The 72,089-nt window shown below is 33.9% G+C and overlaps 4 protein-coding genes across 7 annotated transcripts in view; 1 reads left to right on the top strand and 3 right to left on the bottom strand.

Annotated features, from left to right (window-relative positions):
- The window catches only part of LOC108979376 (proteinaceous RNase P 1, chloroplastic/mitochondrial-like), a 6,060-nt gene extending 5,401 nt beyond the window's left edge, over positions 1-659 (bottom strand). For all 3 annotated transcript variants that reach the window (XR_004797793.1, XR_001994190.2, XM_018950050.2), the window contains exons 1-2: positions 544-659; positions 1-441 (exon numbers count right to left, since the gene is read on the bottom strand). The exon at positions 1-441 is cut by the window's left edge and continues 1,250 nt beyond it. Coding sequence is in view for 1 of the 3 variants with exons in the window: in XM_018950050.2 (XP_018805595.1) it covers positions 1-441; positions 544-592 (490 nt within the window). In the remaining 2 variants the exon portion in view is untranslated. The remainder of the gene's footprint in view (positions 442-543) is intronic.
- Positions 660-26,363: 25,704 nt separating this feature from the next.
- LOC108979362 lies at positions 26,364-30,442 on the bottom strand. Its single transcript, XM_035687332.1, has 3 exons — positions 30,164-30,442; positions 29,710-29,828; positions 26,364-26,673 (listed from the first exon to the last, which is right to left on the bottom strand). The coding sequence occupies exons 1-3, from the start codon at positions 30,310-30,312 to the stop codon at positions 26,654-26,656; spliced, it is 288 nt and encodes a 95-aa protein (XP_035543225.1). The 5' UTR covers positions 30,313-30,442; the 3' UTR covers positions 26,364-26,653.
- A 14,134-nt stretch (positions 30,443-44,576) lies between these two features.
- On the top strand, positions 44,577-54,274 carry LOC108986842 (peroxisomal fatty acid beta-oxidation multifunctional protein AIM1). The gene is made up of 18 exons (XM_018959616.2): positions 44,577-44,776; positions 44,875-44,946; positions 45,280-45,342; positions 45,450-45,506; positions 45,753-45,820; positions 45,948-46,029; positions 46,142-46,197; positions 46,806-47,108; positions 47,275-47,361; positions 48,900-49,074; positions 49,249-49,370; positions 49,622-49,785; positions 51,060-51,314; positions 51,666-51,787; positions 51,894-52,015; positions 52,175-52,323; positions 53,274-53,412; positions 53,987-54,274. Exons 1-18 carry the CDS (start codon positions 44,593-44,595, stop codon positions 54,029-54,031), a joined length of 2,265 nt encoding a protein of 754 aa, XP_018815161.1. The 5' UTR covers positions 44,577-44,592; the 3' UTR covers positions 54,032-54,274.
- Positions 54,275-61,024: 6,750 nt separating this feature from the next.
- LOC108986834 (protein tesmin/TSO1-like CXC 5) lies at positions 61,025-68,831 on the bottom strand. Of its 2 annotated transcripts, none has more exons than XM_018959606.2 (8): positions 68,129-68,831; positions 66,943-67,050; positions 65,551-65,728; positions 64,428-64,787; positions 63,082-63,185; positions 62,912-63,006; positions 62,362-62,775; positions 61,025-61,737 (listed from the first exon to the last, which is right to left on the bottom strand). In XM_018959606.2, the coding sequence occupies exons 1-8, from the start codon at positions 68,449-68,451 to the stop codon at positions 61,478-61,480; spliced, it is 1,842 nt and encodes a 613-aa protein (XP_018815151.1). In that variant the 5' UTR covers positions 68,452-68,831; the 3' UTR covers positions 61,025-61,477. The 2 variants fall into 2 exon arrangements, with proteins under 2 accessions (XP_018815151.1, XP_035540258.1); XM_035684365.1 differs by lacking the exon at positions 61,025-61,737 and adding an exon at positions 61,906-62,034.
- Positions 68,832-72,089: the final 3,258 nt, after the last annotated feature.

The raw sequence follows: 72,089 nt of genomic DNA, 5'->3' as shown, positions 1-72,089 counted from the left end.
CCAATGCAATCCTCAAAGAAACTTCTGAAGATTCAGTTTTCCTAGATCCCTTCCCCTCCTTTTCCACCCGATTATCATCACCTTTCTTGGGTTTCTTCTTTGTCTTACCATCAATCACTATACTACCCCCACCCTCTGAAGAATTAAACATTATATTCTCGTCTCTAGACCTCAAAGAAGAACTCCCAGAACCCTTCTTCCTCATTTCTCTAAAACCCAAAGTCTTCCTTGCGTTTTTATCTTTTGTTAATGTCCTTTCTGTCTTCTCCACCGCTGAACCACCGAGGTTCTTCACATTTTTTCTTCCTGTTCTGCCATCTATAGCCCTTGCAGAAGAAAAGCCAGCGCCATCTTCTTTTACAGTTCTTAAATTCACTGTTTTTGTTTGAGGTTGGTCCGTAACAGACACCCTGGTTTCAATGTGATTAACACGTGAACTAACTACAAGAAAGGGGAACGTTGTTTTAGTGTGTTTGGGAGGTGAGTAAGTGGAAAATGCAGAAAAAAAGGAATTCAAAAGACTTGAAGTAGAAGAAGACTTACAGAGAGTGACGGAGATGGGTTGCAGAGTGTTGAAGGCAAAGGACGCCATCTATGGCCGTCGGAAGAACTTGCTCTTATGTTGGTACGGGGCAATATTATATAACGAATCAATGATAAGTTTGACTGCTGTGGATAACACCAAAATATGAATATTTGGTTTGGGGAATTTATGTTCATTCCTATTCTTATAATTTTTATTCGATAGTAAACTATTAAAAGAATTTTATTCATCATCTTTATGCATTATACACTATTTTTTTATTTTTTTTCTCTTATCAAATATATGATATATAGATGATGAATAGAAAAATTTAATTAATTTATGAAGTATAAAATAAAAAATAAAATAAAATAAAAGTGTAATATATAATATGTAAGAGTGACGAATAGTTTAATGAAATTGATAAAATAAATGTCAATCCGGGTGAATTGACCACCTCCACTAATTTTCTTTTAAAAGATAAAAATATATTTTTTGTTGAATTAAAGAGATATGGTAAAAGAATAAAAGGATTGCAATATAAATTTAGCTCTTTAGAAATTCAATATCATTCACTTTTAATTTTTTGTATTGTATAAATGATTCTTAAATTATCTTTTTATAGGCATTAGGGGATAAAGAATATGAAATGATGATACATAAATTTATAATATACATAGATGAGTTTGGAAATTTCAAGAATTGATGCATGAATGGGCTAGAAGCCTACAAGATGGAATCTAAAATGATCATCTACCAAGTTCATGTATGGATTTAAAACAATCCCCCTTAGATGATCATACACGAAGAATGTGTCTCGTTAAAACCTTGTCAAAGAAAACCCAACAGAAAAAGACAAATGGCGAAGAAAAAAAAGTACGGCATTCTTGTGGATCTTGAAATACTTTAAGATTGTCTTATTAAAACCTTGTAAAGAAAATTCAAGGAAAAAAAAAACACCTTAGTGAAGGAAAAAGAGGACAGTACGTATGATCATTTTCTCTCATTCAAAAATATGTAGAACTTCAGTAGTTTATAATAAAAAATTCTTGTATTGAATCATTTCAATATCGTGTATCAATTTCTTAAATATTGCAGTTGGTAAAGCTTTAGTGAATATATCCGTCAAATTATCACTTGATCGGATTTGTTTGACTCACTATCACAACTCTTCTGGAACTCATGTGTACAAAAGAATTTTGACAAAATATGTTTGGTTCTATCACATTTGATATAGCCTTTCTTGATTTTTATGATACAAGCAGCATTAACTTCATATAATGTTTCGAAGCTATCTTTGATTGTGAATAAACCATAGTTTCCTCGAATGTATTGAGTTACCCATCTTAACTAAATGCATTATTGGCTTGCCTCATGAATTGTAATAATTTTCTAAGTGGTTGGAAGAAATAGCTAAGGCTATAAAAAAATTAAAAAAAAAAAAAACCAAGAAATCAGTGAACTGGACCGAACTGGTGGGTTTGGTCCGATACCAGTTCCTATTTAGCAAAACCAGTTGAAAGTCAATCTGGTTCTGATTTTGATTTTTAGAATACCGGTTCGAACCGGTACATATATATTATTTTTAATTTTTTTTATATTATATATAAAGTATTTTTATATTATATATAATTTTTTATATTATATGCTAAATTACTAATTAATATAAAATAAAATTTTATTATTCATGTACTCTATTAATCTTATAAAATAACATTTGGGGTTAATTATACTTTGTCTGCTGAACTTTCACTTAATTTACAATATGCTTCTGAAACTAATAATTGCATCAAAGTGGACCGACTTACTTTCAAAACTTACAAATCCCTCAATCTGTCTACCACTAGAGTCAAATCTAATAAAAAATCACTGCATGTGTTGGTCATGTGCATAATATTCACTGCAAAGATGTAATTTTCATATAATTTATTAACATTTACCATATAAAATATAAAATAATATATGTTATCAATTCATAATAAATCATAAATCATTAATCATATATAAAATGTATGATATTATTAATAATTATGCATACTAAACAGTAAAGTCTAAGTTAATAAATAGTAACTATCAAAACATAAATATAATTATAGTAAAATATTTTTTTAATGAGTTAGTTACATAATCCACTTTAATAATTCACTTAATTTTAATTTAGTAATTTAAATAATTTTTTTATTAATTTATATATGGTTAATGACTATCAAATAATTTCATTGTGTACATAGATTATTCATACTTGCTTGCAACTTAAGTATAAAATAATTTTATATATGGTTAATGATTTATAATTTATTATTAATTGATAGCATATATTACTTTATATTGTATGTGGTCAATAATAATAAATTAGATAAAAATTACATATTTTCAGTGAATTTCCGTTAGATTTGACGCTGCTGGTTGACGGAATGAGGGATCGGTAAGTTTTGAAAGTAAGCGGGTCTACTTTGATGCAATTATTAGTTTCAGATGCACATTATGAATTGAGTAAAAGTTCGCGAGAATAAAATGTAATTAACCCTAACATTTTATATAACATAAAATTAATGTTATGAATCTTAATATAACATTTTATTATGATATAACATAAATTAATCTTATAATTTTTAGTATAATATTTTATTTTATTTTTATAAAACTAGAACATTCATTGATATCAAATAGAATCCTTACAAATAGAAATCTTATCAAGCCAAATAGCTTGACTTACAAAAGAAGGACAATAGTCCCACCACATCACAATATCATCAACTTCCCAAGCATATCGTGCCAACCGATGAGCAGCCACGTTGCCCAACCGATGAACATGAACTACTTTAGCCTCTTGAAAACCTCTCATGAGTCGACGAATATCATGTAGAATAAAATCAAAATTTGTTAGGAACTCATATATACCATTCAAAGCATCCACAAGTATCAAACAATCAGATTCTAGCAACACTTTTGGAACACCCCATTGAGCACAAATTGTAATCTCCTTAACAAAGCAGTTACTTCAATAAATTCTACAGAAGATACACCTCTTTCAGCTTTACTACAAGCCACTACTACATCACCATTATGATCTCTAAGAATTACCCCCACCCTAGCTGAATTTTGATCACTAAAAGTAGCTCCATCAACATTCAACTTCAAAAAACCAAAAGGAGGGGGATGCCAAGTCACAACTTTATTGATTTTCTTATTAGAAACATCAAAAACTTGCAACTATTTATATTCCCGCTGAATACTCAAAGCATTATTCACTACTTCATTGAGCTGCATAGACACCTTCTCATAAAGAAACTTATTTATTCTATACCAAAGCCCCCAAGCAATGACAATAAATCTGGCCAATAACTCATCTGCCCCTCTATCTCGGGCAAGGTTTGCAAAATACCAAAAGAAACATCAGGATCCACAAGACCCAACTGAGAACAAGTATCCAACCATACATTCCTCACATCTGAGCAAAAAAACAAAGCATGAGCAGCATCTTCACTTACTTGATCACAAAACACACACTGGTTAGCCTCTAAGACATGTTTTTTCTTCAAATTCTGGAAGGTTGGTAGCAGCTCTAGACATGCCTTCCATGCAAATATTTTCATCTTTTTCGGTAGCGTCAAACTCCACAAACATTTCCAAAAACCTTGATGACTACTTTCCCTTGAATTCTGACCACCGGATTGTGATTGACTCTACTGTAGCACTCTATAAGCACTCTTTACAAAATATATACCATTCTTTTCGTGAACCCAAAACAAAAAATCATCGGAACTGATGGAAACATTCATCTTCAAAATTTGCTGAACCACATTTGGACTGAATAGAGCTCTTAAAATATGAACCTTCCACCAACCTATATTTACATCAATTAGGGACTGTACTCTTAAATAGCCATCACTCTCAGCTTCACCTTGAGAGATAGCATGCAGATTACAGTCTAGAAGCCATGGATCTTTGAAGACTCTAACAGATTTCCCATTGCCCACACGCCATATACGCCCTTTTGCCAAACATTTGACAGCTTCCTGAATTCCTTTCCACGCATAGGATGCATTAAATCCAACTTTTGCCTCAAATAAACTGGTATTTGGGAAATACCGTGCTTTATAAATTCTGTAGAAAAGAGAGCCCTCATTCCATATCAGTTTCCATCCTTGTTGGGCTAAAAGTGCCAAATTAAATAGCCTCAAATCTTTAAAACCCATTACTTTTCTAAACTTTGAATTACACAGTTTCTCCCAACTAACCCAGTGTATTTTTTGCCCCTGAGACTGATTCCCCCACCAGAATTTAGCCATCATCATCTCTAACTTGTGACACAAGGATTTAGGGAACAAAAAACAACTCATAGCATATGTTGGAATGGACATTGTTACAGCCTTAATAAGAACCTCCCTACCCCTTTGAGATAACAGTTTTTCTTTCCACATTTGTAATCTTTTCCACAACCTCTTTTTAATACCCGCGAAAGCTTGTTTTTTTTATTTCCCAACCATAGGAGGAAGGCCCAAATACTTCTCATACTGTTGAGTATAGCTGTCCCCAAAGTTGCATAATCTCATCTTTCAAAGCCGCATTCACATTTCCACTAAATACCATAGAAGTTTTGTCTTTGTTAATACATTGCCTCGATGCTTTCTCATACTTGTTCAAGAAATAGTGGATCTTTTCATTTGTAGAGACATCAGCTTTACAAAATATGATGCTATCATCCGCAAACAACAAATAATTAACTCTAGAGGGTCCTCTACTAATTCTAACACCTTCAACCACCTCCCTTCCAACATTTTGCTTTAATAGGGAAATAAGACATTCAATACACAATAGAAACAAATAAGGAGATAATAGATCTCCTTGTCTTATCCCTCTACTTGGAATTATATTACCAGTTGGACTCTCATTTACAAGCACGAAAAAATAGATTGTTCTCACACACTTCATCACCATACCGATCAGTCCACTATCAAAATCAAGTGTCTCCATCATTTTTTCCAAAAAGACCCATTTCATCCTATCATATGTCTTACTCATATCAAGTTTAAGGGACATAAAGCTCTTTTTTCCAGTTATATCTCAGAAAATATAACAACTCATAAGCTACTAAAACATTATCAGAGATTTGTGTACCGGGACCAAACACACATTGAGAATCCGAAATCACTTCAGGCAGTACTTTTTTTAGTCTATTTGCAATGACTTTTGATAAAAGCTTATAAAGTACATTACAAAGATTAATAGGTCGAAAATCAACTACTTTAGAGGGAGATGCTTTCTTAGGAATTAAAGTGATGAAAGTGTGATTTAATTTCCTAGAAACTCTCCAGTATTCAAAGCTAAAAGCATAGAGGCAATAACTAATTTACCTATTACAGGCCAAAACTTCTAGAAAAAGAGTGGTGACATCCCATCTGGACCAGGAGCTTTCGAATGATGCATTTGTTTAAGTGCGGCTTCCACTTCCTCAGCCATATAAGGTCTCAATAGATCAACATTCATCGCAGCTGTGACTTTTGCCTCTACACCAGACACAACCTCCCCCAATTCTACCTGCTCAACAGTTGAGAATAAATTGCTAAAATAATTAGTGATTAATCTATCTATCTGATCTCCATTAATCCAATTTCCCGACTCATCTTGCAACTGCACGATACTATGCCTCCGTCGACAACTAGAAGCCTTAGAGTGAAAAAATCTTGAATTACTATCACCCTCTCGAAGCCGCAGCAACCGAGAGCTCTACTTCCACATTAATTCATCTCTCTCAAGCCACTTTTGAACCTCCTCCCTAGTTTCCTTATGCTCATGCGGTAACGACATACTTGGGTCACTTTCTTGCAACAACTTCAATTTCAGCTTTGCATTTAACAATTATTTCTGAACATGTCCAAAAGAACTCTTATTCCACTTCCCCAATTCCACTGCACAGGTTGAAATACCCTCCATAACATGACACAAAGAAGTAGAAGTATCCACGTATTGCCAAGCCTTCTCAATAATCGATGAACACTCTTTTTCCCCCACCCACATGGCTTCAAATCTAAATAATTTTCAACCCTTCCTTCTAACAAAAGCCCTATCTGTATCTAACCACAAAGGGATGTGGTCAGAATAAGCTGCCACTCTGTGCTGAACCTTCATATGCGGATACAACTCACACCGCAAAGAGTTAGCAAGAAATCCATCCAAACGCTCACAAATCAGTCCATTCATTTCCCTCCTATTACTCCAAGTATAACGCGGGCCCACAAAACCCAAATCTTTGAGCTCACAAACAGCTAACACCTCCCTGAATTCCCTCAACTGATTTTCACTCCTCAAATTCCCTCCACACTTCTCCAAGTTCGTAAGAATTTCATTGAAATCCCCACAAACCACCCATGGTAAATTAACACCACGGCTTAAAAGTTTTAACAAACTCCACACTTCAAAACGTAAACTGCAATCGGGATGCCCATACACCCCTGTTAAAAACCATTTCCCACCATCATCATTTGTAACAACATCATGTATATGGTGGTTGGTGAAATTAACAATAGACACATTAATTTCATCATTCCATAGCAAAGCAAGACCACCACTACGCCCCACACTATCAACACCAAAACAGTTACGAAAACCAAACTTAAACTTACAGTAGTCCATTTGCTGAGACTTCAATCTTGTTTCTTGCAAAAAAACAACATCAGGACCTTCCTTCATAATCAGATCACGAAGAGTACGAATACTCTATGAGTTCCCCAGCCCAAGGTGATTCCAACTTAAGAGCTTCATTGGACTCGGTGGGGCTGTTCAACAGCTGCCGTCGATCTCTCCAGAACTAGTTCTGTTGAAACAGAGCCCGCAAGTCGTTTACGCTGAATAGTGTCTTCCTCCAACATTTGTTAAAGTTTTGTTAGGGTGTGATTTGTTTATCCTTAAAACCATAAAAATTGGACCAGACTGGACCGAGACTTGAAAAATCGAAAGTTCCAAATTCGGTGGTGAATCGATTCGGTATCGGTTCTTAAATTTTTAAAACCGATGTATACTGATTAGATTCTAAAAAAAGTCCAAAACCGGATAGAACTGGACTGATTAAACACCTAGAAATAACAACTAATGTTTGCTTGACAGATCTCTATGAAATAAAAGTACATTCACAAGTGAATAGGTATCTTATTTGTAATCTTCCCTTATGTGGATCAGAAAGGTAATCTAAGTCCGTATAACTAATTAATTGAGGATTTGATCCTTTTGGATAAAATAATTTCGTGTCAATTATTACACGAAAATAACATAGAATATGTTTGACCCCATTACAATACCTTCAAGTTGATGTAGAATTGTATTTTGCTAATAAGTTGACCAGAAATGTAATATATGGTCGTGTGCAATTTGCAAGATATATTAATGCACCAATTGCACTTAGATACAGTACTTTATTATTGTGAATTTCTTCATCATTTTTTTTAAAACAGAATAGGTCATTTTGCATATCAAATAACCAAACAACCATTGAATTAAGTACTTAAAGGATGAGATTTATCTACGTAAAAGTGCTTAGGGCTTTTTTTGTATATGTCGACTGATGGATAAGAATTCCATTTAAAAAGTGCTCAATTGATAGACTAAAATAAAATTATATTTTTTCAAGATCTTTCATTTCAAACTCACTTTTTAAATAAGTTGTGGTTTTCATAAGCTCTTCTAGAGTCTTAACAAGATTTAAGTCATTTATATATATCACAACAATAGCAAATCCAGAAATCTAATTTTTTAATAAAAACACATGGGTAAATTGGATTATTTTCAAACATTTCTTTTATTAGATATTCATTGAGACAATTGTACCACATATGTCTAGATTGTTTTAATCCATATAAAGATCTTTGTAGTTTGGTAGAATAAATATTTTAGAATTTTGCATTACATGCATCAGACATTTTATATCCTTTAAGGATTTTCATATATATATATATATATATATATATATATCATTATCCAGTTATCCACATAAATATGTGTAACAACATTAATTTAACCCATATCCAAACTTTCTGTGACTCCCAAGTTAATAAAAAATCTAAATGTAATTATATCCAAAACACATGAATATGTTTCTTCATAATCAATACCAAATTTATGCAAGAAGCTTGTGCAACAAGTTGTTACGTTTAAATGCGAATTTCAACTTATATTCAACATGTATCACACATTTACGTGTTTGGTCTATATGTCTAAATACTTTGTGTTTTTTTATTGACATCAATTTTGCATAAATTGCTTCTTCCCATTTTGGTTAGTTATTTTTACGTCAGTATTCTTCAATGATTTTTTGTTCAATTTCATTATCACTTATGGTGATATCTGGAGTTACATTAAATGAAAATATATTGTCAACAATAATTTTATTTTTATCTAACAATTCTCTCGTACTTACATAATGTCATAATGTATTGAGATTGTGTTATTTTCATATATCTTGTCCTCTTTAAAGGATAACTCTTCAAGAGATTCTATTTCGGGAAATTCTATATGGGAGCATTTTGTATAAAAAGTTTGGATGAATCTATTGTCTTGTTGCCTATTTTGTGGGTATGGCCTTTTTAAGAACACAAATTTCTTTTATTTGTATTTTTCTCATCCAAAGAGTCTTATTTTTTGCATCAATAGATCTTCCATGGTTCAAACGTATCTCAGACTCATTAGTTGCTATATTATTCAATTGTTCTATAGGAACATCAATCTTTGCTGCAATATTAGAAGCTGGAATGTGAAACTTTACTATTTTTTTATTGTTAATAAAGGCATCCGATGATTTATTTACAATAGTTTACAAATAAATGATCAACTAAACTTCTAGTTCATATACGTTTGTATGAGGATTAAAATGAGACAACATCAAAGTGTTTTATGTTATTAGTTTTTATGCTTTTGACAACTTTTCTTCCTAATTATGGGAAGAGTGTTTCATCAAACTGAAAATTTTCAAAACGTGCCTTAAAAATATCTTCAGTTAAAAATTCGAGGTATCTAATGATGGAGGAATAATCAAAATCAACATAAATCTCAAGTCTACATTAAGGACCCATCTTAATGCATTGGGAAAGTACAATTTTTTTTTTGAGTAAACAGGTGTCAACCTTCAATAAGAGAGGACTTACAAAGTTGATTTGAAAAAACAAATCAATTACAATCGTTAATAACTCCCCAGTACACTTTCGTGACTGACATGGTCTAGTCCAGACAGTAAATCTCTAAAGACCTAAATCTTCAGAGAAAATACCTTCTCTGTCCACGACAGAGATTACAAAGCCCCATACCCTGACTAAGCAAGATAGGGTATCCCAAACCCCAACAACTCCGTCAACGCGGAGGGGGGACTAATACTCCATTCGGACCACAGTCCGAAGGTACTAATTTTCTGGATTTTTATTTATCCTAGAGACTACATTACACAAAGAAAACTACAAAGAAAAAACACTGCAACAAAACAGAACACAGGGGGCTGCTGTGGCGCGTGCAGTACACGCGCCACTCTGGAGAGGGAACTGCCAGTCGACCTTGGAGTTCCTGGACTCACAGACTCCAGAAACGCCGCATGTGGTGTTGGCAAAGGGCTCCCGGGTGGTGTGTGGAGGCCACGCGCCGAACGACGCCGAAACTTCGAGCCGCGCGTGCGGGCTACTCACCGCTCCTTTCGGTGCCGTATTCGGTGGTCCTTAAGATCGGCGGCAGGGCATCACCATGGCGGGGCGCGTGCTGGCTTGTGGCGGCGGGAAGACCCAGATCGGCGATTCACACTTATTTCCCCTGAAAAAACACAAAAACACAAAACAAAAACTACGTAGAAGAGAAGGGAAGGAGGAGGAGGAGGAAGAAGGGAGGGGGAGGGAGCCGAAGCTCCCACCCCTCACGCCGGATCTATGACCGAGTTCTTTGTTTCGGCAAAAAGAGAGGGCGCCGAGGGAGAAGAGAAGAGAAAGCTTCCGTCCACCCTTCCCCACGTTCGGGAAAGTACAATTGGAACATACACAACACAATCAAAAGTTAGGACGAAGTCAAGGTTATAAGTTTGGAAGGGTCGATTATTTTTAGACTAGAATGAATTGTATAATTGAAATTTTTCATGAACATCGTCAATGAAAGGAGACAATAAATAAATAAAGTGACTAAAAATATAAGAAAAATAAATAAATGTCGAAATTTCTTTCTACTAATAATTCTGGAAGAGTGATGCTAGGGATACAGAGACTTCTACACATTTTTTCTACGAAACAGTGTAATTTTTTTTCTATTTATTTCAATAATCAACTCCGTAGTACCTGAATTCCTATTACCCTTATGTTGCAATGCACTCATCTCCTACAGCATAATCGTACTATCTCATCTTAATCTATTCACTTAATGCTTCATCGTACAATTGAATTGTGCCCAAGAGATCCTATCTTTTCGAGCACATATTCAATGCAATCCTCAAATAAACTACTGAAGATTCAGTTTTCTTAGATCTCTTCTCTTTATTTTCCTTTCTCACCCAATTATCATCACTTTTCTTGAGTTTCTTCTGTCTTTCCATCAACCACTAAACTATTCCCACCCTATGAAGATTTAAACATTATATTCTCATCTCTAAATCTCAAATAAGAACTCTCAAAACCCTTCTTCTTCATTTCTCTAAAACCTAAAGGTTTCCTTACAACTTTACCTTTCCATAAGTTTCTTTCTCTCTTCTCTAATATTGAGTCATCAAGTTCTTCATATTTTCTCATATTTGAGATTGATTCGTAACAGATACTAGAAATGAGGAAAGTGGATTTATTGTGTTTGAAATGTGAGAAAAGAAACTAAATTCTATAGATTTAGGAGTAGAAGAGTACTTACCTAGAGTAACAGAAAAGAAGTGTATTTGCAGGGTGTTGAAGGCAAAGGAAGCCATTTGTAGCCATTGGAAGAACGTCTTGTAATATTAGTATGCATCACTATTATATAATGATAAGTTGAACCATTGTGGATAATTCTAAAATATAAATTTTTATTCATATTCTTTAGTTTAGGCCATTTTTTTAGCATCCTTATTCTTGAAATTTTTATTTGGTAGCAAAATATTAATTATTTAATAAAATTAACAATAAATTTCTAAAATAAATGGCATCACCACCACTAAATTTTTAAAAAATAAAAATATAGTTCTTGTTGTGAAATTAAAGAGAATTAGCAAGAGAAAAAAAAGATTCATATATAAACTTAGTTTTTCATGAGTTCGATATCACTTCTAATTTCTTTTGTGCATGTAAATGGATCTTTAATGCACCCTTTTGTAAGTATTGGAAGATAAGGAATATGAAAATATGATAAATAAATTAATAAATTATATTGACAAATTAGAAATTTTAAGAGTCGATACATGAATGTGCTAGAATTCTAAGAGGTCAAATCTAAGGCCTCATTTGCGTGTTGATATGAGATGAAAAATATGTGAATAATAGTAAAATTGTTTGAGTCAAGATATTTATTAGGTTTTAGAAAATGAGAGAAAAAAATTGAATAAAATATTATGAAGTTAAAATATTGTTAGAATATAATTTTTTAACATAATATTTTTTTATTTAAAAAAGTTGAATTATTTTTTGTGTTGTGTTTGAAAGTTTGAAAAAGTTGTAATGATTATATTATAATTAGATGAGAAAGTTGAAAATTTAATATTAAAAAGTGTTTGTATTTAAGTATTTGGATGTTAAGATGAGATGAGAAATTTCTCATCTTAACTCAACATCCAAACATTCTCGTCTCATCTCATCTCAACATCTAAACCAACTTCAAAAGCGTATCCATCAAGTTCATGTATGCATTTACAACAGTCCCATTAGGATGACCATACATGAATAATATGCCTCGTTAAAACATTGATAAGAAAGAATCCAACAGAAGAAAAACCAATGGAGAAGGAAAAAATATATAATATTATTGTGTACCTTGGAATATTTTAAGATTGCCTCGTTAAAACCTTGCAAAGGAACATCCAATGGAAAGAAACCTTAGCAAAGGAAAAACAATACAATTCATATGCTTATTTTCTCTCCCTCAAAACTATGTAGAACTTTAATAGTTTATAATGAAATATTCTTGAGCTTACGCATTTGATTATTGTGTACCAACTTCTTAAATATTGCAATTGGTAATACTTTAGTGAATATATCTATCAAATCATCACATGATTATAATTGTTTGACATCAATATCACCACTCTTCTAGGGCTCATGTGTATAAAAAAACCTTGGTAGACTATGCTTGGTTCTTTCCATTAAATGCATATCTAGATTTTTTGTGACTATCAAGTTAATAAAAAATCTGAATGTAATTGCCTCCCTTGATTTGAGTGATACAAGTTGCATTATCTTCATATAATATTTTCGGGCTTTCTTTAATTGTAGATAAATCATGTTTTTCTCGAATGTGTCGAATTAATGATTTTAACCAAATGCTGCATTTCCTACTTGTTCGATAAATTATAATAATCTCTGAGTGGTTGGAAGAAGTAAAAACTAACGTTTGCTTGGCATATTCCCATGAAATAGTAGTATCTCCACAAATGAATAGGTATCTTATTTGTGATTTTTTTATGCGAATTGGAAAGATAACTTGAGTCTGTATAACCAATTAATTCGGAATACAATCATTTTGGATAAAAGTATCACATGTCAACTGCTCCATGAAAGTGCATAGAATATGTTTGACTTCATTCCAATGCCTTCAAGTTGATACAAAACTATATCTTGCTAGTAGGTTGTTTGAAAATGCAATGACTGATTGTGTGCAATTTGTAAGATATATTAATGCACCAATTGCACTTAAATACAATATAGCAGGACGAAAAATTTCTTCACCATCTTCTTGAGAGCAAAATAGATTATTTCTCACATCAAGTGTCTAGACAACCATTAAATACTAAAATGATGCACTTTGTCCAAGTAAAAATGCTTCAAGACTTTTTATGTATATGTTAACTGATGGACCAAAATCATTTTGAAAAATACTTAATTTGTAGACCCAGATAAAAAAAAATTCATATAATTTTCATTTCAAACTCATTTTTTAAATAAGTTGTGGTTTTCATGAGCTTTTGAGTCCTAACAAGAATTGGCAAATTGGATTATTTTCAAATATTTATTTTATTAGATATTCACAAAGATGATTGTACCACATGCATCTAGATTGCTTTAACCCATATAAACATCTTTGTAGGTTGATAAAGTAAATATTTCAAGATTGTGAATTACATACTTCAGACATTTTATATCTTTCAGGGATTTATATATATATATATATATCATTATCCAATTATCCATATAAATAAGTTGTAACAACATTCATTAAATGCATATCCAATTTTTTTGTAACTACCACGTTAAAAAGAAATTGAATGTAATTGCATCCATTATAAGGGAATACATTTTTTCATAATCACTACTAGGTTTTTGCAAAAAACCTTGTGCAACAAGTCATGATTTGTATCTTATAGTTTTATTCTTCTCGTTATATTTATGTATGAATACCTACTTATATCCAACAGGTATCACACTTTTAGGTGTTTGGACAAGTTCAAATACTTTACGCTTTGCTACTCATATCAATTATGCATGAATTGGTTATTTCCATTTTATCCCACCCGATTATCATCACCTTTCTTGAGTTTCTTTTGTGTTTTTTTATCAATCACTGAACTACCCCCACCTTCTGAAGAATTAAACATCTCTAGACCTCAAAAAAGAACTCCTATAACCCTTCTTCCTCATTTCTCTAAAACTTAAAGGTTTCTTTACGACTTTATATTTTGTTAAGTTTCTTTTTGTCTTCTCGGCTACTAAACCACTGAAATTCTTCACATTTTCTCTTATTTGAGGTTGGTCCGTAACAGACACTAGAAATGAGGATCGTCGATTTAGTGCATTTGGGAGGTGAAAAAGGCAATTGAATTCAATAGACTTAGTCTAAGAGTACTTACCTAGAGTAATAGAGAATATGTGCATTTTTTATTCTCACACTTTGGTTTGGAGCAATTCTATTCATTCCTATTCTTGAAGTTTTTATTTGGTCGCAAAATATTAATGGTTAATGAAATTGATGAGAAATTCCTAAAATAAATGGCATTCCGGTTGGATTGACCCTCCCGACTAAATTTTTTAAAAATAAAAATGTAGCTTTTGTTGTGAAATTAAAGAGAAGTAGTAATAAAATGGAAATATTTCAATATAAACTTAACTCTTTAGGAGCTCAATATCATTTATTTCTAATTTTTTTTATTATACAAATGATCCTCAATGCACCATTTTACAAACATTGGAGCATAAGGAATATGAAATGACGATAGTTAAATTAATGAGATATATTGATAAATTTAGGAATTCCAATAGTTGATTCATGAATATGCTAGATTCTAAGAGGTGAAATCTAAACAATTATCCACAAATATCATATATACATTTTTAAATCCTTATGCTATTAGATATTCGTTTAGATGATTATGCCTCATGCTTTTATATTGCTTTAAACTATATAAACATCTTTGTACCTTAATAAAATAAATATTTTGAATTACATGCTTCAGGCATTTTATATTCTTCAAAAATTTTCATATATATATATATATATAATTATCCAGTGATCCATATGAATATATTGCAACAACATCCATTAAACCTCTATCTACATTTTCTGCGACTACTAAACTAATAAAAAATATGAATGTAATTGCATTTATTATAAGGGAATATATTTCTTTATAATAAATACTAGGTTTCTGCGAAAAACCTTATACAACAAGTCGTTACTTTTATATCCAAATATCCAATTATATCCAAATATGCATCACATCTTTAGATATTTGGACTACAAGTCAAAATGTTTCACACTTTGCTAAAGACATCAATCATGCATGAATTTTTTTTTTTCATTTTAGTCAATTATTTCTACGTTGACATTCATTGAAGGTTTTTGGTTAATTTTTGTCATCAGTTATGATGATATCTAGAACTATTTTAAATGAAAATATGTTGTTGAGAACAATTTTATTTATATCGAATAATTCTCCCATATTTATATAATGTATTGATAGGGGTGTAATTGATTCGATTTGGTTTGATTCTGGACATATTTTGAAATCGCATTGGTCTAAATTGGTTTTAAAATTCTAAAAATCGATACAGACTGATTCATCCAAGAAACCGAAACTTTCAATTTTTTCGATTTCGGTCCGGTTTGATTTGGTTTATATGAGTAATTCAAGTTTGGACTTTTTGTTGGGCTAGCTGGTTTTTCTAACTCAAATGAATTTTTTTTTTTATCACAACTATGATAGAGCAAAAAAATGATTTTAAAAAACACCATGCATACAACTAATTAACCAAATAAACAAAATCTAAGAAAAATTACACTAAAATAATTGCAATGCAACCACCAAAATAAAAGGTCCAACTCCAAAGCATATACAAAAAAGAGTTATAGAATAACTAACTACCAATTACTTAGCTTAAGAAATTTACAATTGTATATATATAAAAAAAACATATATACTCTTATACTTATACCCTATTATATATGTATTTAACTTAATATATAAGGATAAATAATAACATCTTAATAACTTAATATTAATATTTATATTTAAAACTAAGTTTATATCCAAGAAGCATAAATAATAAGATTAAAATTTCTTGTTATATTAATTTATAATATGTGTAATATATATAGTATACAGATTAAAAAAATTATAATATATATAGTAAAAAAATTAAATATATATTTTTTATTTGGTTCTATCCAATTCGATTTTCAAATCTTGATAATCGGTACCGAAATAGTTTTAATCAATTTTGGTTTCTAGGAATTGAAATTGATTGAACCAGTAGGTTCAGTGTTGTTCGGTTTGACTGATTTTTTAGTTTTTTCTTACAACTTTATGTATCTAGTTCTCGTTATTTTCATATACATTTTCCTCTTTTGGGAATGACTCTTCTAGAGATTCCACTTCAAGAGATTCTATTATAGGAAAATTTTGTACAAAAATTTGGATAAATCTATTGCTCTTATTGCATGTTTTGTGTTTATAGCCTCTTCATAAGCACCCATTTCATTTATTTGTGTTTTTCTCTTTCAAAGATTATTATCATTTGCACCAATAATTCCACACTTCAGGCATGTTTTAAACTCATTAATTGTTGTATTATTTAATTATCTTACAGGGATATCAATCTTTGCTAGAGTATTAGTAGCAAGAATGTGAGATTTCACTATTTTCTTATTGATAGTAAAATTATCCAATAATTAATTTGCAATAACTTGCAAATGAATAACCTTTTGAAGTTCTAGTTGATATTTATTTGTACTAGAATAAAGATGAAATGGTGCAAAGTGTTCCATATTATTAGTCTTTGTGCTTCTAACAATTTTTTTCTCCTTAATGGTAGGAAGACTATTTTATCAAAATGACAAATTTGCCTTAAAAATATTTTCAATTAAAAGCTTGAGATATCTAATAATGAAGGAAGAAAAAAAACCAACATAAATTTCAATTCTACATTGAGAACCAATCTTAGTGTGTCTGGTAGATATAATCGGAACATGTACAACACAATCAAAATTATGAAAATCAAAAATATTTGGTGGTTGGCAAAATGCAAGTTGCAGTGGAAAATAGTTATTATAGGTAGTTGGTCTTATTTGAGCCAATGATGCAGCATATAAAATTGCATATCTCCAAGCATAGACAAGTAGTTTTTTGTTTTCAAAACTAATGGTCAGGAAATCAATTGCAGACATTTAAATGTATGTATGGGCAACAAGATGTTCAATATTAATTCCAACTAACATCTAATAATCATCAAAATTTTTGGATGTAAAATCTTCTACAATATCCAATCAAATAGATTAAATTGGATAATCAGAAAATTGAGCTCGTAATCTAATAATTTGTACAAAAAATCTAGCAAATACAATATTTTGATTAGAGAGTAGACAAACATGCGACCGTCTAGTTTATACATTTATTAAAATTATAAAATATCTAAATGGCTTACATGATTGATGTATAAGTCCATATATATCTCCATGGACTCTTTGTAGAAATGATAGAAATTTAATAATTACTTCAGAATAGGATTGTCTAATGGATTGTCTAATAATTAACTTTGCTTTTGAACATGTTATACATAGATAATCACTTGATAAAAAAATATTTTGGTTCTTTAAGGGATGTCCATATGAATTTTCAATTATTTGGCACATCATAATTGATCCTCAGATGACCAATATAATCATGCAAAAGTATAAAGATCTTTAGATAAGAAAGTTGACAATTTTTTTTATATGAGCTTATAGTCTAAATTTATTGTTGTAATATAAGGATATTATTCACTGTCTTCATTGGTGGTTTTAACATCATAACCATTACAACAAATATTTTAAATTGAGTAAATCTTTTCTAAAATTTTAAGAATATAAAGCATAGTAAATATAAATTTTTGTTCTTATGGTAACATGATATTGGCTCTTCCAGAGCCTTCAATGAGATTCGATTAACCGAATATTGTATTGATGTTGGCACTACTTCATTAATTTCTTGAAACTGGTCAACTCATCAATAGAACCAAAATATATATAAAAATTAATTAATTCAAAATAAAGTTTAACAAGATGTAATAAAAGATATCAATTCAAGCATAATGTGATTACATAATAAAGAAAAATAATTGTTGTGCGTCACTAATCAAAATATCACGACCTTCGTTAATATCCACAAAGAAATAAAAAGACATTCAGATGGATAAGATCCATTCCATTTGGATTATCAAAATAAGTTAGATGATTTTCTGAGTCATTTTATTCGGCAAAATTTGTTTCTTTTTTTTTCTTCATATAAGTGTTAAATAGGTTTACCAAATATTTTGACGTACAACAGGTATGTTACCAATGCCCTTTAATACAATACATGTGACGTTTATCTCTATATTTCTTTATTAGTTTATTCTGCAAACTTTTATTTTCATATTACTTTATCACAATGTGGTTCCACTTATGGCGGTATGAAGCATTTCCCTTGTTTGAAAAGCATTTCTTTCTACCACAACCACCGTTTCATTTCTTATGATAAAATAAGATTTCATTCGCTTTAGGAAATGGAGTAGAACTGGTTGGATGAGACTAGTGATTTTTCATTAACAGCCCGTTATTTTGTTTAGTCACTAGCAAACAAGATATTAGTTCAAAATACTTAGTGAACTTTCACTTCGATATTGCTTCTACATGAGTACATTTGAGGCATAAAATACAGTATATGTGTTTTTTTTAGCATACCCCCATCACCGACTTTTTCTCCACAGTTTTAATTGTGAACTTATTTTTCTTAAAGTATAGAGTTGTATTAATTAATAATTTTGCAACTTCAAGTGCATCTAATCATAACGAAATTTTTGGAAGATGACGGTCTTCTGGTACTTATATTTCTCCCTGAAACTATTCCATAGAATTAATTGATATTATATTGTGAGGTATTCAATTCTCATTTCTCATATAGATGATGGCGAAGCAAAATTATTGCTTTGGCACAATTTTACATGGATGTTTCATTTTCTATCTTAATAATATTTTCAAGATTCATTATTTCAAGATGAATCTTAGTATCAAGGACCCATGATAAATAATCGTTGGCAGAAACATTGAGGGCAGCAAATTCAAGTTTTGTAAGATTTGACATAATCTATAACAAATATATTAAGTATTAATGAGTAAGAAGTATTTAAAATCAAATTGAAATATAGAAGACAAGAATATTCATCACATTAATATGATAATATTGTACTCTATATAATATCACATAGATCATATCAAAATTTTATAAACTGATTTATATCACAAGAAGTAGATATCAATATTAAATGAATATTGGAAAGGACTATGCAAAACAAAATCTGTTATCTCTTAAGGAGCTTTTTTCATTGTTAAGAATAGGCGGTCCATCAAAGCCTTCATTGATAATTGGATCCCCCACCATCATTCACCTATCCCTAACACCAACCTTGATGAGTCAACTCTAGTTTCCAATTTCATCCAAACCAATCCATGCCTTCTTTTCCAATCATCCCCTGACACCTTGGAACGTACCTTCTTTGAATGCCATTTATCTCGTGTTATTTGGCGCCAATCCCCTTGGCCTCTCAATATTGAAACCTTCTCCACTCAGCCCATCCAAAATTGAATCAACATCATTATCTCCCCCAATCTCACTCTATACATTACGCTTGATTCAATTCATCCATTCTAAATTGCTGCATCATTGATCAAATTTGGATGTTTCGAAACAAAGCCAACTGTGGACAAATCATCCCCTCCTCTGTTGAAATTTCAAAGTTGGTTAATCGTCTTTCCAAAGAACATTCCCTAGTTTGGCAACAAAAACCAAAAATTCCCCATTTAGCAAACTGGACAACCCCTCCCATTGGTTTCCATGAAAATAAATCATGATGCCACTGTGCTCTTTTATTATTTTTCATATATTCCCCATCAGAAGTACGATTTTTAAAAGGGGCAAAGGGGAAGAAGAACACATTTACTCATTAAGCAACGTCGAACACCACATGTATTGTAAATATTCTTACTATATATCTTTATCAATGGATTTTGTACAAAAATACAACAAGGTCACTAATCCTCGTAAATAAATGTTGTCCTCCGTCATAGATTTTGTCATTCTCTGTTACACAACGGCTAGGGACAATGAGGTGAAGAGGAGAAGTGCAGTTGCGAAGGGGTGTACGAAGTGATGAGGAACGTGATGAAGACTTGTGAGAAATTGGGGAAGAATAAAGCCCTAGAATGTTCAAGTGATGTTATGGACTTCATGGGCCAATGGAAAGAAGGGTATCGGGCTTCAAGTTACAAGGGACGTGGCTGGAAGCTTCACAGACTGGGCCTTTGTTATTTGTTTTATTTGATGTCTAATTTAATAGCTACAGCCCATTATGTGTTAAGGGCAGTTTAGTCATTTCCTGCTTTCAGTACTATTTAGGTCTGTCACTATGACAGAGTTAGTTATGCAAAAACAATCCAGAATATTCTTTACTCAGAAATTGGAGGAGCCTCCCTCGAAGCAGGCCTTTTTCATCCCTATCAATATACAAATTCTCATTTTCCAGTATTCATTGTCATTCATCTTCTTATCTCATTGATCCATTACAATTAATTTGTTACAAGTGGTATCCAGAGCCCTCGGTCCTCTTCTTATAATGGCTGAAGGTACTTGTTTCGCACAGCTACAGGAAGGATTTAACTCCTTTAAGAACTCGACTGAAGCCCATATGAAGCAGACCGAATCTTAGTTTAACACGATTGGAGTAGAAATGCAAGCTGTACGTAGGCAAATGGAGGCCATGATGAAGCAGTTTACTGCTATGGCTTCAGACCTGCAAAATGTGAATAACCAAAAATCAACAAACTCAAATCCGGGTGGAGGTTCAAATCAGAATGAACAGATGGTGCTGCATACAGGGGAAGTGTACCCGAGAGCTATAAGATTGGATTTCCCAACCTTCAATGGAGGTGACCCACATGGATGGCTCTACAAGGTGAACCAGTTCTTTTCTTTTCATAATACGTTACCTCAACATCGTTTGAGACTTGCTTCTTTCCATATGGAGGGCAAGGCCCTCGTATGGTTCCAAGATCTTGATGAGTCGGGGGTCTTAACATCTTGGGATGAGTTTGTTAAAGTCCTATTGCTTAGATTTGGGCCAAGTAGCTATGATGATCCCATGGAGCAATTAACTAGGCTCCGACAACTAGGATCTGTTGAGGAATATAAAGCTCAGTTTGAGTCTTTATCAAACAGATTACGAGGGCTCTCAGAACAGTACAAACTAAGCTATTTTTTGAGTGGTCTACGTGATGATATAAGGTTGACAGTCCGCATGTTTAACCCACACAACCTTCTCTCAGCATATGGCCTTGCAAAAATTCAAGGGGAGAAAACTACCTTACACAAGAAATTCATTCACAGAACCAGTAACCATCACCACTTTGAACCAGCCACCTTAAAAATCAATCCCACCCAACCTGACAGCCAGAAACACAATCCAAAAGCTATTGTACCTGTCCACAAGATTAGTCCAGCCCAAATGAGGGAGAGGTGCGAGAAGGGCCTTTGCTATAATTGTGACTCCAAATGGCACCCAGGGCATAGGTGCCAAAGTCCTAAACTCTATCTCATTGAGGAGGTGTTGGAGGATGACACTTTAATAGAAGAACCACCAGACAGTTTGCCCTCACAACCTATTTGTTTAGATCTGCCCAGACCAGAAAAAGAGCCAGAAATCTCACTACATGCCATTATTGACTCTCCTAATCCTAAAACCATGAGGGTTAGAGGGAAAATTGGCAACCAAGGTGTCACTATTCTAATTGATTCAGGAAGTACATATAACTTCCTAGATACTGCCATTATCTCACGTATTCCATTGTCAGTTTTATCTGAGCACAAAGTTAAAGTTAAAGTGGCTAATGGAGATCAGCTTGAGAGTGAAGGAAAGGTGATGGGGGTCAATATCAGCATCCAAGGGGAGGTGTTCTAGGTCAACATGGATTTGCTGGACTTAGCTGGTTGTGACATGGTTTTAGGGGTCCAATGGCTGCAAGCATTGGGATCCATCCTGTGGAACTTCAAGGAATTGACCATGCAATCCAACACAATGACAAGGCTGTAATACTGAAAGGGTTGAATGCTCATCACTTGCTTGAGGAGGGGTCAATGCAGCGAACTAATCATATGGAGACTAAAGGACTTTTATTGCAGTTGATTGAAGAATCCACAACAAATCCACCACATTCTCTACCTGAACCAATTCAGCACCTACTCAACAATTACCAAGACATCTTTTGCACCCCAAAAGGCCTTCCCCCTAGCCGTACACATGACCATTCTATCACACTACAGCCAGGAACAAAACCAATCTCTGTGAGGCCATATCGCTACCCCTATTTTCAGAAGGAAGAAATTGAAAAGATTGTGAAGGAACTCATGGAATCAGGGGTTATACGACCATCTCAAAGCCCTTACTCATCTCCGTGCCTTTTGGTGAGAAAGGCCGATGGGACTTGGCGATTATGTGTGGATTACAGGGCGCTGAACAGTGTCACTATTAAGGATAAATATCCTATTCCGGTGGTAGATGAGCTAATGGATGAACTCCATGGAGCTAAAATTTTTTCTAAGCTTGATTTGAAGTCGGGTTACCATCAAATCAGGGTGCGTCCAGAAGATGTTCCTAAAACTGTTTTTAGGACACATGAAGGTCACTACGAGTTCCTAGTTATGCCTTTTGGCTTAACTAATGCGCCCTCAACATTTCAAAGCTTAATGAACCAGGTTTTTAAGCCCTATCTCCGTCACTTTATTTTGGTATTTTTTGATGATATACTAATCTATAGCAGTGATGTTGAGATGCACTTATCACACTTGAAACTCACTTTTGAATTACTAAGACAACATCACTTATTTGCCAAGTTGAGTAAGTGTTGTTTTGGGCAAGAAGAAATTGCCTATTTGAGCCATCTCATTTCGGGCCAAGGCATTAGAGTTGATCCAGATAAATTGAAAGCCATGAAGAATTGGCCTGTTCCAAGATCTATCAAGGCCTTGAGAGGATTTTTGGGGCTAACGGGTTACTACCGACGATTTGTGAAAGGATATGGGGCAATTGCAGCAAAGCTAACTGAACTGTTACAAAAAGACAGTTTTAAATGGAATGAGACAACCCCCTAACTGCTTTTGAACAACTCAAACAGGCCATGAGTCAACCACCAGTTTTGGCCTTACCTAATTTTCAATTACCTTTTGTAATTGAATGTGATGGCTCCGGGGAAGCTATTGGGGCTGTGCTAATACAAGAGGAAAGACCACTAGCTTTTTTCAGTCAAGCTCTTAAAGGCCGAGCACTAGCTATGTCAACATACGAAAAGGAACTAATGGCACTAGTTTCAGCTGTACAGAAATGGCGACCCTACTTGTTGGGCCACTCTTTCGTAGTGAAAACGGACCACCAAAGTCTGAAATTTTTACTAGATCAGAGAGTGGGCACTCCAATGCAGCAAAAATGGATATTGAAGCTCATGGGGTATATTTTTCGGTGGAATACAAAAAGGGGAGAGAGAATGTGGTAGCGGATGCCTTATCTAGGCAAGAGCTGAAAAATGAAGTGACGGTGGCTCTAATTACACTTCCTAGCTGGGATTGGCTCACTGAAATTAAAAGCCTCTATGATTCCGATGCAGAAGTAACATCATTGTTTCAAAAACACAAAGGAAACAGGTTGCCTCCTCAATATGTGGTCAAAGATGGGGTCTTATTATATAAAAACAGAATCTATATTCCAGCCCACTCAGACCTCATTGACAAAATCCTACACTTGGTGCATAGCAGTCCCATAGGAGGACATTTGGGATTTGATAAGACCCTGCATAGACTCACTAAAGATTTCTTTTGGCCTGGTTTAAAAAGAGATTTAAAATTTTTTCTACGGAGCTGCGACACATGTCAAACAATGAAGCTGGATAACACACTACCTAGTGGACTCTTACAACCTCTTCCAATACCATCCAGCCCTTGGACAGATATCTCCATGGATTTTGTAGAGGGTCTACCCCATTCTCAAGGTTTTAATGCCTTATGGGTAGTGGTGGACAAATTTACAAAGTATGCCCACTTCATACCTATTTCACATCCCTACACAGCTAAAGTGGTGGCTCAACTGTTTGTTAAGCATATCTTTAAGCTACATGGAATGCCCCATTCCATTGTCTCAGATAGAGACCCCACATTCACAAGCAAATTTTGGAAAGAATTGTTCTCATTGCAGGGTGTGCAACTGGCTTTCAGCACTACCTACCATCCTCAAACAGATGGTCAAACAGAGGCAGTGAATAAGTGGGTCAAGAACTACCTAAGGAGCTATGTCAGTAACAATCCTAAGGATTGGTCTAATTGGGTTGCCTTGGCTGAATGGTGTTATAATTCAACCCAACATGCCTCAACCAGAATTACTCCCTTTGAGGCACTTTATGGCTACGTACCACCTAAACTGACTAGTTACCTACCAAACACAGTAAGGATAGCAGAGGTCGAAATTACCTTGCAGCAGAGGGATCAAATTTGGCACCTGTTAAGACAAAATCTTGTTAGGGCTCAGGAAATGATGAAGAAATATACGGATAAACACAAGAAAGAACAACAATACCAAGCAGGGGATTGGGTCTATTTAAGACTACAGCCATATCGTCAGTCTTCAATTCATCACAGACAAAATTTTAAAATGTCCCCTCGTTACTATGGCCCCTTCCAGATCCAAGAAAAAATTGGTGAAGTGGCTTACAAACTCCAGCTACCTAGTACTACACAGATACACAACGTATTTCATGTGTCTCAACTAAAGCCAACCCTAGCTCACAATGTGAACCCACTTCCTACCTTACCACCAGTTAACTCAAAGGGCAATTTGAAGCCAGAACCGGAAGAAATAATTTCAAGGAGGATGAGAAAAGTAAAGAACCTATCTTTAGTCGAAGTGCTAGTTCGTTGGCAAGGGCAGCCCGTAGAGGAAGCTTCTTGGGAACCTTATCGACAGCTCTGTGGGGACTTCCCTCACCTTGTGGGCAAGGTTCTCTAAGGGAGAGGGATTTGTTACACAACGGCTAGGGACAATGAGGTGAAGAGGAGAAGTGCAGTTGCGAAGGGGCGTACGAAGTGATGAGGAACGTGATGAAGACTTGTGAGAAATTGGGGAAGAATAGATCGACCAAACCCTAGAATGTTCAAGTGATGTTATGGACTTCATGGGCCAATGGAAAGAAGGGTATCGGGCTTCAAGTTACAAGGGACGTGGCTGTAAGCTTCACAGACTGAGCCTTTATTATTTGTTTTATTTGATGTCTAATGTAATAGCTACAGCCCATTATGTGTTAAGGGCAATTTAGGCTTTTAGTACTATTTAGGTCTGTCACTATGACAGAGTTAGTTATGCAAAAACAATCCGGAATATTCTCTACTCAGAAATTGGAGGAGCCTCCCTCGAAGCATGCCTTTTTCATCCCTATCAATATACAAATTCTCATTTTCCAGTATTCATTCTCATTCATCTTCTTATCTCATTCATCCACTACAATTAATTTGTTACATTCTCAGATACACCAACTGATGTGTCATTTTACGGGACTTCCATTTAAGTGATTAACATATAAATCCACTTAAAATGTGCCACATCAATTGGTGTTATTGGACAGATGACAAAAATCAAGATGAAAAATAGCATTGCTCATCATCAAAATATTGAAACCAAAAAGCATATCAAATTTCACAACTAGCCAAGACAACATTTAGGCCCCGTTTGGATATAAAAATCATCTCATCTCATCTCATCATTACAACTTTTTCAAATCCATGTATAAAATATAATAAACAATTCAATTTTTTTAAATTTCAAAATAATAATAATATTAAAAAATAATATTCTAACAATATTTTATTCAACCTTCATCTAAAACCATTTCATCTCATCTCACTATCCAAACCACCCTTAAATCCAGACAATAAACTGACGAAAGGATTTAACCATCTTGAACAACAGAGCGACTGTGACTGCCACAAAGAACTACCCTTTCCAAATTCCACCTTATTATGAGAGCCCACCTTTTATTTATTTTTGGCAGGCTTTCTCCAACATATATGACAGTAGTTCTAAACAGGTGGTAGTGTAAGACCAGTTTCTCAAATGGAAATGAATAACCTGAGAAATGCCTGCGCAAATTTGTTAATATAACATGTAAAAGCAGGAGAAAAAGGCTATATAATACTTTGTTGGCATACAGAACAATGCATACTTCATTAAGGTTATCAAAAACTCAACCAAGCACCTGGAAATAAACGTTCCAGAAACTATATCTAAAGAAAAAATTAACTTGAAGGGGAGCAGTCTAAGCATTAACTGACATCCGTTGAAGCTAATGCTATTTATAAATAGCAGAAGAACAGTTTGAGACAGGCCTCTAAAGAAGAACAAAAATGAAATTGCCATCAAATAGAAACCGCTGCCTTGCAAAAAGTTGGTGCTGCAACCGTCATAAAGGCATTGATATCCCTGCAATAGAAAAGTTTGGTAATAATATTAGAGGAAGCATAATGATGTATATATTGTTGCCTCCATACACACTTGTGATCATAACTCACTCATATTGACCAAACATAACTCATGGTTGACTGACACACAATTGGGGTCCATTCTGCTGTAGATTTGTATATTTTTCTGTTTTGGGAACAACTGTGTGCCCTTTCGCAGCTAGCAAAAAAGAGCATAGCAAGCCACTTCAGGTGGGATTTTGGCCCCTCTCCAAAGAATCGAAGAGATTGTTTCCTTTTTAAATCTATCGTCACAGCTTGCAAGAATTGTTGAACTCAAGTATTACTTAAACGCTTTCTGATCACTTAACGTTTGACTAAATAGAGTTACTTAACCAGAATGGTAATCAATTTTTGACCAGTGAACTTCTCATATAGCTTATTTGAAGTTTGTGAAGGCAAAAAATCACTAGACCTAAAGATACCAATGTCATTGATACCAAATGGATTTTAAAGAGCAAAACTGATGAAAACAGTATCGTTCTTAGGAACAAGGTTGGGTAAGCGGCAGAAGGATACACACAGTCGGAAGGTATAGATCTTGATAAAACTTTTGCTCCAGTTACTAGGTTAGAATCAATCAGGATCAAAGAGAGGCTTAAATATCCCTGTGCAACCTCCCGAGCTTCAGCTCACCATTCTGTCTGAACAAATAAACTGTTGGTATCTGCATATCCACAGTCCACCTCCAGTAGACCACTTAGAGCCCGTTTGGATAGTTAGAATATCTCAATATATCTGTGAATAGTAGTGAAATGGTTTGAGTAAAGATATTTTATTGGATTTTGAAAAATGAGAGAGAAAAAGTGGAATAAAAATATTATAAAATTAAAAAATTGTTTGAATATAATTTTTTAAATATAATTTTTGTTTTGAAATTTAAAAAATTAGTATTGTTTTTTGTGTTTTGTTCGGGACTCTAGGAAAGTTGTAATGATTAAATAATGATTTGATGAAAAAGTTGAAAATTTGATTTTTTTTTTTTTTTATAAGTAATAAGAGATTTCATTCCCAAGAATAGGCATAAGCCTAAGTACACAGGACGTATACAAAGGATATACCTACTACTTTATAATACCAAAAGGAAAATCTAAAACAAATTCTGGAAATTATCAACCATTACAAAAGTTTTAGCACACAAACTCAAAGTACTAAAGAAAAAATCCTTAAGGTCTCCTAAAGAACGTTGTTTGTCTTCGAAGCATCTCCATTCCTTTCAAGCCATAGACACCACATGAGACAAGAAGGAATCATCTTCCAAAAACCAACAGCATTCTTGCTACCCTTCACTCCCTTCCACCCTACCAATAAATCCACTACTTCCTTAGGCATTACCTAAAGAAGACCAAACCGATTCAATACCTCATTCCACAAGAACCTGGCCACTTCACAATGAAGAAAGAGATGATTAACATATTCCCCATCCTTCTTGCACATGACACACCAATCAGCAATGCACATGCCTCTCTTTCTAAGATTTACAGTTGTTAACACTTTGCCAGGGATACCACCCAACAGAAAAAAAGCGACCTTGGAAGGAACTTTCACTTTCCATATGTTTTTTCAGGGGAACTCACAGCTCCTGTGACTGGTTAATATGCTGTAAAAAGAGGAAGCCAAGAACTTAGAATTTCCTGCAAGAATCCACAGCATATTGTCCTCCCTACCTAGCATCAACTTGAATGGTAAAGTCTTTCCAGAAAAGCCTTAACATCATCCACTTCACAGTCATTAACATCCCCAAAAGAGTTAACATTCCACTGAATATTATTGTCAATACAAAAGAAAGAATATCCCACAACTGCATTTTGATCCCTTGCAATTCCGAAACGAGGGGGAAAATCCAATTTAAGTCTAGACTCCCCATGCCACAAGTCATGCCAGAAAAGTATCTTCTTCCCATCTCCCACCTTTAATCTAATATGATTAGAAAATTCCCACCATCCTTTCCTAATGAACTTCCACAAACTTCCACCATAAAGCATTTCTTTCTAAGCGGTATCTCCAAAGCCATTTCCCAAGTACTGCTCTATTAAACAATCTCAAGTTGAAAATTTGAAATTGAAAAGTGTTTTGTGATGTTTGGAAAGGAAATATTTGAGAATACTTTAAAACAGTTGTGTTGCCAAATAGACCCTTAATCACCAGTTTACTCAAAGCAAGTTCCAACTAACTTCTCTAAGAAAATGGGGAGCTAATTTCATGGGATTCTATCAGGAAGTAATTTAAATTAAGACTTTAGCTCTTTTTCTTTTTTGCACTGGTTCAGTGCATCCTTTTCTAGACTTCATGTGTACTAGGGTTGTGCCCCTCTGCGATTTTAATAAATATACATTACAGATTTCATAACAAAAGGTTGGTTTATTAAGTCCAGATATTTCGTATTAGTGCACTCATCAAGCATGATTCGAGAGTTCCACAATTCAAAATATTGAATTCTCCAATTAATGGTCTACTTTCTCCACTGAACAAGACCACGACGAAGGTTAATCCTTGGGGATTCTGTTTAGAAGTTTTTCATAGAATTCAATAAAAGCATTTGTGGAAAACTAGAATGGGCATGTACCATATAGGATAATTTGAATAGAAGGGAGGCGTGGCACTTTAACAGCCTGGAATATAAAACGACTCATATCCCCAAGCCTAGATTAATTTTTTTATATAGGTAAATATCCCCAAGCCTAGATAATTGCCACAGGTCTAAGTTGAGTCAAGATGATCAATATCTATCCTACCATATAGAATTGCAGTTCCGAAAGTCTCAATGCAAGTAGGACGAAAGAGAGAAAAACTCATCTGCATTTGGAAATACCATAATGAACTTCTCCTAGTCACACTTACAAGCAGGCGGCGTGCACTAAGCTTCCTGTTCTTATACATTCCAGGTGAATGCATTTTTCAGCAAAGGACTCTAATGCAAATTCTCTCTCTACCACTATTGAAACGTCAAGTTAATGACCAAGCATTAAAAAAAAAAAAAGTGGTACATGTGACATACCTTGAGGAACTAAACTCCAGCTCTTTGACTCAACGGACAAGCTAGATGTAAGTCGAGCTGACGCTATCGCGCTGTGCAATGGCATCATTGTCTCCAGGCTGCTTAACTCCACCGGCAATCTAAGCACAACAAAAATAAATTACCACAAATGCAACAGTTAATCGCTGTTCGGTTACAGGGAAAACTTAGGAAGGCAAAATACTAAGTTGAATCTTCTGCTCTCGTTTTTTTTTTTTTTTTTTTTTCTCTCTTTAAGATTGGAGGGAAAAGAAAAGGAATAAAACACTTTCCTGTTAGACTCAATTTAGGGAAAACTCTTCGTTTATTAGGTCAGTTATATTAGGTCCTCATATAAAGGCGAATCCGAAAATATTCAAAATTTTCACTGCCTTTTCTCGGAACTGAGCATAATGTAAGAAAATGTTACCTAGAGATAAGAGTTAAGGGATCTCACCGAGAAATGCGCCTCGCAGAGACAGAGGTGTGCGATTGAGAGCAGGAATTGAGAGGAGAGAGTTCGGGTGCGAGCGATCTTTTACCGAGCTTGAGAGCGAGGGGCTGTAATCTCGACGACAACCTTGAAATCACCTTAAAGGACGCCATTGTTGGCTTCGTATAGAGCTGCTAGCTATTCCTGGTCTGTGCTGTTGTTTCGAGGTACCGAAAGGTTTTGACCGAGAAAGGGGTTTTTTTGACGCAGGTGGTCGACACCAATGTATAAAACGACGCCACTGGATTCTCTAATTCAAATTCCTAATCATTTTCTTCAAAATAAATAGTTTCAATAAATAGTTTCAATAAATCAATTAATCATTTTAAATTCTGAAAAATTATTGGAAATTCTAACAGATAAAATTTTTTTAATTAAACAAAAAGTTTAGAAAGACGAGAAATGCTATAAAGAAGACTTACATATTATACATGCACCTAATAAATATGTGATTTATCATTTTTGTCATTCAGAGTATAACCGGTCTAGTTCGATCCGATTTTGAATAAAATTTAGGATCGAACCGATATGTACCGGTTTTGTATTTTCAAAAACAGATTACACACTGATTACCCTCTAAACCACTACATCCAGTTTTATTGGTTCGGTCAGATTTTCTAATTTTAATTTAATGAATGCATGAGATTTGTGAGGGAGAGAGAAGCAATGAAAGTAGCTAGCAATCTAAAACTTAGAACAAATATATGTGTGAGAGGGAGATCAATAGTTGAAGACAAATGCATGGAATATGAAACTGCAACAAAATGATACCTAGCTAGAATATTATTACAGATCAAATTTATCACTATATATGAAAGCAGGTGCTCTCGAGAACAGTATTGTTTATGGATGAGAGCCCAATACAATACATGGGAATGTATCCTATCTTAAGAGGTAAAAGGCTGCTCTTTGCTCCACATTTGCATAAACCTTCTGAAAAAATTATATGTTTAGTAAATTTATGAAAAATGATTTAAGAAATGAATAATAATAGTATATTTAAGAAACCCAAAAAATTTAAAAAATTTATAATACAGAAACCTAGAAAAGAATATAATATGTTTAGTAAGTTTATAAAAAAAATAATGATCTTCACTATAGACGTTAGACAAATAAAGAACCTTAAGACGATGACTTAATTGTTTTTGTTTTTAACTTTTAATATCTTGAATCCATCTATGTACAAGAGCAAATAAATCTTTCAAAAGGGCATCCAACCGGCAGGTAGGTTTTTTTTACATTTCAATAGATGTTTTATTTTTCATTTTTGACTTAGTAGAAATGGGAGATTTCATCTTTGGAAGTCATTTAAGAGATATGAGACTGAAGGCAATGGAGCAAAGCCACTTGAAAGCTTTCATTCAACTCAAATGCTTAATCAAACATAACAAACAGAGCTTCAGGCTAATGTGGTAATTAGAAAAAAAAAACTAGGAAGTCTACAACCCAACCATATCATTGCAGACGTAAGAGTCTGACTCAACTTGGAAGTATTAGACTTTCTTTGTTGTGTTTGAAATCGACAACCCAAAGTAAAATAGTTTATCTGTTCTGCTTTCTTTTAACAACTAAGAGCATATGTGTAAACAAACTTGACCTTAAAGAAAGATAAAATTGTATTGGAATTAAGTCCAAAGAGCAACACCTAGATGAAAATTCTAAAAATTGTCTAAAGTTCCCATTTAACCAATAAACCTTTGAAACAAAAAAGTTCTCATAACAATTAAACCAAAGGAGATTAAAAATGATATACACATCCGAGATTGTTCCAAGAAAAATTACCGTTGAAGACAGAGAGACGCGAGAGAGGGGTTGCCGGCTACGTGAGACGGTGAGAGACAAGTATATAAAAATCAATTTAAATGATTTTTGTTATAATTTGTTTTTAATAATTTTTTTAATATAAACCTCAATGTACTTATATATAATGTAGTAAGAAAAAATCTAATTGTAAGCAATTATGCACACTAATACGCGCACACATTCAATATGATTGGTCAGAAAGTAGATTTTATTGAAAATCGTGCTAATTTGAATTTAGAATATGAAGACAACAATATTAGTACGCAGATTGGTACGTAAACTTACTTGTATATAGCAAAACTCATGTAGTAAATATGTCAAAAATTCTAAGATGAACTTTTTTACTCACAACAATAAAGACAATGGAAAATAAGAAAACATATATCTCCAGTATGATTCATAAGCTCAATTTCCAAACAACCGAATGCTTCCTCTACAACTTCACCAAACATAACAGTAGATAATCTTTCTATACTATCGTCGAGTTGAACATATGCTTAACAACTATAAAATTGATAGAAATATCATTTTAAGTTAGAATCAATAAAAGCTATCACATAAATTATCAAACAGAACAAAAAATCTGAAAGATACATACAGTGGTTGGAAAATACTTTGGTGTTCGCAATAGTAACAAAGAAAAATATCATTGTAATCATACTCAATTCTTTTATTACAGCCAATACATGACATGTAAAAAAATATTTGGCATAAGTCAACCATAATTATCTTCATCTTTATTCAAAATTTTACTTTCTACATTACATTAGAAACAATTTTTTAGATGAATTGATTGTATAAATATTTGAATTTCTTATGAAAAATAGGATTTTACAGCCATGGGTTACAAACTTTTGATCAACTCAGCAATATCACAATTCTTAGTTATTTCTCGAATGCCGAGAGAAGACAGAGATGTAGACGGGTATGTCAAGCATCTTACAATAATACTCTCAAGTAATGAATCATTAATCACCGCCCTTAAAATTCGTGAAAACAAATGTAACATAAGAAATAAAAATATGAAAATTTTAATATCCAATTGGCATGAAACAAGTAATAACTTATTTGTGAAGATTACCACTCTTGCAATGAAGTTGCCTCAGGTAAAATAAGATTGATCATAAATTTACTTTTTAGACCTGATGAAAGAGATAATCTTTCATTGGAAATAGAGATCATGATTAATGCAAGCATATACAATATAAAAGAAAATATAAGATTGTTAATTATTAAAATTATCATTATAAGAACCAATTATTATCCTTGTTCCAAGTATAATTGGTTTTGTCCCAATTATTTTTGAGATTTTTTTGCATTCATCTTGCACAAATTGACCCCACATAGTTAAACATATTGGTTTAAGTTACAAAATTGGAATAAAAAAATAATTAATAGAATATACAAGAAATAAAGATTGAAACATAATTCTAAAAGAGTGAATTACCCAAAAAATATTTTTATCTTTGATCAATGACATAGATTTCCTTAATAGTTATTGGTTTATGCGCTGAAGTTATCTCTCTACATGGTTTGATATGGATTGCAACAGCTAAAACATCTGATAAATAATATTTAAATTTTTAATATATTGATAATTAAAGATTCTTAAATGAAGAGTGAATTATTTATTTCTATAATTGAGTCTTTGTAAATGTCTAATTCATTAAACGGAATGAGTTGGTACTTTGGTGGCTCTAATTGTTCTTCATCGTTTAGAACTTTCTCAATTATCATTTTATAATTTAAGATCCATTGATATTCATGTGTTTCAATTCTATACTTTAGATCCAGTGGCCTCACATATGCATTACTGATATAATATGACCAAAAAATATGTAAAGTATCATCTCGTGAGCATTGGCCTATTCGTTTGGGTGACTTGTCTGCATGATCATTTTGATTTTCTAATTCCTTATATTTGGAGTGATATCTTTTATCGATGTATAAACCGTTCGCATAATTAAAGTTGTTCACATACAAAGATATTAAATGTGTAAGTATAGTAAACCCAATACTAAATTAAAAAAAAAAAATTACAAAGAGAATTAAGTAACACAATAAATTAAATAACACAATACTAAACATACAGAAAAGAGAATTCTATTAAATGCTTAATTTTGTTTAAGTAGTTAAACTTAAATTATACAATTGAATCATTATCTATATAATATTAGTCTAAACATGCTAATCTTAATAATTCCATATAGACAATATTTTTTGTGCAATTCTTTTCTGATCGTTCAGTCGACACTAACCGTATTAAAACCCTTACTATAAATGCAATCTTAGCCCTTGATAAAACCACATATAATTGATCATGTGAGAAAACAGGTTGAGGTAAATATATCCCAATAAAATCCAATATTTGTCCTAGTGACTTACTTATAGTCATTGCAAAACTTAATCTAATAGGAAACTGGGTTCATTTGAATGGAAAATTACTATTTTCATCAACATTTAGTAAGAATGAGATCCTTTGAATAAAGACTTTTTTTCAGCTATGATGTCCAACTGCGATTTCTGCATCAATGATATTTCAATCAAAAGTCCGATAAATTAGACGTGTTTCGTTCCATAGTACGTCTGAATAATTAATATTTCTAAGCAGTATGATGGAACAGTTTATCCTAAGTAACAATTCATGAGGGGGAATTTCATTTGGGGTTAGAGCATTTAAAAAATCCTTCATAACTGATTGTTCATATACATTTATTGTTTCATCAAAACTATAATATCGCATAAACTCAACAAAAAACCTATAAATTAGTAATGTATTTATTTCATCAATATAAGTGTTATTTAGTATTAATATGGTCTGATTTATCATAGTTGAAATATTTATTGAATACTCTTGAATAGCATGGAAACCAACATCTATTAAATGATCTAAAGAAGTATAGTCATCTTCATAGGAAACAAGCATGCCATCAAGAATTTTTATAGGTTCGTCAATTGTGAATGGTGTCATTCCGTCGCCTAATTTTAATACATATTCTGAAAAAATTGGATCTAATCTTACTCGCATATTTTTAGTCAAACAAAACTTGATCAATGTAGGCCACAAATAAGAAGAAACCAAATTGGCGTCAACCAGTTATTGTCTTGTTCTTTTACAAACCACAGGTAAAACCTAGCGAAAATCTCCACAATAAAAGATAAATTTTCCACCGAATGTTAATTCTGAATCATTAATGCCTCGTAGCATTTTATCTAATGCTTCTATGTGTTGTTACACGTAATAACCTTGCAATGACACTTTGTTTACTGACACAACACATGCTATGTTCATCAATATCCAGTAGAATAAAGCGTGTGTGCGCTATTCAACCTCCAGGAATGATAGATGTAGCAACACCAGATGAAGCAGTTGCAAGTTCCACTAATTTTCTTAATCGTATTGCAGCGAGAAGTGCCTCGTACATGAATGTTTTCCTTGTCCCACTAGGACCATCAACAAAGAATGTAGCAGTTCTGTTTGAAATTTTTTTTTCCAAAATTGAATTATAGACATTTCGTTGTTCACTATTAAGGACTTCTAATGCAACAATATCGTTTTTTGGAATTTCAACATCCAATTCATCATCGATTTCCCTAGATTCGAATTGGTCTTCATCAAAACAAATGTCGTCATCAAGAAGATGGAATGAATTAATGTATTTCTCAATTGGTTCAAGTGTAAAAGAGATTGAGCGCAAAACTTACATTCTTACATTCAACTAATATATCTTACTCAGAACGTTTCCAAAACTCTTTCGGATTAGTTGGATTACAATAAACCAATATAGTTGCAAATAGTCGTCTCAAACTGGATGACATTTGATATAAAGATGTTTCAATCTTCTAAGCTACTATCTTTCTGTAGCAAACCATGCATAGTTGCTGCCTCACAAAATGTTGGGGCCACAACACCATCAACTGTCCTAAAATCTTAAAAAAATGTCATCTTACATGATTTAGTAATATCTACAGATAATAACTCTTATTTTCAAATGGATTTGCTGTAACAATTCGACTTATAACAATTTTCGTTTTCCGACAAGTCCACTTTGTATTGTTGGCTCCAAACATAGAATTCTAGAAATTCTTTGTACAACAATTTCTAGCATTTTCATCCACTCGATTTAATGTAAAGAATTATGTTAACATCGATTTTGCAGACCGATCAGAATTGAGAACATTGATTAAGTCTTCATTTGCTCAAAAAGTTACTTGATGTTGATCCTCAAAATATAAATGTAAGCTATACACTACTGGGTACATTTCATTAACAATGAAGCCATATATTCTCTACAAAATTTTAGGTGAAGCAATTTATCGAGCCAATTGGAATTGCTGGATTTCATCAATTTGTTGATTGTTTTGTTCAGAAACCAAATTGAAAGCAACACGATCATGCCTTTTGTAAATGTACTTATAAAGATATTTGACTGCTTTTATTGTATAACAATTCTCGATGTTAATGTGACAGTCAAATGTTACAAGCAAATACAGATTATATGGATCGACCCAATGGTTATCCAAATTATGACCTCTCACTTTGACAGTTATTCCATCATCAAAATGTCTATATATTAGGAAGCAATCATTTTCAACAGTCGTACTTGATGCAAAATTTTTTGGATAATAGCTTTTCCAATAACTATTTTTTTTCATGCAAACATTTGTTGGATTCAACACTACACATGGACCATGCATCATATGTTTGTCAACATTGTTATACAAGTGTAAATTCATATTTTTATTAGGTATTATTGTCGATACAATCTCATCAAAAGATTCAGGCACATAGAGTTTTCAATTCATCTGTAATATAATTAAAACATGAGCATGGAGAAACCCTTTTTTTTGTGTTCAATAATATAAACATATGTTGAGACTTTTTCAAATATATGCAGTTTGAATAATCGATCATTTAATTCTTCTAATTTTGCACGAAAGACCCGAGTAACCATATCAGGCCGATTTTGACTCTCCTCCTGCAGGCATAATTCATTTAAAATTTTTCGTCAGTTTGAATTGCATGTCATTGTTAAAAAAATGTTTGATTTACCATAACGCTGAACTAAAACCATTACTTCTATATATCTTTTTCACATGTCTCTTGGACTCCAAATAAACAACAAAGGTAAAATAATCTGTTTTCCAAAATTAGAAGCATTAGTTTTTCCAAGCATAAGGGTATCAACAATTCCTTGATATAACTCAGATCGAATATATTATTGTTTGCTATGGAAATAATCTAATCTTGACTTCTTGATCTTAACATACATATCAACAACAAATTATTACAATAGATGACCAGACAACAATAAAATTGATCTGACATTTTCTCTGATTTGCAATTTGTAGCAATAATATTCACGGCACAAAACAATTGGATCCTTCATTTTTCTGTTTAATGCTACAAAAGTTAAAAGGGAATAAAATATTACAAAATTAGATGTCTACAAACTCAGTACAAAATAGTAAGATTAAGATTACACTCTAACCTCGCTGTTCTCTTGTAAGTAATTATTCTGCTGACATTGATTGGTGATGATATATTAATTGAGTTGTTTCATTACATATTAATGTGCTTCATCTATTGACTCTTTGAATGCCTTGATGCCAACCAGTATCTCCAAAAAGAAATAACAGCGGATATTGAAGTGGATCATAGCAGTCAAAATAATACTGAATTATATGACTTCTATCAGAATGACTAAAGACACAGATGTCCAGTCCTCCCAACTGATTTGCATCTTCATTTTCAACCTATATTGCTGCAACTTGTGAAGATATTGGGGCATTGAATACACGTTGATCTAGGCCAGCATATTATCTTATATGGATTACTTGATTTTTTAAATTTGACAAATCACCAAGAGATCGAAAAAACATAGAATATGGATTGATGCAAAGAATATCGATGAGTTGAGCTATAATTGATGGATTTATTCTGTCTGAATCAGAAATGCGATTTTCTAATTCATACTCAGTATCATAGAAATATAATTGGAGATAAGAAGGACGACCATTTAAATGGACTAAATTATTGATATAGTGATAGATTTGTCCCTGAGTTCGGAAGGTATAAATCTCTCTATTCCGTTTGCAAAGATCTTTATCAAATTTAACTCCAAAAGATGTAAATGTGAACTTGTTATTATAAGTCCGATAATAGGTCTTAAAATGTGCGGTTTCATTTGTGTTGGAGGTAAGAAGATCATAAAACTGATTAGGGCTATCATTTGTGGCCAATAAAATTGTCCCATCGTTACAATAAAATCTGTTTGTTTCATGATAGAATCGCTTTACTTTACAATGTCTGCAACAAGACACATATGGCAAAGAAGATGTTTCAGATGGCACGACTTGCAATAATTGTCTAAGTCCAACAGAGCGACGATGCCCCCACCTATAGAGAAAAAAATATACGTTGTAACAAATATTATTGTACACAATTATAAAGTTTTTAACTTTTAATAGATTAAGCAATGGGAAAAAACCAAAATCTTTCTAAAATCCTTAGGAAAAAAAGATTTAGAACTTGGCATATTTATTACATTTTTGAGAAAAAATAAAACTTATTATAACAACAATTCTTAAAACGCTAAGAACATTCCCCCTAACATAGAAAAAGAGATAAAAAAAAATATCTGAATAAAACATCAATAGTGTTTTTGGTTTTATTATTACAATATAAATTTTGGTTTTTTTTAATAATATAGTAAATTTACAAATTTAAAAAAACTATGTTCTTTCATGACAAAGAATTTACAAAAAAATATAGATAGTATAACTCAAATGACAAATTTGCAAATTGTAAATATCATATGTGCTTTAATGTATATTCATAAAACAATTTATTATTTTAATTTGGTCTTTTTTTGTTTTTTGGATAGTTTTTCTATATTCAATTTCATCTTTATTTGGAGATCCGAACTCTTCTAGATTATTGTGTGTATATATAAATATAACAAAAGTTTCCTATCAATCAAAGTAATCACAATTAGAACATTTGATCGGTTAGAATTTCAAAGATATGCTAGTAACTAACTAATTTAATAATTTAAAATATTTATTAAATTATTCTTTTAAAAAAATGATACTTTTATTACTGCAGCAAAAATAAAGAAAGGCGGAAAGGTAAAACATTTTATATGTACTCAAAGAGGAGGAGATCAATGGCAAAAATTAAAAAAAAAAAAATATTATAAGCGTGGTTCGAATTTTTTTTATACTTATTTAAAATAAGTATAAAAATGTTGTTCAAATATATTTTTTGCAAATATTTTGGAATGATGAAAAAAAATTTAAACCACTTTTAAAACCGTTTCCTTTATTTTATTCAAATATTTCTCATTGATCCCGTCTCCCGTGGGTACACAAGAAATTTTATTACACTTCTCTTGTTTTGCCACAATCACATAATTATATATATATATATATATATATATTTATAAAGAATGAAATACAAATTTTAAATCATATAACCTTCAATTTTTAATAACATTTTATATTATTATTGGCTCTTTAATTTCAATTTATTATTATTATTATTATGGCTTCCATTATTTTATTTTACTAAAATACTTAGGAAAAAAGAATTTAAAATTTGTCATATTTATTACAATTTTGAGTAATAACAAAATTTATCATAACAACAATTTCCAAAACACTAAGACCATTCCCCCCTTACAAAGAAAAAGAGATAAAAAAAAATTAAATTAAATATGTTAAATTATATTCTCTTTTCTTGGAAAGGTAGAATGTCCCAAGTGTTTTTGGTTATATCGTTACAATATAAATTTTGTGTTTTTTTTTTTTAATAATGTAGCAAATTAACAAATTTAAAAAACTCATTCTTTGCAAAAAGCCATAATTACACTACTGTAGTGAAATAAGAAAAGTTGAAAGGCTAAAACGTTTTTTATGTACTCAAAGAGAAATTGCTTAATGACAAAGATAAGAAAAAATAAAGAATAAACATTATAAGTATGGTTCGGATTTTAAAGTGCTAATAAATGAACAATCTGAAGGAACTATTACTGAGATCGAGTCCGGAGATGTGGATTTCATAGAGGATGAATTTTCAAGTATGGGTGAAGTTGATAGGAGTTTCAAACTCCATGGGATTGTGGGTCAAGAGGAAGGCGCTCCAAGAGGTTTAGTTGAGAATGAGGAAGAAATTCCTCAAGCTCCTACAAATTGTGAGAGTAACTTGTCTTCGAGTGAGATCACACCACTTGTAAATCAACCTCAACCCCATAGAAGCACAGGTGAAAGTGTTCCTCGTTGTTGTTTTGAGATTGAAGGGAAAATTTTCATGGTAACTCCACAAGATGATGATGAGCCTTGGACAATTCATGAGACCCTCGTCTTCTACTAAATATGAGTGGATGAAAGCACTAAATGATAATATAGAATCAATTAGGACTAACCAGCTTGAGATTTGGTAAATCTATCATCAGGGCACAAGGCTATTGGGAACAATTGAGTTTTAAAGGTGAAGCGCAAGTCAAATGGATCAATAGAAAGGTACAAAACTCGCTTAGTGGTGAAATGATATAGCCAACAAGAGGGTATAGACTATGGGAAAACTTTTTCACCAGTGGTGAGATTTGCCTTAATTTGCCTAATTCTAGCTATAATAGCGTACATGGATTTAGAACTCTATCATATGGACGTTAAGACATAATTTCTCAATGGAGAATTAGATGATGAGATCTATTTGCATCAATCCACGAGTTTTGTGGTCAAAGGTCAAGAGTATAGGTGTGCAAACTCAAACGATATATATGGCCTAAAACAGTCATCTAAACAATGGTATCTCAAATTCTATCGAGTCATTCTCTCGAATGGGTTTATTATGATCATAGATGACCATTGTGTCTATGTCAAAAGGTCCAAGAAGAGCTTTATTATGTTGTCATTATATGATGATGACCTACTACTCGCTAAAAATGATAAAGAGATGATAGTCGACACAAAATATTGGTTATCCTTCAATTTTGAGATGAATGATATAGTCACGTGAGGTAGAATATGTTTTAGGAGTTAAAATCTATAGAGATCGATCAAATAAACTTCTGTGTTTGTCCCAACAGACTTACATAAAAAAGGTTCTCGAGCACTTCCAAATGAGTGAATGTAAACCCATTGAGACTCTTATTGCTAGAGGTGAGAAGTTGTCCAAAGAGATGTGTCCTAATACTAAAAAATAGAAAATATGGCTCATGTCCCTTATGCTAATGCTGTGGGTAGCTTGATGTACACAATGATATGTACTCGACCAGATATATGTTATGCAGTTGGCTTGATGAATAGATTTCAATCTAACCCCGGATTGGCCCACTCGAAACTAGTAAAGAGGATTCTGAGATATCTCAAGGAAACTATAGATTATGTGTTGTGCTATTAGGGTTTATATTTACAGCTGAGAGGTTACAGCGATGTTGATTGAGGTAGTAACCTAGATGAGCGCAAATCAACCATTGGGTATGTCTTTTTGCTTAATAATGGTGACATTACATGGAGCAATAAGAAATAACCATGTATAACATTATCCACCATGGAGATAGAATACATAACTTGTTCAGCAACAGTTCAAGAAGTTGTTTGCTTATGGAGATTTCTCAAGCATTTAGACATTGACATGGATACTTTAGATCCGGTGAATATATTATGCGATAACATGGTAGTTCTCACATATGCTAAGAACTCAAAGTATTATAGAATAACCAAATACATAGATATCAAATATCATTACCTTATAGACATGGTAGTGAAAAATGAAATGGTCCTGAAACACCTTTCTACGAGTTGTATGGTTTTTTATCCTCAGACAAAGCCTATAGCAAGAAATGTTTTTGTGGCTCATGTTAGGAATTTAGGACTATGTAGATTGCGAATGTAATTTGTGTTTCAGTTGAAATTGAGATGTAAGCTTTCATTTGGGATATTAATGCAATACAATTTTATTCATTTCTTGTCTTTATCGTATTATTTTCTAGATATACATACACAAGTTATGTCAATAGGCTTAGGTAGGCTCACTCACACGAGCAATTGCCTTTAGCGTTTAAGTAGCAAATGGAGATGAGATATTGTGTCCCTAGGTACTTGTCCAAGGAGATAAGTTGGTTGACACAAAGATATGTCACCTTAGTGGGAGTTAAGATGAGGTCTATTGTATTGAGAGGATTATGCATAGGTACCTTACAATCTATATAGTCTGTGGTTAGCTAGATGCGAGATACTCTTTGAAGCTTTAGAGACGAGCAAATAGAGAAATTTGGGTTAGACGCTTAAAAAGCAGCTAGACTAATATCTGTACAGTATTGATATAGACATATGCTCTTTGAGGAAGAGAAATCCACCTTAGCATGTATTTCATACTACATGTGCTTATTCGACCAAATGAGTAAGTGGGTAAATGGTTCCCTTCTTTTTCGTTGTGTGAGTCTCATGTTTTATTAATTATCATTTATTTATCTTGACTATGTCATAAAATGGAGGTTGTGATATCCGTTACTTTGGCGTGCTGTCTATGGCCATGATTGATACGGTCTATAGAGGCATTGCTAAGAAAGCGATTCGACCAAAATTGAATTACCTGAGGGCAAATGAAAGACTATTTGACATTGTATCTTCGACAGTTGGCACAGGGAGGGCTATATATAGCCCCCCCTCAGATGATTCTCTGACATTCCGAAAATTACATAATCTCTCTTTTTTTGTGCTCTATTGAGAAAATATCTAGGTTGTGGATGTGTTGAGTGTTACTCTAGTTTATTCTACGTAGTATAGTACAACTCACCACCAATGGGAGATGCTTGAGACTTGTTAGATTATTTATTCAGGCTGGATAAACTTGTGGAACAACTTAATAAGATATGCTTGAGGTATTCTACTGTGTATTCTAACAATATCTTATTTCATTTCAACTCACTATTAAAACCTTCACTTAAAAGACAAGTCGCTCTACCAACTACGTTCCACCACCTTTATAGAATAAAGAAATAACTCTCATTCGATCAATTTTTTACTATGTTTCGATATGGTAAGTTCTCGGAATTAAGTTGCATGCTTCACTTTTGGTTGTCCCCTTCCATCAGTTACTTTAAATTCAACATGGCGACCATACCATCCCTGGAATCCAAAGATTTTAATCTCATAAGAGCATCCTCATTGGCTTGGCCGAATTCATCTTCAAAATTTAGTCAATATCACACTTTTTTACATTTGTCTATTCCATTTAAATTCAACCCCCACATTGAATTATCCATTCACTCTCTATATAATCATAAAATATTATTAATTTAATAATTTTTTTATTTAATTTATTTTTATCATATTTTATATCTCTACCAATTAAATGTTAATAATAATTATATTTTAATTAAATTAATATTAAAAAATCATATTTTCAAAAGTCATTTAATACTAATAAAAAAAATATTTCATTAAACTCATTTAAAATTCTATCTAAATTTTTTAATTACAAATCAAATAGTATTTTTACTTGAAATGAGAAACTAATATTTTAATGTTTGTTTGGAGTGAAGAATTAATATTTTAATGTTTGGTGAATCAATTGTAGTTCTCCATATTTGGCCAACCATCATAATAAAAATATAAATTATTTTATATTTACCCAATTTAATGTGTGATATTTTTGACATCAATTATATAAATTTTAACCAACTTTTTCATTTGGTCAGGCCAATGAAGATGTTCTAAGGCGTGAAAAGTTATCGAAGAAACAATTTCCAATCCCTATTGACATAATTTATGATTAAGGCAATATCTAACTGTCAAACTTTTGATTTGAGCAATGAGTATCACCGTTAAATATTTTTGCAGCAGTTCATCTTTCACGTTGAATTGAAATGACATTATTCATCAAATAGACAATCATTTCACAATATTTATGCAATAAAAAATAATAAATACATAACTATTTTTATAATTATTTATACAACTATATCTTGTTTTATAAAAATATCTTCATTTAAAAACAATTTTATAAAATATTGTAAAAAAATTATACTTGAATTATTCACTCTTGCACAATTACCTATTAAAACATTAGCTTAAATGAAAGTTATTTGGAGCTCATTTATTTTTAATACACTTGAATTTAAGAAAAAATAATATTTTAATAGGTTGTTATGAGAAAGATGTAGATAGTGGTTCTCTTCGCAACGTTCGCATCGTGTTTCATATTATAAGCATGTTTCAATATTCAGTAGAAGAAGACCTTGACTGATGGCCGTTCCCACGACGCCGTTTCCGAGTAATTCACCAATCAATATATAATTATTATCTCTCTCGAAAGACTAAAAAAGCACGAAAAACGATCTCATCTCAGGGAGTGTTTCAGCGGGTGCTACCACAGGGAACCCTTTTGCAGGTAAGCAACGTAAGTGAGATCCTATTGGCTGTGATCCCATTTCATTGACTTAAACTCAGAGACTACCCAATCATAACTCAGTGTTCTCCATGCTTATTTTTTATTAGCAACAGAAGATCAGTGCCCTGCAACCATTCTCAGTGATGGTAGGCCTGGACAGTCGAGAATTGGTCACCTTGTCCTCTATAAAATGCTGGCCAAACAATTCCAGTGGAGCGCTCCATCTTCGTTGCTATCATTCGTAACTGAGAGAGCTTCTCTCCGATCTAATCGGCTATCCATGGGGGAAGTTAAGGTTACCTTGGAGGTCGGAAGCGACGGCGTCGCTGTCATCACCATTTCTAACCCGCCGGTTAACGCCTTAGCCGTTCCAAGTGAGCTCCACTCCCGTTTTCCGTCTTTTTTTTTTCCAATATGTAATACTGTTGTTTTGTCTAGTTCGGTTTTGGCTCAGATTTGTTTTTCCGTGCAGTTATTTTAGGTTTGAAGGAGAAATTCACCGAGGCGTCGAGGAGAGATGATGTGAAAGCTATCGTTTTGACAGGTAACGTTTTCGAGCCTCGTTTCTTTATTTGATGACATTCTTTCAGCTCGCCTCTGTTTCAGTGTTTTTTTTTGTGCGTTTGATCGAGTTGAACGGTCTGTAAGCCGGTGATCGCTATGTAGTTCTAGGTGCTAATTTTCCTGGAAATCATGTTTACGACAACTCGATTTGGCTACATCTTGCTCCAATATGTACCATGCGCAAATTTGTGAATATTGTCGAATATTCTTCTGGGAATTCGTTTTATGAGAGTGATCGGTGCGAGATTTTCATTTACTTACTGGACAATGGGCTCTGTTGTTTTTTTTTTTGGGTTATATTTGTTCATTGAAGGCAAAGGAAGGAGGTTTTCTGCTGGATTTGACATCAATGTTTTCGAGAAGGTTCACAAGACTGGTACGAGTTAGTTTGACATACCCTGAACAGCTGAGCTATATAAACATACATTCTAGATTATGGCGTCAGTACTTGAGAATTCCCAACTGTATCGTTTGGCTTGGCAGGGAATATTTCGCTTATGCCCGATGTATCGGTGGATCTTGTGGTCGACACAATCGAAGGTATTTTCCCAACTTTAACCTTCAGGGTCTCGTGGATATTGTTTTTGGGAAAACACGGACTACATGGAAAAAAAATTAATTTTTTAATAGTATATCTCACTTTTTTTCAAAATGATTTCGTGATACTTGCGCACTCCGGATTGTATGGCATTATTCATTTCCGAAAGTTCATGTTTTTAAAGAAAAAGTCTTGTACCTTCTCAATAAATGCTTGACTTTTTCAATCTTGTTTTTTCATAACCACAGATTGCAAAAAGCCTGTAGTTGCTGCTGTGGAAGGACTTGCTCTTGGAGGTGGCTTAGAGTTGGCACTGGTTTGTGTTTGTTGTTAGGCTGGAGCAGTTTCCATTATTTTACTTCCTTTGCTTTATCCTCTTGTTTTATTGAATTTGATGGTCAGAATCTTTGCACGATTGCCTCATTCCGGTTAGACTCTTGCAGGGATCCCATGCACGTATTGCAGCACCCAGAACTCAGCTTGGTTTACCCGAGCTGACACTTGGAGTTATTCCAGGGTTTGGAGGTACACCTGTATTCACACAGCGGTGCACACACACAGACACTTTCTTATGACTCTTATTTTTTCATCTGTTATAATCATCGACCTAGTATTAAAACCTTGGTTGTTTTATAAGGCACACAACGTCTCCCAAGGCTTGTAGGGCTGTCAAAAGCTGTTGAAATGATGCTGGTAGGTCTCCATTCTATTCATTTTGTTTTCTCACTTCAAATTGCTTAGAGCTTGTCAACTGACTTTCACACTTTCCAATTTACGTACTTACTGATATAGATGCTTGTTTGTTTGTGGAGAAGATATATTTTTGGGGGAAGGAGAGAGAATATATGATGATGGAATCTCCATGGTCGGTTAAAGCGGTAGAGAAAGGGAGAAAATTAGCAGTTTGCACAATAATAATGTTTTGTGATGAATTTGCTTTAAATATAAAATCACATCTTTAGCACACTATTTGATTAGATTTAAGGAGAATTAAGTTGGAAGAGACGTTAAGAGGGTTCTCATTCCATATCCCTGTATCATGCTTTGATTAGATGGTAGTGTGACGGTGTATTTAACATGTAATTCCAATCACTAGTGATACTTAGCCATGAAATTTTCTAATGCTTTAAATTTTTCAAATACAAAAGTAAGTGCATTAACATTTCTTACTACAATTATATTGTGGGAAGAGTGAAACCAACACACGCTCTTTATCTGAATAATCTTGGAAGGTGTGAGCTTGTCTCTCATTTGTGTGGTTCAATTCCTTTCTCATTAATCCAACTGTATAAACTTTTCAGTTGTCGAAACCAATCATGTCGGAAGAAGGGAAGAAGCTAGGTCTTATTGATGCTGTTGTGGCCTCTGAAGAGTTGCTGAAAGTATCTCGGCAATGGGCTTTAGACATTGCAAATAGGCGCAAGCCATGGTTACGTTCCCTTTACAGGACAGACAAGCTTGGTTCCCTGTCTGAAGCCCGTGATATAATAAAAATTGCAAGACAACAAGCCAGAAAAACTGCACCAAATATGCCTCAGCACCAGGTCTGCCTTGATGTGCTGGAGGAGGGCATTGTTCATGGAGGATATAGTGGTGTTTTAAAGGTAATTAGGGTTTTGGGATCTACCATTAAATGTGTGCTCCTGTATAATACTAGCAATCTATGGTTGTCTCTCCTCTGGGAATCAGATATTTGTTGTTGCTACTGGAGTTGTAGGCATGTTTGGTCACCCTGGAATCATAATCTAATATTTGAAATTATCATTGCAGGAGGCAAAATTATTCAAGGAGTTGGTCTTGTCAGACACTTCAAAAGGACTTGTTCATGTCTTTTTTGCCCAGCGTGCAACATCCAAGGTACTAGAAGTGATGATGTACTATCTTTGGCCCTTTGCTTGTTTTTCGAATTTAGGATTTATCGATTTGCATGATCCTTGCTAGGATGCTAGTGGTCTTGTATTTATTTTTATTGTAAATTTTATATTTTGATTCAATCATGCTAATTTTACATGGGTTTGGACGACAAATTCTTGTTAAAATATTGGTTTACGCGATACTTATAAAACAAATTGGTTTACACGATGCTTATAGAGAATAAGGTTCTAGACAATAATGCATAGTTTGAATTATGTTAAGATATTTGTATGTGCTGACTTAAGGGATGCTTGGGGAATGAGATGAGATGAGATGAGATGAGATGAGAATTTTGTGAATGGTAATGAGATAGTTTGAGTTGAGTTTTTTTTTGAGTTTTGGGAAATGAGAGAGAAAAAATGGAATAAAACATATTATAAAGTTAAAAATATTATTAGAATATAATTTTTTAATATAATTTTTGTTTTGGGATTTGAAAAACTTGAATTGTTTTTTATTTTTTGTTTGAAAATTTGGAAAAGTTGTAATGATTGATTAGTTTGAAAAAGTTGTAATGATTAGCTTGAAAGTGTTTGTGTTTGAGTAATATTTTTTTTTGTAAGGAGTGTTTGAGTTATGATTGGGAAGGAAATAAGATGAGATGAAAATGATTTCCAAACATGCCATATATTTTGTAGTTTGTCTGCATCTGTCTGGATTCTTTCCTAGGTATGTTTTTCGGTACTTAGTCAGAATATGATTGGACTAAAATTTTGCAAACCCTGTCTTTTATTCAAATTTTGATGTTGAATGAAAGGAAAGTATTTTATGCCTATTCAAGTTATATATACATCCAGTGTACTTGGCTGCACCTATTGATATTGATAAAGTTCTACTTATAAAAAAAGAGATGATGTTCCTTTCAATGGGTGAATTGTTAATTTGCTTATGCTGCTCCTAGAATGTACTTCATTTGAGGACTCTTCTATTTCTGTTCCAAAAGTTTGAACTCAAATTGCCTTTTTGTTCTTGGTTTAACAAGTAAGAGTTCCAAAATTTATTTTGATTCAATAAAGTTTTATTTTACCTGTAAGAAGGAACTCAGATCCCTTTCCCTTCTTGGTTCAACAAGCATGATTGTTATCTTTTGCTACCTTCTGCAAAAAAATTGCCTTTCTAATAATGGAAATGCTGAATTTTGGATTTTCGAGTTGGTAATAATCAGCAATGTGAAGCCGTAAAATCGTATGATCAGTGTCCTTTCACGGATGAATGGAAATTCAAGTTGTGGTATGTCCAAATTTTAAGAAATAAACATATAACAAAAAGCCATCATCGTAAATGTCTTGGTTTTTGGGCAAAATTGAACAGTCGTAAAGAACCTTGTAAATTCATTGAACTTTTGAAGACATACAATTAATCCAAGCCTAATGTACCAAGTAAAAACATTCTTGGAATGATTTTGATCAAGTTGTCCTGATTTGTATTCTTTAAACTGAATTCTTTTTTTTTTAACATTTCCTCTTTTTCATTTTTTATAGGTGCCTAATGTTACTGATCTTGGGCTCAAACCGAGGCATGTAAAGAAAGTTGCTGTTATCGGGGGAGGTCTAATGGGTTCTGGGATAGCTACAGCTCTTATTTTGAATAACATATATGTTGTTCTCAAGGAAGTCAACTCTGAATATCTTCTGAAGGGAATAAGAACAATAGAAGGTGATTACTTTATTCATGGGGTTATTGAGATTCAATGTTATTTCCCATTTAGTTTGCCTTTATTTGGTAAGGACATTGTTTCAGCAATCTTAGCTGTAGGAATCTTTTCTGGTATGCTACTATTGTAATATTTCCCTGTAATAGAAATTTACGGCACTGAATTTTGTGTGACAGCAAATGTTCGAGGCTTAGTAACAAAAGGAAAGCTGACACAGGATAAGGCAGAAAAAACCCTATCAATGGTCAAAGGTGTGTTGGACTATGCAGACTTCAAAGAAGTGGATATGGTCATTGAGGTGGGCTGATAGTGAAAACCTGAACGTTAAACTTAAAACATCCTAGCAGCACTGTTTTCGGTTTGTAAAACTGATTTGGTAAACTTAATCTACAGCTGGCAGAAGCATTATCCTGATTATGTTTGCTCAAGATGTTCTCTTCATCTACTCATTAACGTGTTTTTCTGATATTGAAAGATCTTATGAATGGACAACCTTGATATTTTGTTAGTGCTCCTGTTTAACATGATTTGGTTTGTCCTCTTTTGTAGGCTGTCATTGAAAGTCTTCCTTTAAAACAAAAAATATTTAGTGAAATTGAGAAAGCATGCCCTGCCCACTGCATTTTGGCTACAAACACATCTACTATTGACCTCAATTTGGTAGGGGAAAAGACCAGCTCTCAAGATCGGATTGTGGGGGCACATTTCTTCAGGTTATTTTATTCTCTTCACAAATACATGCTTGCTATCATATGCTCTGTAAATTAAAGGTTAATATATTTCTTGTACACCTTCTACTTTAAAAAAAAAAAAATTCTTTTACACCTTCTCATTAGTTGTCTGAGTACATGTTCAATAATAGCTGTAAGTACCGCACTCACTTAGGGGCCCTTAGTTGCACTCAGCCAACAGAAGAACTACTCAATTACTGAACTATGAGATTCTTACATCAAATAGATATGATCTGAGGCACAATCACCTCTCTGGATGACAGAAAGGTCTTTCTCATGAAACAAAAACGAGGATACTTATTAGTTTCTGAAAACTTTTCTCCTGAAGTTTTGTTTGGTTGGAAATAATACATTGATGGCTCTTTTTTTCCTCGGTAAGTCAGGACTCTTCGCCCCACAGGTTCTGTGATTTCTTCACTCAGGAAATGGTGTAAATACCTTATTGAAGGGAGGATTTGAATTTGGTCCTTTAAAATCCGAATATCGTTTTTGGAACATAAAATAAGGATGGGATTTGGATTTGAATCAAATCCAAGCAGGATCTTAATCCCTCAAAATCTTGGATTTCAAATTATATTTTTATTGAAAAGGAATTTGAAATCATTCTAACAAATAGGTTACAATGAATTTCAAAATCCCTTCATTTCTAAAATTAATCCAAACAAAAATTTTCAAAATCAAGAGTTTGGAATCAACACAGTTTAAATCTCTTGATTTAAAAATTCAAATCCAAATTCAACTTGTTTATCCAAACACAACCTGTGGGTTTTCAAAGGGAACCCAAATCTCAACATGCTATGGCATAAGATGGGGTATAATTTGCGCAGAACATCTTGAACTTAATAGATTCTTTTCTCAGTATAATTCTTTTCTCAAAAAAGAATAACCATATTTTTTATTGACATAAAAAATTATGGTTCTTCTCTTTTGATTTTGAAAATTAAACTAATAATGTGATTACAGGGCAATGCCCTTGTTTTGAACTCGCCATGGCAGCATAATCCAACATACTAATATATTTGAATTGCTTTATGCATATCTTTTGTGGTTTATGTGTCTAACTTTCATGCTTTATTACATCAGTAGTGTTTTGTGGCAACACATCAAGGTAGTCCAATTACTTTGCTATCTTACTACAGTAGTCCTCTTCCTTAGTTCAAGCATTTATTCAATTGTGATGCCTTTCATATTTCCTTTGGTTAATTTTTCTCTTTTGAATCATACTTATCAAAAAATGTTTATCTTTTGATGAACAGTCCTGCCCATGTGATGCCTCTTCTGGAGATTGTAAGGACGGAGAAGACATCTGCTCAAGTTATTCTTGATCTCATGACAGTTGGGAAAACAATAAAAAAAGTCCCTGTAGTAGTTGGTAACTGCACTGGCTTTGCAGTCAATCGGACATTTTTCCCTTATACACAAGGCGCACATGTTCTGGTAAATTTAGGTGTGGATGTGTTCAGAATTGACAGAGTGATCAGTAGTTTTGGCCTTCCCATGGGTCCTTTCCAGTAATCTTCTTCCCTTAACATTATCCTTTGCATTTATATTCTCGCTTAACATTATCCCTCAATTTTATGTCCTTTTGTTTTCAATCTTCCTAATTGAGTTTTTCTCTTGTATACATGCTTGGGCTGCACACCTATGCACTCTTAATAAAATTGCATTATCAAAAAAATATTATTTTGCATATGTGCAAGTGATGATCAAGTTTTTGCCACTGCAAAGCTCTTCCTGGGGCACCAATAGGGTGTCAAGCAGCTTGAGCTTCCTGTTTGAACTTATCATCGAAAGCCTCAAACATTAACCTAAAAAATGATTTTGAATTGTGATGTCAAGTACCTTTTGCTCATGACTTGCAGGCTTCAAGACTTAGCCGGATATGGAGTGGCCCTTGCAGTTGCGAAAGAATTTGCTAATGCATTCCCCGATCGCACAGTTACGTCACCGTTGGTTGAACTTTTGGTCAAAAGTGGAAGAAATGGTAATAAGACTTATAGAACCACCCATATGAATATTGCTTATGATTTTGAAGTTGCTAATGCCTTTTATGTTTGTACTTTGGCTGCCTATCCATTCCATTTTTTCAGGTAAAAACAATGGAAAAGGGTACTACATTTATGAAAAGGGAAGCAAGCCAAAGCCTGACTCCTCTGTGCTTCCAGTTATTGAGGAGTCTAGACGACTAACTAACATTATGCCTGGTGGAAAGGTAATCTTGCTCCACATCAATACATATATTCCATTTACATGCAATTGCGTAGTACTGCTTCAAAGTTGTTACTGGTCCCATTTCTGAGGAGTTCATCTTTTCATTCCATATGAGACAAAGTCGCCTAATGTGTTTGCTGGATTATCTTAATGCTGGCAGCCTATATCTGTTACCGACAAAGAAATAGTGGAAATGATTCTCTTTCCGGTGGTGAATGAGGCATGTCGTGTTTTAGATGAAGGAGTAGTTGTTCAAGCATCAGACCTTGATGTTGCATCTGTTCTTGGAATGAGTTTTCCATCTTATCGGTGAGTGACTTCATTACCATTTCCTTTCTAATTGGATTTATCAGTGTGTATGCTCAGCCATATTTGTATGCATACCAGTCTTCTCATGTAGAATTCACCTCTTGCCAACCTGTGAGGGTGTGAGGCACACGTAATGCATAATTGAGTTATTTGTGCCTTTCCCCCTTTTTGAATGAAAATAATTAAGAATTCTTCAACTGTTGTGCCAATAAGTTGCATATATCTTGCCCCCGTGAGAAATCTGTTGTTAAATGCAGTCTTCTGGATTGAAAAAATTAGAAAGGCCGTGATATTCAATGGATGGTTACTCTGGGAACAATAGAATTGCGATGTTAGAAAGGAGGAGTTGATTTACAGGTTTTCACAAAATTCTTGTCCAAATGGGCTATTGATGTTGGGTTTCTGTGTGGATCCTGGTTCTGCTTTGTGTCGGCTTGATTTGATGACCAATTTGTTGTGGTTTTGAGTGGATTTTCAATGGAAAATTTTTTGACCCGGTTTAAGCTCCTAAACCAGTCCGACCAGACCCTTAATTAGAGTTTACTCGCTAATAACTCAAATTAGGGTTTTGCCACACACACTATACATATACATATTGTATTCTTGTACGGCCGCTCATTGTACTGCTGTACCGTGTATTCGACTTTCAAGAGAATAAAATACTCTCCAGGTTTGTAGACTTAGGCACAACATCTGTGCATATCTACCAATGTTAGGCATATTTTATTGAATCATAAATTTGATATATTAAAAGAGTCCCAATGCTCATAACACATGGCAGATATTAAGATGCCCGTGAGTTTAATCATAAAAAAATTATTGGCTTGAATGCCTACCACACTGGATATTATTCTTAGGGTTACGAGTATATTTTTCATCTTACAAACTTACATTTCCTTTATCCAGTAATTATTTCATAATCCCTCACAGCTATCATTTCTTTGTTGCAGTGGTGGCATTGTTTTTTGGGCAGATACAGTTGGGCATAACCATGTTTATACCAGTCTCAAGAAATGGTCAGAACTATATGGCAGCTTTTTTAAACCATCAAGGTTTTTGGAAGAAAGGGCAAGAAGAGGCATCCCGTTGGTAAGGAAAAAAAAAAAAAAAAAGAACCCGGTTTCTCCTTCTTCTCCTGCTTCTTTTCCTCTCATGTGCTCCTTTGCATGCATCACTTAAAAAAAACCTACAGATTTCCACCTGATAGGAAGAGGTTAATTGGCCCCAGCATTAATTTTGATGCGGTGTGGTTCAGCTTCTTGTTTGTTTCATTGCAATATACCGTTACCTTTTCACTAGTTTAGTTGTTTTCCATGCCAACAATAGGGAGAGGTTAATTCGCGATGATACTGGTAATAATTTCGCTACCTTCTGGTTGTCAGAATCAACTTCTTGTTTGTTTTATAGTAATATTTAAAGTTTGCCTCAAATGGTTTAGTAAATTAGTTTGGTTCCTTGCCATTTGGAATGGTTTAATTGAAACCTTGAATATACACTGTTATTGTTCTCCTGCATAGGCAAACTCCCATGTGGTATACTGGAAAATAGCAAAGAAGCACTCTCTCACTCTCTCTCTCTCTCTCTCTCTCTCTCTCATGGGAGCGAACCCTTTTCTTCCAAACAGAAGAAAAAGTAAATGACATTATTTGACTTTCTCCTGCAGAGTGCACCTGCAACATCATCTCCATCATCAAAGTCCCGCCTGTGAGCAGTAACTTCAAATTCACACCGATCCTAAAAGCATACGATTATGGAGAAGACAAATAAGTTATGACCCTTTTGTTATTTTTGTGGGCAAATAAATTAGTCACGTTCAGCTGGCTTGTAATTTTTCAAATATTCAGAAATTATAAAGGTTTTTAATTGTGTTTGTTGAAGCTTTCCTTCTCTCTTTCCGACTTGATAGACCCTTTTTTATCCTATTCTATGAAAGTAACTGTTTGGATAGTGAGATGAGATGAGATGATGTGATATAGTTTTATCTAAGCTCTGTATCCAAATGGGCCATAGCCCCTCAGGCTACTTCTACGTTCCGGTACAATCCGGTACAAACTTAGAACTAATCTTTAAGACAGAAACTCAGGATTGTGTCAATACTCTTTAATTAGAACCCACTTGTTTTATCATCACTCTGAAATGATCTTTTTCTGTCTCAATTTGTTTTAAAGAGAAATGCAATGAGTCTTGGAGGTTAAGGGGAAGAAGGGTTTTCATATTGGCTCTCATTAGTTTCAAGCAATTTTTAACTCTAACGTAGGCATTACTTAACAGGTGAAGAGGATAACACAATTTCAAGTGAATGGTGTTTGATATTCCTATCCGTTCTCTCAAGTATTTCTTCGAACTTTTAAGAATTAGTGTAGAAAAAAAGTTTAGTACAAAGTGACTAACATTTCCGGCATGTGTTTTTATGTTTTTATTCCACATTCTAAAGTTGTGTCTGGTTCCCCAAAATAGTTGAGTTCAGTCTAATTTTAAACTGAATCTAACATCTAAATACCCAACTTGCAAATTACTAAACTCATCCCAACTCAAAACCTTCTTACACGTGGTATCCACAACCTTTTTTAACTTAAAACATCTTTATACGTGAGACTCAAAACTTTTTTCAATTTCTCATAAAAGTATTAAACTCATCTTAACATCTAAATACACTTTAAACTCAGTTTAGATGGATCCCACATAACTCCCTTCACTATTCAACTCACTATTATTCATAAAGAACTCAACTTAACTGAGCTCAGCTTAACATCCAAACGCAACCTAAGAATTCCCAACGAAAAGCTCGTGTTTTCTTTAGTTTACAATCTATACATAAATATTTAGTTTATCTGAATAAAGTTTTTTAATTAATTTGACAACTATATTTTCCAAACTAAAACTCTCTCTCTCTCTCTCTCCATATTTAGCATGCATCTCTTCGATGTGTAGTGTACTGCTCGGTCTCTATGGGTACAAAGTCTGATGGGGGCTTATGGCGGTACAGGGACTAGGCCTAGAATACCTGCTCATTTACTTGCATTTGGATATTAAGGTTAGATGATCTAAGTTGATACGTGAATAATAATATTTATCTATTGAGATGTGTTTGAATGTAAATAGGTTGAGATATGTGTTTGAATGTATGAAGTAGGTAATGAGTTTAACTTTTTTTATGAGAATTTGAAAAATTAGTAGGGTCCATCAATAATTTGTTTAGAATGAGTTGAACTCACTCCAACAACCAAACATAGTTGTACCACTTTCCTCTCTCTCTCTCTCTCTCTCTCTCTCTCTCTCTCTCTTTAGCATGCATTTCTTTGATGTGCAGTGTACTGCTCAGTCTCTATGGGTACAAAGTCTGATGGGGGCTTATGGCGATACCGAGACTAGGACTAGAATACCTGCTCACTTACTTGCATTTGGATACTATGGTTAGATGATTTGAGTTGATACGTGAATGCTAATATTTTGTAGGTCTCATCAAGATGTGTTTGAATGTATGAACTAGGTAATTAGTTTAAATTTTTTTATGAGAATTTGAAAAATTAGTGTTGTCCCATCAATAATTAGTTTAGGATGAGTTGAACTCACTCCAACAACCAAACATAGTTGTACCACTTTCCTCTCTCTCTCTCTTCATATTTAGCATACATCTCTTCGATGTGCAGTGTATTGCTCAGTCTTTGTGCGTACAAAGTTTGATGGGGGCTTATGGCGATCTCGGGAGTAGGCCTAGAATACCTGCTCACTTACTTGCGTTTGGATACTGAGGTTAGATGATTGAGTTGATATGTGAATAGTAATATTTTGTAGGTCCCATTGATATGTGTTTGAATATAAATAGATTGAGATAGGGGTGCTACCCGCATCCTACGGGGCAGGTAGCCTCATCCTCGCCCCCTGTCCCCACATGGGCGGGGGTGGAGTTTTGCATCCCGGAACTTGCCCCCGCACATCGGAGGCTGGCTATGGTATCGGGTTGCGGGAGCGGACACCTTATCCATATGTCCCCCCTCCCCCCAATGGGCCTTTGGACCAGAACATGTTTTAGAAATCGCTAAAATTGGCCCAAAACCAAGTTCTGGGATATTTTGGGCCTAAAAATTAAAAAAAAAAATAAAAATTACAAACATAAAACATTGTATCAATATTACAAATAACTAAATCAACGAATACAATTGAACTAAGTGAGCTGTTTGACATTCGGGATGAGTGACCAAGGGTGGAAAGACACATAATTAGTGCTGCCTGCTGCGAGATCATAAAATCTGAAACATTAACAATTTATAAGGAAAATCAATTAGAATTATAAACAAGAAACACAAATTAAAATTACAAACATATATTAGAAATGAAAAATATTAAAAACTAAAATTTGACTAAACAAGATGAGATGAGGATCAAGATGAGAATAGATCATTTGAATTTTGGTCCTTGGGCTTGAGATTAGAATTAAGGCTTTAGTTACACATATGACAGTAAGATTATAAAATCTAAAAAAATACAAAAAAAAAAAAAAATTAGATACAAAAAATTATATAAATACAAAAAATAATTAGGGGACAATACAAATTGTACAAAATTATGGTAAATGACAATGGTAGGTCCAATACCAAGAAATCATACTGCAACGGAGGTAGACGTCGTCTCATGTATTGCTATAATAATTAAATTTTTTAAAATTAATACCGATGAAATGAATATAAATAAATCAAAATAAAAAAAATGAAATCAACAATTACCAGATCCAAACTGATCACCACCCTCCTCCTCGTCGGTCTCTTTAAAGTCAAGAACATCCAGAACATGAATTTTCATCCCAATGGTAGTAGACAATGAACTCTGGAATGGAGCAAATATGCTCCTTCTGGTACTAAATGTCGACTCTGAGGCAATGGTACTAAGAAGGATGACCAAAATACTACGGGCTATCTCTCCAAGGACGGGATATTTTACGGCATTGGTTTTCCACCATGCTTATATATCAAATTATCATGTATATAGGAGAAGATCCCCTGTCAAATATCTGTCTATCTCCGACTTCATCTCCGTAGATTGACTGATTAATAGAGGTTCTGTGAGAGGCTCTCACTCCACGCCAACCTACGCTTTTTCTTCACCTCAGCTTCTGGAGGAGGTGGTGGGGTAGGTGTAGGTGTATGTGCATTACCACCCCTGATCACGATAAACTCATACAACAATTTACCAATAGTTTCTCTAACCATTGTCCTAATAAGCTCAGCCCATGCATTCCCATGTGCAAGTCTCAAACTATATATCTTGCCATAAATCTTGACCTGGGGGTCAAGAGCAATAGCTACATATAACAAAATATTTAGCCTACTCAAATCTCCCAAATACTTGTCATATTCAACCCTCATCATCAATGTCATATCTCGCATTCTAATATGATCACCTCTACACATTTCATCAAATTCTTCTTTCATTTTACATATTTGTTGACAAAAATTATTGGATGTAGGGTACAAAGAACCAGATAGCCTCAATGTCTCCTCGTAGAAAAACCTAAAAAAATCTACAAAAGTAGTAACAACCTCCTAATTATCATTAATAGGCTTTCTTAATCCTCTGTGCTCATCAAAATATTTGACATATTAAATGTCTTTATCACCCAATAATTCAAAAGCCGCCTTATATTCTTAGGCCGCCTCCAACATAAAAAAGGTTGGGTTTCATCTTGTAAGAATATCAGGACAAATGCCATTCTTAGATGTTATGCCCGCATTCCTCGCAGCAACCTTGAATTTCTCCAATCTAGTAGGAAAAGATCTCACAAATCTCACAGTGACTCGTGCAACCGAGTCATCAACATCTTTAAACCCATCAATCACAATTAAATTTAAAATATGTGCAGTACATCTAACATGCAAACAGTCATCACCCAAGATTGTCTTATTTGCCTTTCTAAGATAGTTCTTAAGATATCTCTAGGTGATATCATTAGACAAGAATTTATCAATTGTAACTATCAAAACCTGTACCAACCCTCACTCCTTTATTGCGGCCTCCAAGGCCTTCATAATCGTCTCATCCTTGTGATAGGAAATTTGACAAAACTTCACAATTTTTTTGTTTAGTGTCTAATCATAATCAATGAAATGCACAGTCAAATACATGAAATTTATAATTTTTGATGGATGTCCAAGTATCGGTAGTGAGACAAACTACTTGACCAGCCAATTGACCATTCAACAAATCTTTCTCTTTCTTGTAATGTTTTTTAACATCTATTGCCATTATGTGGCGAGAAGGAATATTAAATCTAGGTTCCAAGCAATTAGAATATTCTTGGAACTCTCTCATCTCTATAAACTAAAAAGGTAACTCGTCTATGATAGCCATACAAGCTAACTTTCTTCTACAATCATCGGGATCATACTTAGTATACCCATCTAACGTTGAACCCCCACTACTCCCATCCGACATTTTTTTTAATCCAATCTCTACTCTAGCTTGACTCTTCTCTAGTAAGGATTTTAATATTAGACTCTTCTTGCATTGTTATTCTAAGCAGACCTTCAATTGTGATGTACCATATTTCCTATAGTGATATTCATAGAGTTTACCACAGTAGTTACACTTTACTTGGGGTTATTGGTATTACCACCTTTTAGTTTGATAAAGTGAGACCAAACTATGGAAACATGTTTCTTGCTTTATGTGGCCTTGGGGACAGGGTAAGGTTCTGTCTCCGTAAGGTTAGGACTAGGGTCCGTGGGATTAGTGCCAGGTGTAGGGTTAGGTGTTAGAGTAGGTAGGGGTAGGAGAGCTATCACTAAAATCTATTGGACTAGACATTCCTGATTCTCCAAAACAGTCAAAAATCAGAAATGAAAACATGCCACTAATATTAGCAATCAACACCACAAATTCACAGTAACACCAAGGATTCACATAATGATAAAAAATTTTGCAATAAAAGCCACCATTTCATGCAATAAAAGTCACCATTGCAATAAAAAAGGTTTCCAACAATTGGGAGTTTCAACTTTCAATCTTAAAACCCTTAGATTAATTCTATAACTCATGTCAATAATTTAAAGCAAATGGATTTAATTACCTAAAGCAAATGGATTCACATAACTTTCAACTCATTCTATAACTCATGTCAATAATCTAAAGTAAATGGATTTAATTATTTTTTTATTCAACTTTCAATCTTGAAGCCTACCTTAATTTAGGGTTTTCCTAAATGAAACTCCTAAATTAAGTTAAGGTTTACGTAAGCTAGCAAAGACCTAATTAATAGAAACCAACTTTTTTTTTGGCAAAGCAACTCATGCTCTAATGTTTTCTACATTAGCAAAACCAGTGCTCATTAGGAATACTTTATTTTATCTTTCGTTCTTTGTTTTTTCCTTTTATTGGGAAAGTTCCCATTCTAACAACCAATGTTTTAAATTTCCTTTTTGTCAGTTTCTCTCTAACTTACATTCTGTTTTGGAAAATCCTGACCACTCCGAGTAAACATTCAAAGTTGGTTAGCCAAAAATTGTATATATATAATTAATAGTTATTAGTTAAAATATAAACAATATTGTAAAACTAAAGAAAAGTAGCAAAAGAATTAAAAAACCACAATATCTAGAATTAGTTCTTCAAGAACTAAATATTATTTCTCTTCAACTTCCTTGTTTTTAGTCTACTACAAATGCTCCTCAAGACATCCTTTTATAGGCATGGAGGATACATGATATTAAATGAGTACATGAACTTAGGGAATGACAATACATGAATCAAAGAGATACATGAATATGAAAGAATTCTAATAGTCATCCATCAAATAAATTCCATGTATTTACAACAAACAATCTATTCTATAAAAAATTGAATTTTTCGTAAATAAGTTTAAACCCGCTTGGTAAATAAATAAACTAATATTGCACATAAAATATATTAAAAATCGAATAAGTAAATATTATAAGATTTAGAATATGCAAGAATTATAAACTTTATGAAGTCAAATGAATTGCATTGATAATATAATATTTTACTTCAAATAGTATTGCATAAAATATATATTATAGCATCATTCGAAAATATGAACATACCATGATGATTATAAAATGACATTATAAAATTGTGGAATGACTTACAATGATCAGAGCAATCTTACAGATAGCTTTCAACGTCAAATAACACGATAATTGGCTAGAGTCTCGTGCTGCTGATAACTTGTTGTAAAACTAAAGAAAAGTAGCAAGAGAATTGAAAGATCACAATATCTAGAATTAGTTCTTCAGGAACTAAATATTATTTCTCTTCAACTTTCTTGTTTTTAGTCTACTACAAATGCTCCTTAAGATACATTTTTATAGGCATAGAGGATACATAATATTAAATGAGTACATGAATTTGGAGAATAAAAATACATGAATTAAAAGGATACATAAATATGAAAGAATTCCAATAGCCATCCATAAAATACATTCCATGTATTTACAACAAACAATCTATTTTGTCAAAAATTAAATATTTCGTAAATAAGTTTAAACCCGCTTGATAAATAAATAAACTAAAATTGCACATAAAATATAAGTTGAAGAAAAACACAAGTTTTTACTTGTGTTAGAAGAACATTAAACCAACAGAATTTGCCCATCTATTACTCACTCGAACTCAATTTTCGATATCAATACTGAGATGTCGACCTTCAGTAGTCACTTATAAAGCATAAAAAACTGTTGCACTAGAGAATAAAATGTGAATTGGGTTACAAGATATCAAATACACACCAAACGTATAATTCTAGAAATTCTAAGAAACTCATTCCGTGTTAAATTATAAGACTGCTCTTTGTTTCTATAGAAATGCGAATAGTGAAGAAAATTCCGAGCACCTAACAATACAAGCTAGATTGTCATTCGCTTTAATAATCTAAATGACATCTTGTGCAATTACAAGGCTCAGCATTTTACACCACTTTATGCTCAAACTAGGGTTGATGCTGGAAACTAACTTGGAAATATAACAAATTAACAATGGCGCAGAGGAAAAGAATAGAAAGTAAAAAGAAACATGAATTAGATCCCTATCAGCTCTAACAATGAGGCCCAATACCATCTTGAAACTGCATTGAAGAAAACCCAACAATGGCGTAGCATTATGGAGATGCAGGGCCTTGGACCAAAATTTCTGTACTAAAAATCTTTTACATCTCTTTTTCAGTCTTATGTTTACTATCACCATTTTGGGGGAGGAAGGGAACTTTTGGAAGGAGATCATTACTATTGGTCTCAACTGCTGGAATGATCATCTGAGATGTCTTGGCTGCAGCTTTTGCAATACCATTGCTAACTGGACCATGTTGATTCCCTGCTTCAATTCTGGAATTGGCATTGGCAGTACCATTACTCGGTACTTCTCTATGATCCCCAAATTCACTTCTGGCCAATGATGAACAGTTCGTCTCTGTAAGGTATCATGGAAGAGGATGTCAATAGTTCTCAATACAAAAGAACAAAATAATTACAATTGTGGTCGTCTTCGTCGTTGTTGCAGCTCTAGTCAATATTATTATTTTGTAAGATGTTTGAGACTATGCATATAATATAATTATTTCGCTTGCCGGGAGGGGCTGGTGTTTCAGGCTTGTATAATTTACAACTGAGTTATTGTCGTTCCGACTGCAAGGAAGCCATCTTTCAGTTTGGGGGGGGCTGGTGTTTCAGGCTTGTATAATTTACAACTGGCTGATTGTCGTTCCGACTGCAAGGAAGCCATCTTTCAGTTTTGAATACAACATAAGAAAGCAACCATCCCCCACCCCACCCCAACAAAAAGAAAAACCAATGATTCCTATTTTCAGACTCGAAACTGGTTTATTTGTTCAGTCAGCCATAACTTAGCCGCTAGTGTGGAATTTTATTCATTAATAACATATATAAAATGCCATTACTTTATTTTGAGGTCTCTCTTGACCTAATGTTGAAATTTTCCGTGTCTCAAACAAATTTTTTATTTGAAAATATTGATGTGCCTATTTTTCATTCACAGTTCAGCTATTTATCAAAATTTAGAGGGAGAATAACTTGCCTTTTATTTCTCCAAAAGTAATGAGCCTATTTAGACAATCTCGAAGCTTTGTCAGAACAATCCTTTCCTGCTCTGCATAGACCTCTGTCATACCTTGTCCATAAGGCAACAGTGAAGACGTGTTTCCATGGCCCATCAATCCATCAGGTGAAGTAGATGCCATGAACATTGCATCTTGTTCATCACACATCAATGCTAAAGTTCCAGGAGACATGGGCCTTCCTTTTGGCACATCGGCACCATCTGAACTGGAATCTTCGGCCAAGATTTTATCTGCCTGGGTAGCACTTAAACAATTATCAGCCATGGCTTTCTCAACATCAGGTTCCCTCTGGCTCTGAAACCTTTCTTGAGTTGAGGAAGCCAAGGAAATTTCCATCTGATCTGCCCGCTTTTCTGTTGCACTTCTTTGCTCTGGACATTTAATCAAATGTTCATCATACTCAAATGTTCCAGAATTGGGAAATAATTCATCAGTAAATGAGGAAAATAAAACCTCTAGAAGCACCCCTAGCCGGTAATATGAACTTATACACAAATCATGACATACCTGCAATTGTTCTGGCAGCTTCTGCTGATAGTACCATCAAAACCGAGCAAAGCTCCTTCACATCCTGTGGTTGGATAATGTCTGCTAGGAGAGACCTTCACCAATTACATACAAGTCAGCAAGGTAACCGAGCAGATTAATGACATTTAGCAGAAGACCACAATTTTTACCTATATGTAAATTTTGAAGGGCCTAATGCCGCAGCTCCACCAACACGTGCACCTGGAACTGAACACAAGGAAGAGGAGGGTGCAGAAGCTTTGAGATGGTTTGCCTGGCAAACATAGAAACATGAACTTAAATATGTTACCATAAATTCTGACTGTAGTTCCTAGAAGTCAAAATGAGAGGAAGTTCAGTGATAGTAAGTAATTAAAAGGGGGAATTGGTAAATAGTCGCAGAATTTACACCAATTTAACAAATGATCGCTCAGTTTTCAAAACTTATTTTCTAATCCTTACCCTTAGATTCTGGGATTTTTTTAAAAACGGTCTTTCAGTTAGCTATATGCAAAAAACCCTAACAGCAAAGTGCTATGCCATCATGTTTATTGATGTGACAAGGCACCAGTCTAACGAAATATAAAAATAAAACAAAAATAGTTTTTAAAATGCAAAAAATTAAAAAGAAAAAAAACCTATGAAAGGGTGTCATCCTGTCCGCTCCACCGCAGGCTGAGAACATACCAGCCCCCACGCAATTGGGGCTGGTCCCAACCCTCTTTCTGCCATGCAAAGGTTGCCTATTTTCCAGCCCCTACACAATGAGAACAATGAGGGGTTGGAACCCCCCCCCTCCCCAAGCCTCAAATGTCACAGGGGCTCTCCCCATCAGTAGCAGAGGAGATGGGGGAGGTCTCATTTATTTCTTTCCTTTTCTTTTTTAATTTTTGTTTTACATTTATATTTTTAATGTTCTCACATGTTTTTTCATTTTTTATTTTTCATTTTATTTATTTTAGTTTTTATGTTTTGCAGGCCTTTTTTTGAAGATTTTTATATTTAGTTTTTGTTTCATGTGTTTTAATTTTTTCTAACATTGACTTTTTGAACTATTTTGACCTTATTTTTATTTTTGATATTTTGTTAGACATGTGCCACGTGGCACTTTGCCGTTAGGGTTTCAGATGAATTGTTAATGGATAGACCATTTATTTTCTAAACCCAAGACCAAAGTACTAAAAAGGTAACCTTGGAACCTATGTAAATTTTTTTAAAAGGGTTTTAAACCCAAGTACTATTTATTAATTTTCCATAATAAAAAAACTCCATAATTTTTATCCACGCATTAAGAAAAAAGCAGCCATATCCTGCCAATGCATAGTTGATCATTAATAACTGCAGCAACTTTATTTTTATAACTAAAGCACAACTGTGAATATCCATCCACAAAACACATGGTCAAGTGATTTATCAGAAGCCTGAATTTTAATAGCAATATATTCACTCCTATTCACCACTTTTAACCAGTAACCACTCAAAATTTCCTCCTCAAATATGTCAAGATCAAGTTCACCTGTGGAAATTGCCCATGCCGGTAAATGGACGGGTCCTTAGCTGCTGAATCAAAGAAGAGCTCCTGAACCTTTTTTTTCTTTGATATTGGAGGGGATGCATAGCCAGAGGAACCAATAGCTCCAGTTATGGCGGCATTTGCTAGCTGCTGAATATATGCCATATTGTTGCCTTGATCTCCATGAAATAGAGCTTGTCTCTCTTCACTACCCTCAAAATTCTTGCAGTCTATGCATTTACAATTTTCTGAGCAGAGAATGTTGGCTTGGAAACACTCACAGTATTTTTTGAGGCATCCGGATTTTTTGCAATGGCATCCCTTGTTGTGCTTTCCCAATATTAAAACTTCCCCGGCCTCCTCCTGCATATAATTCAAAACAACATATGTTTTTATTAAAAGCCAAAGAGAATGCCAATGGCCTTCCAGCCTGATGATATTTGCACCCTTCTCTCATAAGGGATATGCAAGGATCAGGTCTCCATAGGACCATACCCCCACACACCCCCTAATCCAAAAAAAAGGCCACAAAAGAGAACAATTTATAGAGTATACTAATATCCGTGTATTACCAAGGTAAACGTTCCAAATTATTAGATGAGAACATGTATTTTTCCATTTTCTAGTCCAATACTTTTAATAATGGCCAAAAATATTATCCTAGTTACATGTAAATCAGAAAAGGCAACAAAAACAAACACACAGCCAAAAAAGAATATGAAGCCAAAAACACACACACATCATTCCAAAGTGCAGTAAGTAACAAAATAACAACCCTCTATCTACTAATCCCTAGTTATCATCTCATGCACAAACCACGCAAACTGCTAGCAAATACTAGGAATTCCTGATGGCAGAGGTTTTAGCACTAACGATCCCATATGAACAACAACAGATATTTAGAATGGTATCGTAGGAGTAGATCCATCATTGACAGTAACAAAGATGCCACAATGACTAGTCTAGACACACGATAAATGGAGCCCCTTAGAAACATTGGGTAACTCTGTTAATAGGAAGATAGCTAAATACTATACTTCTTGCATTTTTCATCTATACAACCACAGGTTACCCAGTACTTGGCAAACAACAAAATACAAAATGCTGCATTCTTAGATTGACATACCCTATTATCCCGCAATCCATGTGGGCTGCTTGCAATTTTTGGCCTGAATGCATTTGGATTACGTTCTAAAGTAGCTTCTACAGCCTCTCGCCTAGCAGCTTCATTCTCAACATTGTTATAACAATTTACGCAGTTGCATCCATCACAGTATATTCCAGATGCAAAACACTCACAATACCTGATCACGATGACATTGACAAAACAAGATTCACATTGGTAAAAAGCACTAAAAAGAAATACTATATCACAAATAATCTATTGGTAAAAAGCACTAATACAAAATACTATATCACACACAATCTATAAAAAATGAAGTTGTCGTAAGACAACTCAAAATGATAACAAGAAGAAAAATTACTTAAGAGGCACAATGTAGTCGGCTCTAAGCCAATAGAAGCACATCATTTTATGAAAAAAGCATTTCAAATGCTGATTAACTAAACAAACTTTAAAATTTTGTCCAACAAAAAGAATGGTGAAAGAGGAAAGTTGGCCAACCCAATAGTTTGAAAGTCTTGAACTGCCACAAGAGTATATGCACTTGGTTAAATTGAAGATGGAGCACACTTTCGCATGCTTAAGATCTTTTTTTTTTTTACTTTTTTTATCCAATACGAAAGACCACATTCCCATTGATTGCTAGGATGGGCAATATAGGTGGCAATACCAAAGCAATGAATAAAGCTTGTTTGAGATTTATAACAAATGATCAAGTTCCGGATTAATAAGTTGGACCTGGGTTGCGCTTTTGGAAACCCAACTTCAAATAAGCCCAATAATATGTGTATTAATAGTGCAATACAAAAAAATTTTTATTTAATGATTTTTAATTAGCTATCTTATATCTAAGCTGCACTTATGCCTTCAGCCTACCCCAAACACATCCTTGCACCATTATCTATCAAATTGTTCTGTTAATCGAAGGCTTATTAAAAATCTGAAAAGAAAATTACAAAGCAAATACACGCGACCATGACATGCACAAACAAAACAGAAGAAACATGTAAATCTCATAGAATTCTACAAGAACGCTGTGTACTCCTTAGATAGTACCTAACTTCTAGCTACAATCTGGACTTACCCCTTGATGACCTCAAAGATTGCATGTAATATGTAACTTCTTGGTTAAAACAAGAAAGAGAAGATTAAAAAGTGTATTAATTTTATTCCTTTTTTGGTTCACAACGAGTCTTAAGGAAAAATGTTGTCAGCTCAAGTTACATAACTTAGAATTAAATTGTTATGAAGTAGTGGGACCACAGCACCATGTTAAATGGTATAATAATCAATGTTTGTGTGTGAGCAGAATAATGTTTGCATGAGCAGAATAATTCAAGAGTAGAACCTAACAATTTTCAATATCAGGAGAGTGTAAATGGGTCATCTACTTACAACTTTAAGCATCGCGAGTGTTTGCAATTGCACTGTTTTTGCTTCTTTGGAGTACCATCCTTTACATCAGAATTGGGTCTTGGTTTTGATTTTGGGGATTCCGGTTTTCTGGAGGAAGAAATGGTAGGGCGTTATACCAAATTTAAGAGAGAAAATCTTGAGTTTTCATATGAACATATACATGCCATATCGATAAAGTATGTGTGTTTGTGGACAACTACTTCTGTGAGCTTCAAGATTGTGCAAATGCGTCTTCACTAAATTAACCAAATTTAAGATAAGAACTCATAGTATATCATTTCACCAGCAAAAAACTATTATAAGGACAAAGTAGTCTCAATAGCCATCCCTTCTTTTCCGGGAAAAATAAAAGCACCATAATAAATATTGGAGAATTCATACAAAAGCAAGACGAGAAAAATAAAAGGGTAAACTATAACTGGCAAAAAGGCAATGAAGTCAATCTCATATGTGGTGCAACATAATACACCATTATAAATATTGGAGAATTCATACAGACATCAACAGGGTAGAACTTCTGCTTAAAGGAAATAGTTAACACATTCTCAAAGAGAATAAAGAAAGCAAAAAAGACTGCCGCACGCTGCAATATGTAGATGGGTGGAAAACAAAATGCATAGTTTCCGGTGATCTCACCATTTCAAGTATAAAAGGGCTAAATTTAAGCGTCTACATGCCAGGCAATTTTTAGTGTCGAAGGACTATTTATGTCATTGGAAAGAATTTAATCCTCCCAGTATTCTATAAATATGGGAAATAAATAACTTTAAGATCCACAAAACAACAAAGTAGCCTAATGAGAATTAGAGCTGGATATAGAGCAACAACTGTAATTTCAGTATATGGGAAGCCTCATAATATCAGAAACACAGCGAACGTCACACTCCAAAAGCAAATCTTTTAAACAAATGAGCAACTTTCTCAATGAAACACACAAACACAATAACAAGAACCTCACTTTTCCTCAGACAAAGCTTCCAAATCAAACAAATTCCTTCTCAACAAACCACAAGCACAAGTAACCAAATTTCACTTAGAAAGAACCAAATATTTCCAACCAATCGCGCAATTTTCTCAAGAACCAACAATCACAATTGCCCAAATAATAAATTAGAAAAAAAAAATCAAATTTCGCTCCTGGAAAACCAGAATTGCACACACTTACACAACCCTCAATGGCGGATGAGCCGCGTGAGGTGGCGGCGGTTGCGCCATCACTGGCATCACCATCATATGCGGTTGCGTCTGCGATGCGACTGTCACCGTCGCCGCCACCATCTGGGGCTGCGTCTGAGGCTGCGGCTGCAATTGCAGCTGCGGGTGCTCCGGCAAGACCACACTCCCCGAACCCCCACCACCACTGAAGGCTGTGAAATCCAGCTGCCTTGCCAGCTTCTTAACCGCCGGAGCCTCCGTGGACGCCGAGGCCGACGTACCTTCCGATTGAGCCTTTTTCTGAGGGAAATCGCTTCCCTCACCTTCCCCCATCAAACCGAAAATTAAAAAACTCAATCAAAATTCCTCTTATTCTTTTTTCTTCTTCAATAACTCAATCCACTGATTACTTCAAGACAATCGCACAAATTCCTCAAATTCAGAGACTTTCAGATCTAGAACCAATTCGAGAGCCACCAAGATATTCTCAAATGCACGATTTTGCAGCTCAAAATTCAAGCCGAAGTTCAGCAGCTAATGACCGAATTCGAGAGGGTTTTAATTCACATACAAAAAGGAATGAAAAAAAAATAAAAATTTGAAAGAGCGAGAGACAACACACATATACACAGAGTTCGGTACTGTAAGAGAAAGTAATGAAGGGGAAGAAGAACAAGAACAAGAAGAGAGGAAGGAGTATAGGGACTTTTGTTTTGTTCGTCTCTGCTCCCTCTCTCTCCCGAGCTTTTGAAATTCAATTTTGTGAATATTGAATGGTGAGATTAGTGCTGGTAATTTGATCCAACGGTGGTTGTGGGTGAAAAGATCTAACGGTGAGAATTCATAGGGGCATGAGTAAGCAGTGGTTGATCGTCAGATTAAGGGGATAATGATTTTCCACAAAAAGCGGTGTGAGCGGAATTATACCGTGAAAACAAGATATTTATAATTTATCCCAAAAATAAAAAAAGAAAGAAATGTTGGCGCTAGTTGGTACGAATCAAGTAAAATGGACGGCCATAATTGAAAGTAGCGAAACCAAAACGTGGTGCGGTACTAATAATTGGAGATTAGACTTAATTGTACAAAAATGATCTAAAATATCATTTCGAAGTCTCCTCTAGCTCTTCTCTAAGAATTTGGGTTGCGCAAATTTTCGATAATTCTGACTCTGTCCGAATTTTGCTTTGATTTTGATTTCGACAAAGTCAGAATGATTGGAAATTGAAGTTAAAGTTGGAGTCGGAATAATTTCAAAAAAAGCGTCAGAGTCGGAGTTAGAGTTTGGAGCTTCTTGAAGTTTCGAACTCCGACTTCAATTTTTCAAAAAAAATATTAAACGACGTATTGTGGAACGACGTCGTTTCATCACACAGGAGGTCTAAATTGCAAGACTCCCTTCCCTTATTCCTTCATCCTTCTTCCATTCTCTGAACTAGACTACCAGTGAACGGTGAATCTCTCGCCGTCTCGTTGCCTCTTTGTTGCCACCGTTCATCTTTGCGCCTCTGTAGTGCGCAACACTCCGTTCTCCTTCACTTCTCAGGCCAGCCTCTGTAGCCTTTGCCCTTTGGTATGTTTTCGATTTCAAGCCCTAAAGTTGATTTAATTTTATGGTTTTTTTTCCATATTATTGGGTTGCCTCGAATTTGTTGTTTTAGGAATTATGTCTTGTGAATTTATGTTATTGTAAGAAAATGTAGCAAAAATTGAATATGGTTGATGTCATTTGGACTGTGCAAACCAGTATGTATGCAATGTGTTTGATAAAATGTATAGCAAAAATTTACCATAACAATATCAATGCTAGTGAGTAGTTCATCAGGAAAAACAAGATGCCCAAATAACACCCACTCCTGTTATCTGTTGATAGGAAAATAATAGGACCCACAACTGCACATTGCACACACTGGCGTTGTACATAAATAGATATATTAAGTATTATAAACACTGATTTATTGTTCATGTTTTTATTTCTATCATTTTTTTTATCAATTCTATATATGTGTGTAAGAAATGATGCAAGATGATTTTATTTATCTGTTATGGCTACGAGGATGATTTTTCTCCATCTTAAATTAGTCGATGTCTTTTAATATAGTCTAGTTATTTTTTAAACTAATTGTTTGCTTCTAATTTATTTTTTCAGCTTCTTTGATTGTGATATGGATCCTAGACCTAGTGGAGACGACCGTCCACAAGGGGATGTGGCAAATGTCAATGCTACAGCTCCTACACCGTTGGGTATTTCCACCCCTAGAGTCACATCTAGAGCAGCTACATCTAGAGCAACTATATCTTGTGCGAGTAGTCGACTCTCACTCCCAGTAGATATAGAGGATGAGGTTGTGGACATGGAAGTATTTCACCAAAATCTCTAGTGATATTGCGAACCTGGTAGCAAGATGCCATCACTGTGGACAACTTTGTGGATGTCATTCGAAGAAGCAAGGCACCGGTGTGTTAATAACTAGGGGTGTAAGTTGAAATCGGAAAACCGAAAAATCGGTCGGGACCAGATCGGACCGGACCGGTTTTACCGGTTTTGAACCAGTCCGGTCCGGGACCGGTTCTTAGAATGTGAAAACCGGCCGGTTCCGGTCCGGTTCCGATTTTAGGATTATTCAGACTAGACCGGACCAGTTGATAAAAAAAAATATAAAAATAATATTTATATTATTGTATATATAAGTTTTATACAAAATATTATATATATATATATCTATTAATATATATAAGTTTTATATATTATGTATAATTATAATTTTTTATGTGAAAATTTTATATATAATTATATATTTATATATGAAATAATTTCTTATTATAATTTATAAATTATTACATAAAATGTTAATACTAAATCACTAAAATTTTATAACTAATACTAATATTAAATATATAGTTTATAACTAATACTAATATATAACTTATAATAAAAGTATAAAACAATATTTTTTAAATTAGTTTTTTTTTTTATAAACAAATTTATAATGACAAATTGTGAAACTTACATTTAAAAAAAATCGGAAAACCGGACCGGACAGGAAACCGGTAAAATCGGAAGTACCGGTTTAGGAGGGTAACTGGTGCGTAATCGGTTTTGAAAAATACAAAACCGGTACATACCGGTTTGGTCCTAGATTTTGTCCAAAACCTGACCGGACCGGACCGGTTACACCCCTATTAATAACACATCTAAATGGTTGCCAATGATATAGGATCGCGAAGGGATTGGCGGCCACTGATCAGACCAACCTCAGTTACCAAACTTCTACAGCCACTGATGGTACACAGACTAAGAAATTGATCATCCCTCAATACAGTGAGAAGATGTTGAGGGATATGCTTGCAGAGATGATAATTATTGATGAGATGCCCTTTACCACAGTCGAGAAAATAAGTTTTCGGAAGTTTCTAAACTTTGTTGAGTCACGATTTTCTATTTCATCATGGTTTACAGTAATGCGAGATTGTATGAAGAGGCATGCGAAAGATAAGGCGGAGATGAGGAAGATGTTTATTACTACCAGCCAGAGAGTGTCGTTTACGACTGATATATGGATGCCCATACAGAACGTCTGCTACATGTGTATCACAGCGCACTACATTGACACTGAGTGGATTTTACATCAAAGAATTATTAGCTTTGAAGAAATTATGGATCATAAAGGTACATCCATTGAAGCGAAGATGGATGATTGTTTAAGGGACTGGGGAATTCAAAAAGTGCTGTGTATTACAGTTGACAATGCCAGTGCCAATGAAACAACAATTGATTGGTTTTAGCGGAACATGATGGTGAAAGATGATGTCATTCGGGCCCACATGTTTATTCATGTTTGACGTTGTGCTCATATCATCAACATCAAAGTTGTTGAGGGATTAAAAGAGGTTGATGATTTCATAACTCGAGTCCACAGCATTGTGCCATATGTGAGGGGTTACCCCCAAAGGCTTGCCAAGTTTAAGGC

Source organism: Juglans regia, chromosome 1 (genome assembly GCF_001411555.2).
Source record: "Juglans regia cultivar Chandler chromosome 1, Walnut 2.0, whole genome shotgun sequence".
NCBI classification, from domain to species: domain Eukaryota; kingdom Viridiplantae; phylum Streptophyta; class Magnoliopsida; order Fagales; family Juglandaceae; genus Juglans; species Juglans regia.
The sequence above is the reverse complement of the archived record's forward strand: the minus strand, read 5'-3'. Positions and strand labels throughout refer to the sequence as shown.

Coding starts and splice junctions, on each gene's coding strand:
- LOC108979362 (XM_035687332.1), bottom strand. CDS start 30,312: ATGGCGTCCTTTAAGGTGATTTCAAGGTTGTCGTCGAGATTACAGCCC. Junction 29,829..30,163: donor TCTGCGAGGCGCATTTCTCG/GTGAGATCCCTT, acceptor TGTTGTGCTTAG/ATTGCCGGTGGAGTTAAGCA. Junction 26,674..29,709: donor CTGGAGTTTAGTTCCTCAAG/GTATGTCACATG, acceptor TTTCTATTGCAG/GGATATCAATGCCTTTATGA.
- LOC108986842 (XM_018959616.2), top strand. CDS start 44,593: ATGCTGGCCAAACAATTCCAGTGGAGCGCTCCATCTTCGTTGCTATCA. Junction 45,507..45,752: donor TGTGGTCGACACAATCGAAG/GTATTTTCCCAA, acceptor TCATAACCACAG/ATTGCAAAAAGCCTGTAGTT. Junction 52,016..52,174: donor ACATTATGCCTGGTGGAAAG/GTAATCTTGCTC, acceptor TAATGCTGGCAG/CCTATATCTGTTACCGACAA.
- LOC108986834 (XM_018959606.2), bottom strand. CDS start 68,451: ATGGGGGAAGGTGAGGGAAGCGATTTCCCTCAGAAAAAGGCTCAATCG. Junction 65,729..66,942: donor CACTCGCGATGCTTAAAGTT/GTAAGTAGATGA, acceptor CATCGTGATCAG/GTATTGTGAGTGTTTTGCAT. Junction 62,776..62,911: donor AGCTGCCAGAACAATTGCAG/GTATGTCATGAT, acceptor TTAAATGTCCAG/AGCAAAGAAGTGCAACAGAA.